At 40.0% G+C, this 67185-nt stretch overlaps 17 protein-coding genes across 24 annotated transcripts in view; 6 read left to right on the top strand and 11 right to left on the bottom strand.

Annotated features, from left to right (window-relative positions):
- Positions 1–3867, bottom strand: part of Tbh (Tyramine beta hydroxylase) — a 41806-nt gene extending 37939 nt beyond the window's left edge. For 2 of the 3 annotated variants that reach the window (XM_089263760.1, XM_089263757.1), the window contains exon 1: positions 3672–3867. The gene's annotated coding sequence lies outside the window, so the exon portion shown is untranslated. Of the gene's footprint in view, positions 1–3660 lie in introns of all 3 variants that reach the window. The other variant, XM_089263758.1, reaches the window with a different exon arrangement.
- Positions 3868–15739: 11872 nt separating this feature from the next.
- dah (discontinuous actin hexagon) lies at positions 15740–18676 on the top strand. Its single transcript, XM_018109056.3, has 7 exons — positions 15740–16075; positions 16149–16380; positions 16448–17304; positions 17374–17449; positions 17519–17636; positions 17699–17831; positions 17893–18676. The coding sequence occupies exons 1-7, from the start codon at positions 15835–15837 to the stop codon at positions 18294–18296; spliced, it is 2061 nt and encodes a 686-aa protein (XP_017964545.1). The 5' UTR covers positions 15740–15834; the 3' UTR covers positions 18297–18676.
- Positions 18632–20813, bottom strand: LOC108656783 (uncharacterized). The gene is made up of 2 exons (XM_018109057.3): positions 19236–20813; positions 18632–19172 (listed from the first exon to the last, which is right to left on the bottom strand). The coding sequence occupies exons 1-2, from the start codon at positions 20647–20649 to the stop codon at positions 18718–18720; spliced, it is 1869 nt and encodes a 622-aa protein (XP_017964546.1). The 5' UTR covers positions 20650–20813; the 3' UTR covers positions 18632–18717.
- A 326-nt stretch (positions 20814–21139) lies between these two features.
- Nek2 (serine/threonine-protein kinase Nek2) lies at positions 21140–23761 on the bottom strand. Its single transcript, XM_018109055.3, has one exon. The coding sequence runs from the start codon at positions 23462–23464 to the stop codon at positions 21332–21334; it is 2133 nt and encodes a 710-aa protein (XP_017964544.1). The 5' UTR covers positions 23465–23761; the 3' UTR covers positions 21140–21331.
- A 1450-nt stretch (positions 23762–25211) lies between these two features.
- On the bottom strand, positions 25212–25451 carry ND-MNLL (NADH dehydrogenase (ubiquinone) MNLL subunit). Its single transcript, XM_018109068.3, has one exon. It carries the CDS (start codon positions 25449–25451, stop codon positions 25284–25286), a length of 168 nt encoding a protein of 55 aa, XP_017964557.1. The 3' UTR covers positions 25212–25283.
- On the bottom strand, positions 25212–25640 carry LOC108656795 (uncharacterized). Its single transcript, XM_089263269.1, has one exon. It carries the CDS (start codon positions 25638–25640, stop codon positions 25476–25478), a length of 165 nt encoding a protein of 54 aa, XP_089119395.1. The 3' UTR covers positions 25212–25475.
- Positions 25641–26155: 515 nt separating this feature from the next.
- On the top strand, positions 26156–27138 carry LOC108656789 (mitochondrial coenzyme A diphosphatase NUDT8). The gene is made up of 2 exons (XM_018109063.3): positions 26156–26457; positions 26517–27138. Exons 1-2 carry the CDS (start codon positions 26156–26158, stop codon positions 27058–27060), a joined length of 846 nt encoding a protein of 281 aa, XP_017964552.1. The 3' UTR covers positions 27061–27138.
- A 253-nt stretch (positions 27139–27391) lies between these two features.
- LOC108656779 (phosphatidylinositol-3,5-bisphosphate 3-phosphatase MTMR4) lies at positions 27392–33952 on the bottom strand. 3 transcript variants are annotated; one of them, XM_089263267.1, is made up of 15 exons: positions 33712–33952; positions 32751–32874; positions 31800–32686; positions 31479–31669; positions 31226–31421; positions 30981–31166; positions 30752–30916; positions 30561–30693; positions 30391–30496; positions 30003–30325; positions 29322–29934; positions 29098–29254; positions 28917–29021; positions 28391–28593; positions 27392–27811 (listed from the first exon to the last, which is right to left on the bottom strand). In XM_089263267.1, the coding sequence occupies exons 1-15, from the start codon at positions 33715–33717 to the stop codon at positions 27565–27567; spliced, it is 3642 nt and encodes a 1213-aa protein (XP_089119393.1). In that variant the 5' UTR covers positions 33718–33952; the 3' UTR covers positions 27392–27564. The 3 variants fall into 3 exon arrangements, with proteins under 3 accessions (XP_089119393.1, XP_017964538.1, XP_089119394.1); XM_018109049.3 differs by having other exon boundaries at positions 33716–33951; XM_089263268.1 differs by lacking the exon at positions 28391–28593.
- A 383-nt stretch (positions 33953–34335) lies between these two features.
- Positions 34336–37861, top strand: ERp44 (Endoplasmic reticulum protein 44). Its single transcript, XM_018109062.3, has 7 exons — positions 34336–34557; positions 34787–34868; positions 35971–36062; positions 36601–36994; positions 37057–37323; positions 37396–37594; positions 37660–37861. Exons 1-7 carry the CDS (start codon positions 34507–34509, stop codon positions 37799–37801), a joined length of 1227 nt encoding a protein of 408 aa, XP_017964551.1. The 5' UTR covers positions 34336–34506; the 3' UTR covers positions 37802–37861.
- Positions 37862–38671: 810 nt separating this feature from the next.
- Positions 38672–44310, bottom strand: caz (FUS RNA binding protein cabeza). Its single transcript, XM_018109061.3, has 7 exons — positions 44130–44310; positions 43908–44063; positions 43756–43843; positions 41177–41211; positions 40019–40185; positions 39494–39954; positions 38672–39432 (listed from the first exon to the last, which is right to left on the bottom strand). The coding sequence occupies exons 1-7, from the start codon at positions 44134–44136 to the stop codon at positions 39093–39095; spliced, it is 1254 nt and encodes a 417-aa protein (XP_017964550.1). The 5' UTR covers positions 44137–44310; the 3' UTR covers positions 38672–39092.
- A 260-nt stretch (positions 44311–44570) lies between these two features.
- LOC108656791 (vesicle transport protein GOT1B) lies at positions 44571–46525 on the top strand. Its single transcript, XM_018109066.3, has 5 exons — positions 44571–44731; positions 44808–44899; positions 44975–45153; positions 45220–45301; positions 46404–46525. Exons 1-5 carry the CDS (start codon positions 44707–44709, stop codon positions 46446–46448), a joined length of 423 nt encoding a protein of 140 aa, XP_017964555.1. The 5' UTR covers positions 44571–44706; the 3' UTR covers positions 46449–46525.
- On the bottom strand, positions 45541–46238 carry UQCR-14 (Ubiquinol-cytochrome c reductase 14 kDa subunit). The gene is made up of 3 exons (XM_018109067.3): positions 46081–46238; positions 45910–45957; positions 45541–45850 (listed from the first exon to the last, which is right to left on the bottom strand). The coding sequence occupies exons 1-3, from the start codon at positions 46118–46120 to the stop codon at positions 45603–45605; spliced, it is 336 nt and encodes a 111-aa protein (XP_017964556.1). The 5' UTR covers positions 46121–46238; the 3' UTR covers positions 45541–45602.
- A 556-nt stretch (positions 46526–47081) lies between the features above and the next one.
- Positions 47082–54323, bottom strand: eas (ethanolamine kinase 1). Of its 3 annotated transcripts, none has more exons than XM_089263734.1 (5): positions 54173–54323; positions 52195–52606; positions 48218–48786; positions 47694–48143; positions 47082–47629 (listed from the first exon to the last, which is right to left on the bottom strand). In XM_089263734.1, the coding sequence occupies exons 2-5, from the start codon at positions 52603–52605 to the stop codon at positions 47548–47550; spliced, it is 1512 nt and encodes a 503-aa protein (XP_089119860.1). In that variant the 5' UTR covers position 52606; positions 54173–54323; the 3' UTR covers positions 47082–47547. The 3 variants fall into 3 exon arrangements, with proteins under 3 accessions (XP_089119860.1, XP_017964549.1, XP_017964548.1); XM_018109060.3 differs by having other exon boundaries at positions 53886–54315; XM_018109059.3 differs by having other exon boundaries at positions 53954–54313.
- Positions 54324–54797: 474 nt separating this feature from the next.
- Positions 54798–55920, bottom strand: Prosalpha4 (proteasome alpha4 subunit). Its single transcript, XM_018109065.3, has 3 exons — positions 55667–55920; positions 55370–55599; positions 54798–55304 (listed from the first exon to the last, which is right to left on the bottom strand). Exons 1-3 carry the CDS (start codon positions 55766–55768, stop codon positions 54887–54889), a joined length of 750 nt encoding a protein of 249 aa, XP_017964554.1. The 5' UTR covers positions 55769–55920; the 3' UTR covers positions 54798–54886.
- Positions 55921–56054: 134 nt separating this feature from the next.
- Positions 56055–64090, top strand: kat80 (katanin p80). Its single transcript, XM_018109054.3, has 10 exons — positions 56055–56436; positions 57384–57511; positions 57589–57806; positions 61478–61819; positions 61882–62017; positions 62083–63021; positions 63087–63256; positions 63321–63410; positions 63471–63545; positions 63611–64090. Exons 1-10 carry the CDS (start codon positions 56403–56405, stop codon positions 63843–63845), a joined length of 2367 nt encoding a protein of 788 aa, XP_017964543.1. The 5' UTR covers positions 56055–56402; the 3' UTR covers positions 63846–64090.
- On the bottom strand, positions 58456–61250 carry Mfe2 (peroxisomal Multifunctional enzyme type 2). 2 transcript variants are annotated; one of them, XM_018109058.3, is made up of 3 exons: positions 61063–61250; positions 59804–60605; positions 58456–59735 (listed from the first exon to the last, which is right to left on the bottom strand). In XM_018109058.3, the coding sequence occupies exons 2-3, from the start codon at positions 60507–60509 to the stop codon at positions 58651–58653; spliced, it is 1791 nt and encodes a 596-aa protein (XP_017964547.1). In that variant the 5' UTR covers positions 60510–60605; positions 61063–61250; the 3' UTR covers positions 58456–58650. The 2 variants fall into 2 exon arrangements, with proteins under 2 accessions (XP_017964547.1, XP_089119183.1); XM_089263057.1 differs by lacking the exon at positions 61063–61250 and having other exon boundaries at positions 59804–60625.
- Positions 64091–65044: 954 nt separating the features above from the next.
- LOC108656285 (uncharacterized) lies at positions 65045–66485 on the top strand. The gene is made up of 2 exons (XM_018108305.3): positions 65045–65727; positions 65787–66485. The coding sequence occupies exons 1-2, from the start codon at positions 65291–65293 to the stop codon at positions 66280–66282; spliced, it is 933 nt and encodes a 310-aa protein (XP_017963794.1). The 5' UTR covers positions 65045–65290; the 3' UTR covers positions 66283–66485.
- Positions 66486–67185: the final 700 nt, after the last annotated feature.

Below are 67185 nucleotides of genomic sequence, written 5' to 3'. Positions count from 1 at the left end.
AGCTACGTGAAACTCATTTTATGACCAAAATAACCACGGACAGAAGCCTCTCTATCTCACTATCTCACTCACTCACCAGCTCACTTCCTCTCTCTCTCTCTCTGTCTCTCTCTCTCGCTCATATTTTGGTAGGTGCATTTGGGCGTATGATGGACCCAAAACTTTCAACTGAATGGCCATGTCGAGTGTAGCAATACATTTATCATGACTAAATTTTGCTAATCAAGTGCAGCCACACAAATACATATATACACACACAAACATATATACAAATGTGTGTGTGTGCTTACATTTATCTGTTATTGCCATGGCAATAGAATATGAGCTTGATTAAAATGACTTTCAATTTATCGCTTCGCATTTGAACTGCGCATTTTGCATGCTAGACTGAAACGTAATCAATCAATGGGATTAAATGCGTTAGGATTCAACGCTTGATTGGTTGAAGACTTATGTACACTACAAACTATAGCTATATAATTGCTAAAATATTATATAATTAGTAAAAATTAGACTAAGATATATTAATATGATGTACTAAGATTGACTGGCGGAACGAATGACTGATTGTGTGAATGGCTGACAGCCTGACTAAGTGTTTGACTGATTGATTGATTGATTGACTGACTGAATGACTGACTGACAGCCTGAAAAAGTATTTGATTCATGATTGACTGACTGACAGCCTGGTTAAGTGTTTGACTGATTGATTGACTGGCTGATTGAATGACTGACTGACAGCTTGACCAAGTGTTTGACTGATTGATTGACTGGCTGACTCACAGCCCGAACAAGTATTTGATTAATTGACTGATTGACTGACTGACAGTCTGAAAAAGTATTTAATTGATGATTGATTAACTGAATGGCTAACTGACTGACTGACAGCCAGACTAAGTGTTTGACTGATTGATTGACTGGCTTGAATGACTGACTAACTGACTGACAGCCTGACTAAGTACTTGACTGATTGATTGATTGACTGACTGACTCATAGACTGAGTGAACGACTGACTGACTGAGGAACAGGCTGACTGACCAATTTACCAACAGATTGATTGGCTCAATGACTGATTGACCGACAGATTGTCTGACTGACTGATTGATTAATTAGTTTTGTATAGATCACTGCATATGTATAGCATGATATATATTAATGCATATCTAAGCTGCGTGAATAATCAAATAATCAGATAATCAAATAATCAAATAATCAGCCAATCACAATCTAATCAATCGGTTGATCGAAGACCAATTCATAGCAAAATTCGTAGCCAAACGGTTTCCAAAACTATTTACATTTCGCATCATCAAAGCACATTCGATTACAAATTGCAGCTATACGTGGATAAAAGTGGGTTTTTTTCCGAGTTTAGCAACGTTTTTATGGCAAATTTGTTGTAAAGTTTCACATTTAGTTACACTTGAACAAGTTTTGCCATTCTGGCCACACAATTAGTTTGGTCTAAATGCCCACCTGCTCAATTCGATATAGGCCATTTATGGCTTAATGTAACCAAGTTATTCTTGCTGCTGCTTCTTCTGCCTCTCCTGCTTTACCGTTACTTTTAAGCTGGTATACAGTGAACGAAATTGAACGCAAATTAAAATGCAATTTCTAACGCATTTAATTTTTTCTCCCTCTCGCTCTCTCTTTTAACATTTTTTTTTTTTTTTCTCTTGCTACTTGGGCCAACTTTTGTTTTGGCCGGAGTGGCGAGGGCCAAAACGAAATACTTTCGAAAGTGCTTAAATTTGAGGCAAAACTTGGCAACTTTCTGTGCGTGCTGCTGAGAATGCAATTTCCATTTTGAAACAGGAAGATTTGCCAGCGAATGTGACAGATTCAGACATTGTGCAGTAATGCGGCTCAGCCTTGCCAACGCCGTCTGCTCCTGGCTCGGCTTAAAAAGGACTTCAATTCAATTGCTCTTCTCCTCTGCGGTCGGCGCATTATATATATATGTACATACATATATATATTTATATATCTTTATTCATTTTTCTTCTCTTCTCCAGCTTGTTTATATTTTTTTGCAACCGCAAGAGTGGAAATTCTTTGGAAAGTATATACGTTCTTCATGTAATTAAGCTGCCGCAGCAGCAGCCATATAAATTAAGAGCCAAATCTGCTTAAGGAACACCGTGCCAAAAATTTTGATTATCCTCAGCATCTTTCTCTCTCACTCCGCTGATTTGAATATTCAAAGAACTTCAGTGAATTTAAATTTGAAGTTAACTATAAGTAATATCCAGACTTATTACCAAGTCTCTATATCTTCTCATACTACATATATAAACTTTACGTATTACAAATATAAATAAAGTTCTTCCTATATTGAAAGTCTCTATGAATATCTTCAAAACTTAAGGATTTTTAGGTTTGGAGATTAATATTTTTAATAAATAAAATCTTTTACGTTTAGGAAGAATTTTTTCCCATCATATTACGTATACGAACCTTTGCATTTCTAAATATTACGTATACGAAAATTGATTTACCTAGGCGAATTTTGTTTTGAATATATGCCGAAAGAAAAGATATACGCAAAAACTGATACAGATTTTTTCTACTATATGATAAAAGTTTTTATACCTATAAAAAAAATAAATAACAAATAAAAATATATGAAAATATAAGACATAATAATAATAATAAAAATAATAATAATAATGATATTACTAATATTATTATTATTATTATTATCAACAATAAAAACAGCTCTCGGAAGCTCTACAGAATTTTATATTAATGAATTCATCAAAAAGAAATATTTGGAAAATAAATAAAAATTTGTTCTACATAATTTAAAAATACTAAATTATAAAAGGAATTTTAAATGCATTAAATTAAGATTCAGTTAATTGGAGTGTGCTTCAAATATTATAAATTGATTGCATTGTATCAAGTTAACGAATTTTCGCACAGTGTATAGAGCACAATTTGGTCTTGATTTTATGCATAAAGATAAATGTATTTACATACATACATATATAACTCGGTATTGATATCACGAATTGGCTGTAAATCATGAATTAAATGATTTTACGATGCAATTTGCAATTTGTTTTCCTTTTCAGTCTCGGACCATTTTGAAAAAGGTCAACGGATATTGGCGAGAATTTGTTTATGGCCAATGCGACTTGTCGGCAGCACCTGCGGCCATTTTATGCGGCGCCAAAAGAGATTGCCGAAGGTAACGGTAAACAGTAATGGCAACAACAACAACAGCAGCAGCAGCAACAGCAACAGCGAACTGCAGGCGACACGGAAATGCAACACTTTCCGTTTTCCTTTTCCGTTTGCAATTTTTGGCCTGTTATTTCTTTCAGCTATGCACTTTGCACACGAACAACAACCACAACAAAAATACAAAAAAAAAAGTAGCAGCAACAACAACAAGCGGACACACAGAGTGCAAGGAAGATAAGGAAACGGTGTGTTCTTTTCTTCCTTTTTTTGTGATTTCTTTTCTTTTATTTTTGGCTTGCTTTTTTTTTGTTTTTGTTTTTTGTTTAGCCAACATCAACACAAACACAAACAAAGCGTTCGCCGGATTTATAATGGCAAAGTAAACAGCGCTCAATTCGCGCGCGACTCTTGTGCCTCTCGTTTTTACCGTTTTTATATATATATTTCTTTTTTTTTGTACTTTTTACTTTTTTTTCACTTTTACCGTTGAAGCAAATGCTTTTGCGCGCGCTTTTGAGAAAAACGCGCCTGTGTCTTTTGAAAGTGCTTTTTACTCCGCTTAGCGCTGCTTTGCTTAGCTCAGCTCAGCTCCGCTCTGCCGTTAGAAAGCTCAGTGTATGTTGTGCGCTCTACGCCTGCCGCACGTAGAATGCTGAACGTGATTGTTGCTGCCAGCGGCTTTTATACCAAGACGCCGTCGACTATGTCGGCTTGGCTTCGGCTGCTACGCAACAAATCGTTTCGACTCGGCTCGCTTTAGCTGACGGCTGCCCGACACTTGTCTGTTGTTCTGCTGAGCGTTTAGCATATGTTCGTATTGGCAGCGACGCCGGCAGCGATGCTCTGGCAGCACTGACTGGTTGGCTGGCTGGAGCTGGCTGGGGCTGGCTGCTTGGTTGGTGGCCTGCATATTTGCTTTATGAATGTGTTTACCAGCAAACTTTTCCGCACAATGCTGGCTGCTTGGGTGTAAGCGAGCAAATGGGCGCCGGACGGCGACTGGAGTGGGGTGAATTTTGTGATGCGATGCGATGCCGTTGCTGATGCTGATGCTGATGCCGATGAGGTGAGGAGAGGTGAGAGGTGAGTAGAGGGTGGGGTGACAAAAAGCTGCTTGCTGCGTGCGAAAGTGCCAACACTCGCATTAATAACAACAAAAGCAACAAGAGAAAGCAAAAGCAGAAGAAGAGACGACAAGAGCAATTACAAATAACGGCAACAAGAACAATTGTAAGCCTGCAACAGCTCAATTAACTATCTGTCCGGCCGAACTCTGTCTGCATGTGCACGTGTGCTTGTACGTGTGTGCGAGTGCGAGTGTGTGTGCGTAGCTGTCTTTTATACGCGTAATTACGATTATTCTGGTAATTACGGAAAATGCAATTGCAATTGCATATGTTGAATATTATTTAACCAATGTCAATTGTGCGTAACACCTGTACACATGTGTATGTGCATGTGTGTGTGTGTGTGTGTGTCAGCTAAATGAAATAATTTATTTACAAGAAAAATAAATAAAATAAAAAACCATCAATGCAGCAATTAATTATGTAGCGTTAAGCGCATGATTAACCACATGGCAAACACCCTAATAACTATAATAATCAAAGATAAAATCTGACTTTTTCCGTTCACTTTAAACTGCTTTTTATACAGTTAAATTCATGCTTAAATTATAAAATTAATGAGATAATTTGATAAATAATATATGTACGAACACATGAAACCCAAAAAAGTATGCTATAGTATTTGTTGTTTTTATTTCCTCTAAAATTGTTTTATTTTATTTTCTTTTTTTGTCATATTAGGCTTAGATTAGCTACTAATTCAAATAAAATAATACATTTCTTTAAATTAATTGAGCAAGAACAAGAAAATTTAAGATGGAAATGGGAGATTGGAGCATAATGGGTTTCTTAAGATGTCAGTTGACAGAAGTGGGCGTGGCAGGGCCCATAAAATGACTCACTCAACTCAGATATAGCAGTGAGTTCCTCACAAACCAATCAACTCCAGTTGATCTATGTAACGCTTTCATTAGTATACCTCGAATTTGACCGATGTGAGAGCCCCAATGGGATATTGGTTGAAGCAACCATAACCTGTACAAACATGCTCTCGGCAAGCAATACAGATTTTTAATTATGTTGTGCATGTTCTGCTCACCTGACCATACATATGGGCGTAATTCAAAAGTCAGCCTTCTGTCGGGAGCGATTCTAGTGGCATTCGGAATTCGGGCTTCAAGTGACCCGTGCGCGCCGAGTCGTGTATGCATTAACGGTGGATGCACCTGCATTTTGAGCCAACACCCGAAGCAATGCAGGTATGTCTGCAGTCATGCAGAGCATGTCGATGTCAGCTGCGTAGGTTCAGCTACAGGCACTCCACTCACAGGTCGCACAGGTTCCCATATCGAACCGAGGTATTGACATACCGACCGTGGGCACATTGCACACATTGCTCTAGAGCGGTGCCCAGGGAAGTTGCAGCTATAATTGGTATGGCTGAAGATAGTGTCTACCCCTAATAATATTATCTTTCCCATGCACATAATAGTATGCTATATTATTTTTCCATTTTCGCAAACCTCGCTTTTATTGACTTTGCTGCATATCCCAAGTTGGCCTATATAGTTCACGCCCATAAAAGTATGCTATATTTTTTCATTTTTCTCAAACCTCATTGAGTTATCTTTAAATTTTCCATATTTTAAGCTGCAAATTTTAGAAAAACCCAACTAAATTCTTCCAGTTTTCCAGCATTCAACAACTCGCAATGCATATATTTCGTTAAAGCATACGATACTAGAGTTTCCGCACTTAATTTTCCGGCTGTCCTTTTGCTGTCCAGTTCGCCCTTTTCTTTTCGAGATGCAAATGGATTTTAATAAATGATTTTCAAGGCAAAAATGCAGTCAAACAAATTGGAACAGCAAAAAAATTTCGACATTGCATAATTTAAAATTAAAATGGAGAATTAGCAGCTGCAACACCTTTGCTCTACTGCGCCAGGTGAGTGTTCTCACCTGGACAAATTAACTAATGAAGGTATTGCCTACAAGGCAGCTAAAATAGAAGAGGGAAATGTAACAGATAAATGTTATTATAACAATCGAAAAGCATCATGAATTACAATCGATAAACGATTAATATATCTTATCGAAAAACGCTAATGCGATGATAAACTATATATATTGGGGCTTATATCTATGATTAACTAACTGGAACTAGTTGATAACTAATTCCGATAAACGATATATTGTGGTTTATATCTGAGTACTTTACGACAGTTTACCTCCTATTATCGATATCAATTTGAATTCTTCTTCTAAACTATAATGAGCAATCGATAAACGATAATGCGTTTACCGAGAATATCATCGTATATAACACAAAGTCGATAAATGTTCGTTGTTTACTGCAAGAATATGGGACTAATCCATTGATAGCCTTTTATCGATATATCATTACACATTATTATACATCCAATTAAATCGAATAGTTATGCATTTTAAACGAACATTTCCTGACCAAATTTAAGTTGTTAGGGTCACAATGCGCTCTCGCATGACGAAGCTTCCCCGAAACTCTAACGAGCGTTCGCACTCCAGAAACTTGAACTGCCTTTGACATTTAAAGCTTTACAATAAATAAATTTTTCTATGCATTTCTATTGCACCTCACACAGGGCAGCCCTATAGAGATTTTTATATTTATATTTATATATATATGTATGTATGTATGTATATGTAATGCATATATAAAATATGCTGCTGCAAAGCCCATTTGCCCCACATACGGCATATGTCAACATAATCCATGGCATTATTACTGCCGGCTGCTGGTTTTACGGCAAGTATTGCGGTCAAGTGAATTGAAATTGAAATTGAAATGGAAGTGGAAATGGAAGTGGAACTGGAAATGGAAATGGGCGCATTCACGGGAACCGTGATAAATACTATGATGATATATTGTATGGGTTATGTGTAAATAGATCTTTGCAAATGATGCACACCCATTAACATGCCTATGAAACTAAATTTTGTAATTAATCGATAACGATAAACGATATGCAAACGTGCACAACTGTACGCAGAATGGAGCATTAGCTTTAATTATGCATGAATTGCGCGTGTAACGGTATTTGTCAGCTGCTCAATCATCATTGTAGCGAAATGCGTGTGTGTGAGAGAGAGAGAGGGAGGGAGAGAGAGAGGGAGAGGGCGTACGTGAGCGTGCTTGAAATTGATCTATGTTTATGTTAAGCCGCAGCGCGGCGACACTTGCCAAATGTTTTGACGCCGCATTAGCGACACGCAACATGGCCCACATGTAGCATGCCACATGCAACATGCGACATGCAACACGCAGCAGCTGCGTTAAATATTTGCGCATGTTGTGCATGGCACAGGTTTTCACTGTTGCCACAAATACCCGTTGACTACATTTGCCGCATGCCACATGCCGCATGCCGCATGCCGCACTTGCAGCATTTGCTGCGCTTGACAATTGCACCGGCCGCCCACAGCTGATGAATGCTACCAATGTGGCTGCTCCTGCCACTCCTGCTGCTCCTGCTCCTGCTCCTGTTGCTGCTCATTTCACTCAAGCCATAAACCAAGTTCGAGCCGTCATAATGTTGCACAATTGCAGATGCCAAAGGACGGCCAGACGGTGCGGGGCGTGGCTCTGCATCCTGTCGTGCGGTGCGACTCGCATTTCACTTTCGCAACTTGCCAAATGGCAACTGGCAACCAACTAGATAAAGAATTCATGAAATACATCAAGCACCAGTAACGGCAACAGCAACAGCAACAACAACAGCAACAACTAGTTGAGCTTGCCCGACTAGTGCATACCTTACACGACAGCTTTGCGAGCAGAAAGCCTTCGAGCATAGCTCAGTGAAGACAGTTAGCTTGCTTTTCGCTTGCTCGCTTGAGATACCCTGTATAAGGCTAACATTTTTCCTTAGCGGAGCTGAGATACCTTTGAAATGTCACAAACAGATGAAAACCTTGAGGCAACTAATAGAACAAGTGAGCTCAACACATAAGTATGCGACTAGCAGATACCCTGTAGTTGCCAAGAGATGTGCCCAAAGCCAAAAAATCAAAAGAGAATACTACTCTTAAAAAGGTACATATATACGACTGGCAGATACTTTCTTTACAAATATGAATCACATTCAAGATGAACACAGTCTAACAAACCTACGGCACTAAATAGCTTATTTAGTTATTAAAATCAGAGTAGTTCTGTGAATCGATATTTATCGATTTTGCTGAAATGCATAAAGTTATCGACATTGAAAGTAAATCAACTTCAAATCAACGTTTTCAGCTCTTATGCCCACACAAATCTCTCAATATCTTGCATTCTTACCGATATCATTGATCGATACTTATCGATTTTTAATTTTTTAACATATCTAATTACGAATAACCATCTACCCGAACAGGCAAAATCTAGGTACACAGGGTATGCATGACAACCGCAACCACAACGAAAAGGATTCCTGAAGCTGAAGCTGACTCTGACGCAGATAGGGATGACGCCACTTGCCAAGCAGTTTGCTGTCCACTCTGCTTCTCCGCCTCGGGGGTGCTCCCCTTCCCCTTCCCCACCGCCACAAAGTAAAAATAAAAAGTGTGCAATGACCATCAAAACAAATATGCAACGATTTGTATTCAAATTATGTTCACTTCCATTGAATTCGCTCTAAATAAAAGTGCAATATGTTTTAAGTGAATGTCTTTCTGGGAAAACGAAAGAAGCTGAGGGCAGAGCAAGCGACAGAGATAGATAGAGACACTCGGTGAGAGATGAGGTGGCGAGAGTTTGAAAGAGTTATCCTCCTGCTTAAGATTAAGTATTTCTCTTATGCGAAATGACACAGCAGAAACGATGGATTGAAAGATACTCTCCTTGATTGTATACCCTAGGGATATTTTTGGAAATGGATATACACGATGTATATGAGAGGTTTGTAATATATTTACATTTTGAATATTTTCTATAATAATATAATATATTATAATATAGTTCTTCAAACTTAACTATACATAAATGAATGAACTACAGCTAAAGAGGTATTCATTCGTCAAGCATACCCGACCACATATTGGGCAGATGACAGGAAAAATGTATTGAGTCCTTTTAAGCAATACTTTCAAATGCAAGTTAATTTATGTGAAGCGAATTTCCATGGACTCTAGATAAAATATTTAAGCAGTCGATAATTGAGTTTTTATTGCAATGGAAAGATCAACCAGGAAAATGAAAAGGTCTCTTTACTTTGCCAATATACGAATTGAAATCGAGCTCGATTTAAGCCAATACAAATTCCATTTAGCCCAAGACTTTGACTATCAAAATGCAAAAGTTGAAAATTTGATGAAATTCTGGGAAAATTGCAAATCGAAGAGCTTTGGCGTTGCATTAAAGCAGAGTTTATGCCGAGGCAGAGGCAGCGGCAGAGGAGAGCGGGCAGTGGCAATGGGATGCTCAGTGCGCACACTTGGAATGGATTCGTATTGGAGGCGGAAAGGCTTAAAGCAATTTTAAATGGCACCAGAGAATTCATTAAAATGCAATATGTAAGCGCAAATTGATAAAGAAATATGTGGCAAATGGCTAACCAGGAGGAAGTGCCCAACCGCTGGCTGAGAGTTGGCCCGAAATGCCTCCTGGCCATGCTAACCTAGTTGAACAGAATATGGACACGGATACAACTAAAAACCAAAAGACAAAGGCAAAGAGCGTGAGAGAGAGAGAGGGGAGAGACGGAGGCAGAGGGTGGGAGATGAGGGGGGCGAGGGTGCCAGCAAGTGCAACTGCAATTGGGAATGAAAACGTGTTTTGGGCTCGAGCTCGTTCTTGGCTCTGAGCAGCGGGTGCAAGGCCAACGAGTGTTGGCACAATCTAATAGAAAGTTTAGCTAGCACCGCAAAACCAGCAAAATTCCATTGACTGGCAACTTCGATGGGTCGGTTTGCTTGGGCTGCTTTGCTTTGCTTGGGGTCGGCCTCTCGGTTCACTGCTGCGCTGCTCTGCCCCGCTCTGGTCGGGCAAACATTTGCAGAGACTGGCGGGCAAAAATAGCAATACATTTTTGCAGGTAACTTTTTAATTAAAGCTGCTGCCAATGAAGACACCTTTCGCCCACGCCCACGCCCACGCCCTCTTTAGTGACTGCCCCCAATCTTCAACAACAGTCAGTCAGTCGTCTGCTGTTGGCCATTTGAGCGTGGTTGGACTCGAGAGTGCGGTTTAGGCCAAATGCTTCGTTTGTTAAATTGCATTCCTGCATTTCCATGCATTTGCACATATTTGATTAGTTTATTGAAATCCTAAATACAAATGTATATTCAAATATATTATACATTACTGTATGCACCTATATACATTTATTGTATATACCCATTCAAAATTGCTCGAATGAAGGGTATTTCATCTTGACAAATTCCTAATCACATGATCTCTTCTCATATTCATATACTCAGCATCAATATTTGTCTTAACATCTATTGTTAGTTATCGATAACTACAATCGATAGCACAATAATGCGTAATAAACAGTTGCCTTAACCACAAATTATCCTTGAATACTACATTCTGCAGGGTATCTTTGACTCTATCATCAGATATTTGTTTGGCATACAATTGATTAACTAGTTGGCCTAAAATGCGTAAAGCTGATTGGGCCAAAAATTCTCATCTCAATTTGAAATAAATTCATTGCAAATGTTTTGCCCAAATGGAATTTCTATTGAACACAACAAAATAACATATGTAAGCTAAAACACATTAGCTGCTAATTAGTACAAAGGATATGGAATTTATAGTGGAATACCAGCTGAACAAGGGAGCTTTGACTAACCTTAACCTAAGGATGAAATAATTCTATATGACCATTAATAAAATATTTTCATCTCAACGTCAAGTGAAATAAAACATTGCAAGCATTTTCTCATTTCGATTTGAAATCCAATTAAAATTAAACGACTATTAAATTTTCACAATGATTTCATTGAAAGCCCTCGGACAAAATTAAATTATGACACAAGTCAGAAGTCAGAAGTTCTTTTGCAATATAATAAAAACTAAGCAAACAGCTCAACCTCATAAATAGTTGAAAGCCCAAGGAAAAAATGGACGTGTGAGTGAAGTGCTGTTTGGAAATGGACGACGTAATACCCTGTAGACAGTTGCCTTGTTCTGATTAAAAATCGGTTAACAACAAATGGAATATTTTTTATGAAATATAAATATTTGTTAATCGTTAAATATAGATTTTTATCAACAACTTACAAGTCCCTATAAAATTTTTAAAAATATATAAATCAATTTCAACGTAATATCGATAAGTATTCGATATCAATTTTATGTTATCAAACAATAGTAAGGATTTCTATTCCAATCATAGTATTCTTAACTTTTCCTCTTTGATTATGCCTAGCATACCCTTACAGCATCTGCAACAGTGCGTGGTATTTAAGAGCTTCTCTTCGTGCGCGTCCATCACCCGCATCAACTTACCAATGCACAGCAACAATAGCAACAGCAACAATGGCAACAACAACAATAGCAACAACAACACACACACGTACGGCTGTCCACGTGCCAATGCGTGTGAATGTGTCCCCGTTCGGCATGGATCCATGTCCATTCGCTTGCTTCTTCATACCACTTGGGCAACTGTTGTTATTGTTGCAGCTGCTGTTGCTGGCTGCTACTATTGTTGTTGCTGTTCTAGCTGCTGCTGATATTGTTGTTTTCATTTTTATTGCCCGGCAGCCACATTCGAAGTGAAACTGAGTAGACGATGCCGGACGCTGCGTGTTTGCACTGTCCGCAACTAATTGGATTGACGTCGTCCATTCAGCAACGAACGCCAATCACCAGACGTTTTAATATTTACTCTCTCTATCTCTCTCCTTCCCACACATGCGAAAAGTAGCCATTAAAATTTGTACGATTTGCAATGAGCAGCAGCAGCCGCCATTTTGGTTTGCGAATGAGAGCCGATCAGCTGCAGAGATGGGCGCGTGTCAGGGGATCGCCTATCGATATTATTCGTGTACGAACGATACTTATAATGGACAGAGCAATGAATTTGTTGGTTTTTACATTCCATTTCATTTTCAGTCTCAATAAATGGAAGTGACATAACGGCCCGAACATTGTGTGCTTTATAGTCACATAAATAAATAAATGGCGGCCATATTGCTGAGGTGTGCATTTCGTGGGTAAATAAATAGTCGATGTGTGCGTGTGCCTGTTTGCACACGCGCTGGCAGTGCAAAGAGCAGCAAACATTTAAATGACAAAAAAAGGAAAACATACACACATGTATGTATGTATGTATGTATGTTTGTTCACATGTATTAATTTCCATAGGACGCCTTCGATTAAAATGACAAACGATTTTAATCTAGTAATTATGTACGTGAGCACAATCTGTTTAGATGACGTGCTTGACTCTCGGCACATTTGAGGTTAAATTAAAGTTAGAATTTTGATATAATTTTTATTCCATTTTCAATGCGTCTAATACTGCACATTTCATGAAATTCACATCATTAGCAGCAAATGCATTTTTTATTATGTGATAATAGTGCAAGCACTGAAAGTCATAATTAAACCATCCACGTGACCCGTAATAGACCAGCCTTTGCTCCCATTACTGTTAACGAGCAACATACGAACTAGCAGCCAAGCAGCCTACCAAGCAAAGGTTCCAAGGATGCAGGCAGGCAGGCAGGCGGCCATCTTGGCTCCTACTCTATGTCCACTTGTTGTGCGCACAGACTTCAAGTTCTGCTTCCTCACTCCCCCATTTGTGTTGTTGTTTCCTGCTTCCCTCTTTAAACAATAATAAAGAAAGAGAGAAAGAATAAACGGAAAACAAAAACTAGAAAATGTTAAGAGAAATTGAATGCCCGAGGCCATAGAAGTCGGACGCTGGGCGCTGCAGCCATTTGGCAAACGTATTGGCCGGTGCGCCAGAGCAACGGCATCTCAGAGGAAACTTTGTTGCAAAATGTGCAACAAACAGGAGCAGCAAAAAAAAAAACAATCGCTTTAAAAGTTGCGCAGAGACAGCTCGTTTTGGGGGCGGGTGGGCAGGGCATTGGCTTCATCAAAACATTTCACAACGTCGCTTCGTTTTAATGGCGGCCAAGTCGTCAACATCGCCGCGCCGCGCCGTGCCGACGATGCCAACAGTAACGGTAACGGTAATGGCCGAGGCGCAGCCCCACCCCAAAGCGGCCAGCCTTTTGTTGCTTAATTGGCGCGCTGGACGGCAGACCCGTAACACTAGGCCAGAGTAACTGGTTATTCGATTTAGAGATGAGCCTCGGGTGCATCTGGCTCCAAGCCAAACGACTATCGGTGCAATATGCATTTAATTATGCGAATCCATTATGCAAATTATTATTGAATAAATAATTAATTAATTAATTTAATTATATTTATAGCTAATTTTTTCATATTTGTATTTGTTGCTTACTATGTCCGTATATCTGCATCCACATGCACTTTAAACTGCATGGCACATTTTAATTTCTGTTCGTGTCACGTGTCACGCTCATCGCTAAGTGCAATGTGATGAGTTCAGCCTCCCACGGCCTGCATATGTAATTGAAGAGGGCAGGCCAACAACATTTTGCGCCGTGTGCGCGATTCGTTCACGTCCACACGCCATTTGCATTCTGGCATTTGCCATTGTCCTGCAGCGGGAGTTGCTGTTGTACGTGTGCGCCATATAACTTTGGCAACGGCCAACAAATACGTAATCACAACAACAACAGGAGCAGCAGTAGCAGCCGCAGTAGCAGCCGCAGTGGCAGCAGCAGTAGCAACGGCAACGGCAGCAACAGAGAAGGCGTCAGAAATGACAGCAACAAAACAATGTGGCAAATGTTGAACGTGAGGCGTTGGCAGCAGTTGCCTCGGCTGCGACTCTAGCCAGGGGACTAAGGGACTTAACGTAAGCCAGCGACTGAGACTGGGACTTTGGGCATCAGCAGCAGCAGCAGCAGCAGTCGCAGTAGCTGGGCGGTCATTCCAGTTATGTCACATGGCTGACTTAATTCATTCATTTAGACGACTCTCACAATTGTAGGTGTAGCGCCCTCTGTCGGCAGCATTGACAACAAAAGCAGCAAATATGACAATTGGCATATGTCATTTTGCCATACCCTGTAATTAGAGTTGTCTAAAGTGAAATGATCTGAGTAACAAATCAGATTAGAATTAAATAAATAAAAATAATTTATGTAAAAGTTAAACAAATAAAAAATATAATCGCAGAAAAACATCAATCCCAATTAAATAAAATATAATACGAATTTGAATAAATTATTGTTCTCTCTCAATCCTTTATTTTTATGATTATGTCGGGAACGTCGAAGACATCGACAACTTAAGTAACAGCTTTTTATTTTATGTACATATACATACATATGTATATCCCATGACACAACTATCGGCACAGGGTATAAGAAATTCTGCAGCAGTCAGTCAGTCAGTCAGTGGAGAGCCATTATGGCACCGACATTGTCAATGGCCTGGCACTGGCGAATTATTATTGCCTGGTGCAGGCAGTTGGACGGCAACGATGCCCAACATGCTTCTCATTGTTCCCAGACCCATTTCTCTATCCGCCATTGTACGTTGTGCATGCAAATGCAATTGCAATTGTATATGTGTACATATGTATATACATACATATACATACATACATATGTAGGTGTGCTTGTCCAAGTGTCTATTGCTGTGTCTGTGTCTGTATACAACATGCATATATACATATGTATGCATGCATGAGCTTTGTGTTGGCATGACATGTGTGCTCCATCTTGTTATGACATTTGAACCATTTTGCACAGGTGGGAAATGGGTGGCGCAACGATATGACTGCAACAATTTGTCAGCTAGTCAATCAGCGACTTGAGAGTGGGCGTCACATACTTAGTTTAGATTATCATACATACAGACGAGCGCAGGTATGTATTTTCATGAAGAAACGGTTAATATTATGTGAGAATAGCTAAGTAGGGAAGGTATGCTGATCAAAGATAATTCAGAATGTCAAGTAGTCCAGTGCTGTCAGGTCGGCTACACATTGTAAGCAGTTGAATAACTTATATATGAATATAATATAATTACTTTTTCATATTTTTTTAAAATGCATTCGATGCATTCGTCAACTGGGCCCATTTCAGTTACTTAAATAAATTGCCATAATCGATATAAATATCGATGACGCTGGCTGCAAACGATTTATGATCTGCATACTCAGCCAACGGCGGTCAATCACATTCTTGAATGGCTCATTATCATTTATTTTGCTTAAAGAAGTAGTGCAATAATACTTTTATGATTTATCTACACAAACCTTTTGTTTTCCAAATTTAATAGAACACGCTAACTTGAATAAAAGTGCATTTCAAAGCGCAACGGCCAAAGTGTTGCATCAGCTGGCAGCGCTGCAGTGTTGTTAAGCGCATGCGCAACAGCGTTGCCACACATTCATTTCAAATTTGACTTTTGCGCTAACGAACGTCGTGGAGAACGCCAGAATCAAGAGAAAACGACGCTGAAAACTATAATAGAAATATATATATATATATGAGTACTGCAATGAACACACCATTGACAACGCTGCGCACAAGCGCCGCCGCCGCCGTCGCGTCCTTGGCGAACAACAAAGGACAACAACTCGAAAGCAAAAAGCAGCAACAGGTGCCGCAACAAGTTGCCTCGAACCTGACCGAGATTATAACCAAGCTGCAAGTAGACTATGGCAATTACAAATATACCGTTTATCGCTGTGCTAGCAAATTTGTCGCCCTTCAAAAGATATTTCACAGTAAGCTAGAATTTTATTATATTCCCATTGCATTTGACTTCTTTCTGATTTCGCTATTTCCTTACATTTGCAGCCAGCAAAATACCCTACAAACTCGTGATGGCCATATTGCAACGCCATGGCATGCCCGTGAGCAGCAGCAATTGCAATTTGAATTTGATGGTGCCGCCGTTTCAGCTAACCTCGCTGCTGCACGACATCTATTTCGCCTGCGAGAAACTGGGACATTTTACCAAAACGCAAAGCTATCAACTGGAGACGGCCACCGCACTGTTGGCTAACTTCTTTTGGAACATCTACGATCCGTAAGAGTTGCCTTTGCCTGTGCTATTTATAGGCTTATTTATCCATATCTGTCATATTCCTTTGCAGGCAACGTCGACACTCCATTTCGCTGCTGGAGATCAAGGTGACATTTTTGCTGCTCTGCAAGCTTTACAGCAGCGAGCACATGGTTAGCGACTTCTATAACATGTTGGCGGATGCCAAGTTTCAGTGTGTTTCGCGCTATGCATTCGAACAGCTTCTGCTTACGCTGAGCAAGCTTCTCAGCTATCTGGGCGAGTCGAAAGCCTACGGACCCCACAATTTGCAGCCAATGCTGGAGCAGTCCTTTGCCCGCTGTCCGCACGGCCTCGCCGGCCTTAGCGAGCAGCAGTTTCACAATTTGTGGACGCACACACAGACCCGTTTCCTGATCTATGGAAATCTGTTGGCTCTGATCAAGCGCATCGAGGACACGGAACACTTGATACACAGCAATCAGTGCGCGGGCTGTCGCATGGAGCACATCATTGGCATACGCTTCAAGTGCCAAGTGTGTCGCGATCTGTCGCTGTGCCTGCCCTGCTTCGCCTCGGCCGTGCATGTGAGCGGCAAGCATGAGCCGTCGCATCGCATGTGCGAAGTGTTTGTCGAGGATCAGCCGCAACCGAAGCGCTGGACCCAACACTTGGCACGGCTTTGCAGCTGGTTCCCCTATGCGCAGAAAGGCCAGCGCGCCGATGCCGAGGAGGAGGAGCGACGCGGCTTCTGCAATGCACAGGAAAGCGGCGCTGGCATCGGCCAGCCCAGCAACGCAACCGAATTGGCGCCCATTCCAGCCGAAACGCGCAGCATTCGCAGCAACTCAACGCTGCGTCTCAAAGCGTCGCCAAATGAGAAGCCACAACCTCAGCCCCAGACCCAGGCGCAGCCGCAGCTGCAGCAGCAACCACAACAGGAGCTCTGTATGTTCTTGGAAAAGTATTTCGATGAATTTTTCCAATAACTCTTCCCATACTTTTTACACATTGCAGGCTCCTTAACTGGCCTGGCGAGCAGCGCCTCGGAGCGCTTACAATCCATTATCGATCGTGTTTTACTGCAGAATGTGTGAGTAATAAAATGCATAATACCTTTGCAACAGCTTGTCACACTAATTTCTTTCGTTACTGCTCGCAGCAAACTGGAGATGCAACTGAAGCAGCTGCCGAGCGCATCGAGCGCCCAAATATGTGATTTTCTGAGCGCCCATCAAAGTTTCTTGCTGCAAATAATTGAGGACATGCGACAATTATCGGTGAGCCATCTATATATATATGAATCTGATCACATATATCTGATCATTTGTTATGCTTGCAGCGCGCTTCGTCTGCTGCACCGCTGATCAGTTCGACTTTCCTCAACGCCAGCACGCCGCATCGTTCGTCGCCGCCAGCAGCAAAAACTGCATACGATATGTACGCACCTGTGGGCGCCAATTTAACGCATTCAAGTAACTATTGTAATATATTGTGATAACTTACAAATTATAACGGCAAACTCCTTTTCCTTAGTCAATGGCGCTGAGCTGAATCGCAGCTACTTGGAGGCCAACAAATCGGATTACTCACTGAGCGACATTAGTTTGTGGTTCGATCAGCGACGCTCCAGCTTGTTGCCCTCGGCTGCCAACAACATGCAGCAGCATCAGCAGCAACAGCAGCAGCAGCTGCCACTGGGCGCATTGCTGGAGCAGTCGGTCAATGTGGATATGCGTGATACGGAAATGGTCAACTTCAAGCTGCTGCTGAACAAGGTCAAAGAGATTGTCGAGGACTCGTACAGCGACAATGCCGAGCTCTCGGCGGCTACACAGAATCTGGAGAATGTCCTTGACAATATCATCAAAGTCGAGGAGCAACAGAGGCGCAGCAGTTGCAGTGCTCGAAGCTCACGAAACTTTTCGGAAAAGCTCTAAGCTTTCGATATCTACATCTATATATATTTTTATATACCCGAAGTTTTCCATAACAAGATTCATTTGAAGTGCTTTAAATTAGTTTTAAGTTGTGTTGTATATAAAATTGTAAATGTTTCTTAACAATTTGTGCAATCCTGCAAATTGCTTAAGAGGCAAGTGTAATGCAAGTGTAATCCTAGAAATCATATATGACATATATATATATTCCTATTCAGGATATGCTATTCATGTATAAAAGTGTCCGTCCAAGCTGAAAGTGTTATTCTTTTATATATAATTAACTAAACACGAAACAAGTCTCTACTGTGTAATAAATAATAAGTGCCCGCATATATTGTATACAAAATGATGTTTTAATAAAAAATAAAACAAAAATATATTCTAATGAACACCCAGTATTATATGTTGCCCCAAGCAGCTAGCTAGAATCTAACTGCATTTGGGTCTTTATCACAGTTATTAGCGAATCGCTGGCCATTTCCAGTTGATGGAGGCGCTGAAGCTGCGCTCGCTTTGGTTGCAGCTGCAGCAGCTCCGCTCTGGCTTGCAGCTCGTCGCGCAGCGCGGATTCCAGGAGTAGCGCTGCATTTGAGGGCGCACTGCACGTCTCTGCCTGCAGGTCGAGCAGCGAGAGATTGCAGTGCAGCTGCAGGAGATCCCGCAGCAGACGGCGCAGCAGAAGGCAGAGCTGCGTCTCGGTGCTGGCATAGAGCTGCCAAAGCTGGCCAGGATTATTGCGCAGCAGAAGCAGCTGCTTCGGGCCATTATAGAAGATACGCTGTGTAGATGCAGTGCAGCTGCTGTTGCTTTTTATATTGCTATGGCCAAAGGCAAACTCCTGCTCCCCACCAGAGTCATCCAGCAGTTGCACAGCTGTGGAAGAGAAACAGATTCCATAGATTTGCCTTATTTAAAGGACATAGTTGGGCTACTCACAATCCCTCCGCTGACGTTGCTGCTTCTCCTGCGGCACAGCCGTGGTCACAAAGTTGAGTTTGGTCAGCAGCAGCTCCTCGAATTGGGTTTGCTGTTCGACGTCCTCGAACACTAGTCGCAAAGCGCAGTGCGCAGCCTGAGTCATGATCACGGCGAGAAAGTCCTGATGCAACGTTCGCGGCGCAAAGGTCGGCACATGCAGCTCCTGCTGCTGCAGCAAGGCGGCCACATTAATACTGGCCAAATGCAGTTGCATTTGGCGCCGGCTTTCGTTCTGCAGCTCGTACAAGGCAAGTAGATCTATGTTGTCCAGCATTAGCAAATCCTCCAGCTGCAGGCGCGCCAGCAGCACGACGCTGCGCTCAGGTGGCAGCTGGTCAACACGGGAGGCGGGCTGCCAGCTTAAGGCCGAGTTGCTCGACTGTTGCTCCTGCAGGGCCCAGAATTGGGCCAGCTGATCGTAATCCTCCGGCGGCTGGCCATCAGCCTGCAACGGCAGCTCGTACAGTCGATACACGTAGTTTAGGCCAGGACCCTGAGGCAGGCGCAGCAGCGGACGCAGAGCATGCAGCGTGCTGTTGCAATTGCTGCCGGCGGCATTGGTCAGGAGGATGCCGAGCACCAGAGAATCGCCGCAGATGCGTGTCCATATGTCGCCGCAGCGTCGCAGCAGCTGCTTCTCCTCCAGCAACAAAGAACGCTGCCCCGGCACGCCGAAGGCCTGCAGCTCGCGTGACTGCATAAAGTCCAGCTGAGTTTGGCTGCGCTGCGAAAGCAGCTCGGCGCGTGCGCAGTGGACGCGCTGCATCAGGCGCTTGAAACCAACAACACTGCTGCCGCTACCAGTTGGAGGACTCTCTGGCGCCTCATTTCCTTGAAAGTTAGTGCGCAATCGCTTGCCATTAGTGAACTGGAGCTCCACATAGGCCTGATACTTGATAGGACCTCTGACCAGACGGTATTCCTGCAGATTGTCGTGCTCCGATATTAACTTAAAACTAGCGCCTTGCTCGACCGGTCGCTGCAGCACGAGCAACGTCTGCCAGCACTGGAGCAGCACGTAAATGTGCTCACCCAGCCAAACGTATTTGCCTATGCTCAGGGGCAGATCCTCGGGAGCGTGCAGCATGTTGTAACTGGTTGCATCGCCGCTGGTGTCGGCCACATCATCGCGTATGAGAAATCTACTGAGCGGTCCATTGTACGATCTAAGCTCCGTCGCCAGCTGCTCTAGGCTCGATTCTTTAAGATCGATGTAGTGCAACAACTCCTTTTTGCGAAATTCATAGAACTTAAGATTGCGTCCTAGCACAAGGCTAGATTTGGATTTCTGGACATGCAGCTGACTGCAGTAGGCGACTGTATCACGTTGTAAGAGAAATTCGGGCACATCCTCTTCGACAAGCGGAAACATGTTAAATGTAAACAAAAAGAAAACAAAAACAAAAAAACGCTAAATGTGCTGTGCTAGAGATGAGTAGTGCAAGTGATATTCACTGCAGTGAATATCGATAATTACCTATAAATCGCGAGTCAGTCATTACCCAGCACTACTCTTAATTTTAAATGTAAACAAAAAAGTAAAAAACAATAACAAAACCCGCTAAATATCGTATGCTGGAGATGAACAGTGAACTGATATTCACTTCGATATTTACCTATCAAACGCTGATCAGTCATTGGCCAGCACTGCGAATGCAATTGTTCAATTATTACTGCTGCAGTTTCCACTTTATTCACTTACTCACTTGTTACTTGTTAATTTCAAATTTTAGCGAATTAAATTTCTTTCTATTCCTTAATATGCACCTTTAAAAAATGCAATCGCAACAATTATTTGTTTACTTCCGATATATATCGATATAACCCGCACAAGGAATTGAATTCTAACGGCTAATTTTTTTTTTTTTTTATTAAATTGTAAATTGCATACATTTGCTTACAACTATAAAGTACACGATTTAAACAAAAAATAGGAACAAGACTGTAGTTAAAAAAAAAAGATTGACAAAAAAATTGGTACTTAGTCCACATCACAAGGCGGGCCACTTTGAGTGCCCCCTTCAGTCACCCGAAACGGATTCCTCGATTGCAACTTAAATCAACATTTGTTCACGTGAGCCAAGAATTAATGGCTTCGGCTGTGCTCCGCCAGCTGTTAGAACGAGGGAGCGTCGCATTGCACGATTGCGTTGCATGCTGCTGTTGCGCTCGCGCACCGATTGCCGCAGCTGCTGACGACGCGCTGCCACCACGCTGGCTGAATCCTTCTCCGCAGCATTCATGGCCGCCAGCAGATCAAAAGCAGCTCGCTTTTGCTCCTTGGTCCACATGTTGTTGAACTGCTGCTGTTGCTGTTGTTGGGACGGCAGTTGCTGCGTAGCTGGCAGCTTAACAGCCAAGGGCGGGCGTCGCTGCGGTTGCGTGGCTGCAGCAGGAGCTGGAGCTGCTGCTGTTGCTGTAGATTTGGCAGGCGCCTTGCTCACTCGACTCAGCCCGAACAGTGACAAAATGGACTTGCGACGCGTGCTAGAGGCCTGACTCTCGGCAGACTCATTACTGGAGACACTAGTCTGCATTGGCAGCACAGGGGGAGCAGGAGGAGCACCAGCTGACTGCTCCGGCCCAAATTTGCTGCATTTGGGCGGTGATTGAAATGTCACCTTACGCAACGTGCTGCTCTGGCTCTGCAGCTGCAGCTGTTTGGGCGCCGTCATCAGGGCCAGATTCATTTTGGCCACCGTTGGCGACGTCTCGTTTAGCTCAATGCTGCAGTAGGTGTCATCGTGGCGTTTGGCCAGCGGCTTGCGTGGTGGCACGGGCGGCACCATCTGGCAAGTGCATAGTTTCTGTGGCTGTGACTGTGCCTGCATCTGCGCCTGCGCCTGCTGCTCCACCTGCTCCAACTTAAGCCGTAGCTCGCGTTCCATTGCCTTCACGCGCTGCTCGGCCGCCGCCAGCTCATTAGCGCGCTGCTCCAGTAGCGACTCCTGAGCCCGTATGGCATGCATACGCTTCTGCAGCGCCTCGTCGAATATGTTCTGGGTGATGCGTTGGGGACTATGCTCACGCTTGATGCTCTCGTAGAGCGATGGATCCGACTTGAGCAGCTGCCTACTGCCGAAGATGCGACGCTTAGCCGAGTAGAAGAGCTCGTTGCGCAAATCGGGCGTAAAAACGCCCGTGACGCTCAGTCGCCGCTGGCCATAGCCCTCATTGAAGCTATACTGCTCCGTGAAGAGCGTGCTGGACAGTTCGGGTGAGTCGGGAAACAGCTTGCCCGCACCGGGCAACTGGAAATCCTCGCCAGCGTCCACGAGACGCGGAAATTCAGCTGGCAACTGGTTAATGTTCCGCACCAGCAGTGGATGTCGTGTGATTACCTCAATGCCCGGTCGTTCCTCATGATCGACGGCCAGCATAAAGCCAATGATCGACTGCAGATCGGCACTGTAGACCGCCGGAATGCAGCTGAACTGGCCATGGGCGATATTCTCCGAGAGCTGTTCAAAGGCACGTCCCCGGAAGGGCGGACGCAATGCACACAACTCGTAGATCAAGCAGCCCACAGCCCAGACATCGCTCTTGCGGTCGTATTGCCGGCCCTTGACCAGCTCCGGGCTCATGTAGTGCGGCGTGCCCACAAAGCTGGCCGCAAAGCTCTGATCGCGCCGTAGGACACGCGCCAAGCCAAAATCACCGAGCTTCACATTCCCACAGGCATCCAGGAAGATGTTTGCCGGCTTGATGTCCCGATGCAGAATTGTTCCACTGGGTATCTTGTTGTGGCACACCTGCAATGCACGGCACAGCTGGAAGAGCACGCGCCAGATGTACGGCTCCTCGAAACGCTTTCGCTGTGAGCGGGCACGCTGTATGAGCTGGGCGAGATCACCGCCGTCGCAGCACTCCATGACAATATAAATGGACTTGGCCTCGCGATTGACCAGGTGATGATAGTACTGCACAATATTGGGATGCTGCAGCTGTCGTAGAACGGTTATCTCGGATATAAGAGATTCACATTTCTCATCGTCCAGCTCATCGTAGTTCATGCCCTTCCAGGCGTAGAGGACGCCAGTGGTCTTATCCTTCACCTTGTAGCAGGTGCCGAAGGCTCCGTTGCCCATCACGGCCAGCACCTCGTAATCCTGCAGCGTCTTGTTTGCAAACTCTGAGGTGGATTTCATTGCCGAGTCGCCACCTTCGACCTGCTGTTCTTTGCTCATCTTGGGGCTGTGATTTCCAGTAGAGGAGCAGTTGCTATTTATTTATATCCAAATACTTTTTCCAATTCTCAGTTTCTACTGCTCCGCGCTCCCGTTCTGTTTGCTTTGAATACCGAAAACTAACTGATTTCATGGCTTTGCTCCTGCAAACAAGTTTTTCGGCAAAATCACGCACACACACACACTGATACAAAGCGCATGCGCACCCACACACACAATTTTACCTGCGAAAAACAACAACAGCACGTATACCAAACAAGTGTTGCATATTGCCTACACAATAGAGATGAGCGGCAGGCGCAGACGTGTTACTGCGACCGGACGAAGCGCAGATAAACACAAGAATATCACGGGGAAGAATATGTATAAATAAATATCATATAAGTATATTCAATTTAGCAAGAAATGATAATAATAATTTAAGTAAGTTTAGAATCTCGCTCTATCCGAGTTTAACTTTATTTAAAAATCACTCACACACGTACATACACAATAGTCACAGTAACAGGCACATCTCGTGGTGAGCCTCAAAAATCACAGCGCTGCTCATCACTAGTTGCATATCTTGTTACGTTCCTAGAAGGTTGTCGCTATCGCTGTCGCACTCGTACAGACACACACACACGTTGAGAAAGAGAGAAGGGGACGACTGCGACAATAGTACACACTTTGCCAATCTTGCACGCTGCGCCGTCGCTCTGTTGCCTTGAGCCTGTGTACAAATAAAAACCGTTGGATGTGGATTGATGGCTATGTCTAAGGACATGGGTCCTTTGGCACAGCACGCCCGCAATTTTAACAATTGTCTATGCTTGGTGACCATAAAAATAAATTAGTTTTGTTGCATTGGTATTTCAATTTGTGTGTCTGTTGTTTCGCTCGGTGTCTGCGTTTGCGCCGCTCAAACGGATTATGTTACACAGCCACACACACATAGACAAATGTCTATTTGTGAGCTTAGTTATTATGAATTTCAATATGATATTTTTCATTCAGCAAAACTCGCAGCCGCTTTAAATCCTAACGGATTTTGCGCATAAAAACACCATACTTGTGCTATCTCGCTTGCACGCAAGCTGCAATATTTATGCTAGCTGTGATTTTCGTTCCTATGCGTGTGTGTGTGAATGCCTGTGTGTGTGTGTCAGTACCAGGTAGAAGACTAAGTAAACGAGTTATCTGTGGGCTTATCGTTGGCCCGTGTGTTGATGGTTTTATGGTTTTTCATGTCTAAAACAAACAATGGCCAAAAGAAACAGGCAGCGACGTAATCCTTAACAAACAAATCTCGCTACGACTGGCCCACGGTCCGCGGTTTGTGTTTATTGCTTACCATTGTTTGTGCACAAACCAGTGTTGCTAAATCCTTTAGCTTGACGTCAAATTTGGCTAGCAGAAGAGATGGGCATATTTGAAAAAGCTAGACAGCGGTAATTTGAGTCACTTTTGGTAGTTTTTAATTCTTAATTTTAGAAAGAAACAGTTGCCGAATTTTCATCTCATTCTAAAAAATCTAGCATGAATTTCCACAGCTCTAGGCAAAATTAGCATAACTGCCATTGCTAACCTGCTGCGGCTAAAAATTTGTCAGCACTGGTAGAAGCCACCGCAAGATGTTAGGTCAGCCAGATTGGCTTGTAATGATTTCTGGGTTTCTGGACATACATACACTGCCAGGGGCGCAGGTACACAAGCACGTAACAAAAAAAAATTCCACTTAATAAGCCATAGATCACATTTTCAAACATTTCACATAGCCATATTACAGTTTATTTTAACGACAGTGAGAAAAAAAATTAGTTGTGATTCTAATGCCTAATCACCAAGACGGTGGCCTGTCCTCGCTGCCAGGGCGGCCATAGAGAGCACTCTTGTCTCGGAACATGGTCATGCGTTCCGTTTCCTTCTTGTCCAAGAAGTGACCGATCGCAAATCCAAGCAGAGGCAGTGCTGCCCACAAGGCACGTTTGTCCAGACCGAGAACCATCTTTAATGTTGATTTGTTTAGCCTTTAGCTTTGACTCTTCAGCGCCGCGCTTTGTGCTGCTAAATGTTGTTGGCGCTTCCACTCGCGTGTATGGGACCAATCAGCGTAAATGGAGCCGACTGTAACAGTTGGAAAGAATATCACTGCACCGTACTTTCGCGCCAGATGCGAGATGATGCCACTGCCCATATGTATGTGTCTTGGTCAATGCGAATGAAACTGTAAACAGACAAGTAATGAGTGCAACAACAAGAACGTGTTAAAAGTCTGCGATTTTATTATTTGTTTTCTTGGGTTACGTAATGGAAATGCATGAAACACCACAGCCAATCTCATTTGACTGTATACGATGAAAACAATTGCTTACTGTGCACGCACTCGCGTCAAGTGCGTATTAGTTTCCTAATGACCTTAATGAGCTTTGTTAAAAAATAACCGAAGCCTATGTTGTTATTAACTTACGCTTATGCAAAAGCCTTGCCGATTAGAGATGTAAGCCTTGACGATATATCGATATGGTACATAACAAATATTCATTTGTCATATTTGACAAACAAATATCGATAGGTTTCTTATCCGATAGAATTTTTCCATTCGCGCATCACAGATTGAACCAAAAACAGCTGATCGTACAGATGGCAATCCAAAGTTCAAATCCGTTTCGTTTTTGTTTACATCACTCTCCCTTATTAACCTATTAGTTGATGATTCTCGCGGAAATATGCCTGAGCAAAGCTCACGTCATAGGCTCTCTAACAAGGAGTCGTTGGCTGCAGCAACTAATATGTTGTCAAACGAGAAACAAGAGTAGCAATGCAACAGCTGCCAACGTAAAAATTTTAACCGCTGACGATTTTTCGGTACTTCTGGGAGATGAGCAACGACAACGGTGTATGGATCTGCTACGCAAGTTGCCGCCTTTTTCTCGTCCTAAAATGTTGCCGCACAACAGGAATGAGAAAAGTTCAGCCTCGGTACTAATAGCTTTATGCCAGGAGCGCGACACGTAAGTAAGCATATTTACGATTGCTTTCTTAGGCATTTAATGAAACTCAAATCACATAGGAATGAAGTTTCATTGTTGTATACCCGCCGCTCACGGCACTTGCGTAGCCACAGTCTGCAGATATCATTTCCGGGTGGCAAACGGGATGAGACTGACGAGAGCTACGTTGATTGCGCACTGCGCGAAACGGAGGAAGAGATTGGTCTGCCGCGAGAACGCATCCACATTTGGGGAGAAGCCAATCCCATAATACTACCACGCACCGCCGCCATCGTACCAGTTGTGGGCGTGGTGCCCGATTTTCATGTGTCCGAGCTGAAGCTCAACCTGGACGAAGTGGAGGAGGCTTTCAGCATACCGATCAACACACTAATCTCTCCAGCAGTCGCACGACACACGCAATTTCGCAGCGGCTACAGTAATCCCGTCTTTGTGGTGGATGAGCTGCGCATCTGGGGAGTCACGGGCTACTTGACATATTTCTTTCTGCGCTGCCTGCTATCCAATGCGATGCCCCAAACGCTTAAAACGAATATCAAATATATACGACCCTATAAATTGCCGCCTAAACTACCTCATCATCACGTAGAAGTTAGAGAGTGAACGGGCGGGAATGCTCGAAAATACTCAAACGGAAAATTTGTCTAGAATGTTTTTGTTGTTGAATGTGTTTGTATGTAATATAATTGATGTATATAAACAAGGTGTTAATTTAATAATAAAAAAAAAGAATAGACAATATGTTTAATTATAGACCTGTCTCTCTCTCTCCTTGCATAAAGCTTGCTCTTCTATGCAATTCTCAATCAATCATAAGTCAACGGCATTGTTTTAGTTGTTATTGCTATAATTGGTTTAATTTGAATTTACAATTGTGTCCATATAACATATGAATATATATATGTGTATATATCCACATAGATGCCTAACAAAATTTGTTTTGTATAATTTCATGTGTGTTTCTTCTACAAGTACGCACAATTTGTTTATTTTATATACTTCTTTCTGCTATAATAGTGTTAACATTTATATATATATGCAATAAATATTTGAGTATATTATATTTACATATTGTTTCAACGTCAGAATCCTAAAGCTAATGGAAAACTACTCTTGAGAGCTTGCAGCCGGCTTCAGCGTAGCCCCATCGCTAGCAATTGCGATCGCCATCGAATTTGTATTTAAATTTGAACTTGCATTTGGATTTGTCGTGGAAGGAACGCTACAATCGTGCACTTGTGCCGTAACGGTCGTATAACAGGAGCCGCAAAGTCTTACTGGATTAAAAAGCTTTTCGTATGGTAAAGGCGCCCAGAATTCAGAGCAGTCAGCACAGAAAATTTCGCCACATGATCTGAAAAGAGAGATAAATAGAGAATTTTTGATTTGATATTGATCTCGATGGATTTTGTTAATACACTAGTTAAAATAGACGTGTTAATTCTGTTGTTTGATCAAAAAACAATCGCAAATTGAACACAACCATATTTAGCATTGAATAGGATATGTTAATCTGAGTTTATTACAAAATGAGCAAATATTTATCACAGCCAATCTGACATTAGTTCAGTATTTATTTGCAATTTACTTTCACTGTCCTCAAATCTGGCATCGTCGTCTTGTTGCGAACCAATGCTAGAACAATAAAGCACAAATAAAGGACCTAATGATAGCAAACTGATAATTGAGCGAAAAGCTTTGCTGATGATGAAAGTAAAGTATGGTAAAAATATAATAATAATAATATACTGCATTGAGAAGATAAGATACGATAAGATATTAGTTACGAACTGCTGCCAGATTGATTGCTTAGAAATGGCTGTTGGCCCATAGGGTAAGGGTGTGTGTGTGACTAAGGTAACTAAGACATGTTATGAACATAATACAGATACAGGTACAGGACAAATTAAAAAGAATATGTTGAAATGCGCACCGACAATGATGTTTTCTTCGTCCAAGCCAGAACTCAATTTGACAATTCGAGCAACGCGAAACGGCATGATCGGGCACCCAGAGGACACTGGAAGCCTTTTTCTCTTGTATCGTGGATGTGGCATACGATGATGGACCACTACGCTCTTCAACGGCTTCCCATGAACATGTTGATGCATTTTCAACAATATCCGATCCGTTTTCCTAAAGAAATGTAAATAATTAGACCAAACAACGAAAAACGAACACAAACCATTCACATGACAATTTCGTTGCCCCCGAATCAACATTTAGATCTAAAGTGTTTAGCCTAGATTTATGCAATTACAATTCCCGAAACTATCCAGCCAGAGTTGAACTGTTGACATGACATGTGGTAAGTGCGCAGATATGGCTGGACATATTCATCTCATTTTGTGTTCACTATGAACAAATTTACAAACATCCATAATATTGTTATTTCATGTTTGCATATTTGTCGCACGTTATTCGTATAGAAGTTATATAACATTTAATGGCATAATTACATGCTCCACATTTGTCGATACGACGCTGTTGCAGCTTGGACAACCTTTTTGTAGCAGCGCCAAACGCATTCCGTGAATTTCGCGCAAAAGAACTTCCTCGCGAAGCTGGAGCAGAATAAATAATATATAGATTAGCGATTTGCATTACATACAAGTGCCATAGAAATATATATATGAGAACCTTGTGCTCTTGAACGATCTGATGTAGGCGTATGTTCTGCTCACTTAAGCAATGGGACAAGCCATCTGGGCAGGATATTGTAAACTGTGTTCGCTCTTGCGAGCCTTGCGGGGTCGGAGGCAATGATATAAGTCCAGACGCCGGGAAGTTAAGTGCACTGTAAAATGTATATAGAGAATGCATTAGTTGGCTACATTTAAGGAGTTCCCATTTCCAATATTTACCTAACGTTTTCTGCATATTTCAAATGCGTATGCTCCCGATTGAGATTCGACCAGAGCGTGTTTCTTCTGCTTGCCGCCGACTCATCAAAGGGCGCAAACATGTTATGCGTTTGCGAATTGCATCGATGATGCTCAGGTGATAGCGGCAGGGATTCGCTGGTGTTGCTGCCATTGTTTAAGGTAACTGTTCCATTTAAGATATCTTTTGTTGCATTCGCCTCCTTGCTACTCTCCCCGTTCGCTGTCTTGTGCCCTTCCAACGGCTGCTCGAATGCATGGCTTTTCTCCAAAGTTGTTGCGCTGGCGTTCTGTTGAAAGTATCTCAGATTGTTGGGCTTGATGTGAACTCGAGGCAAATTGCTATAGCTTTGACTAATTTTATTGGTATGCGCAACGGTCGTTGCTTCGGTCTTTTTTTCATGAGGTATGACATCGGCATCTTGTTCTGAAGGCACGTCGCTGTCTTTATTTGGATCTTGCGACACCACAAGCGTCTCTTGCTGGGTCGCTTCTATAGGAATTAAGGTATCCGTACTAGTATCGATTTGGCCACGACTCTGACACAGAGTCTGGCTCTTATCACTAAAGCTTTCACAGATGGAGGGAGCATAGTCTAAATATTTGAAAATTTCAATTAATCAATAATAGATAAGGCAACTGATTTACAGCTAATTAACAAACCATTTGGGGAATCACAAGGGGTATGTATTGCTAAGTCAATGGGCTGGGAGTCCATGCGCTGAATGGTGATCTTGCCATTTATGGATGCAGAACCCTCGCTCAATGTATCACGTTGAACTGCTGCAGTGCTTTGGTCATTGTTTTTGAACTCAGTTAACAGTTTTGCGGAACCATTTTGTGCATGCTCCGCCAGCTTTGGACTATCAACTGAATCGCTGTCCAATTTGACATCTGATTTCGCATCGATTATGCACTCCTTTGGCTCCAGCCGGATATCAAACATGGAATTGCTGCTCGTATTCAAATTGATTCCCTCCGTTACACTGCAAATATTGAACATTATTATCAATTCAGTAGTTCAGTAATTTTATATCGTATATGTATGTACATTGAATCCACGGTCAGATTGGGATCACTTGATCTTCTCGATATCGTACTCTGTGAGAGCTCGTTTGTGGCAATGTTTTCTGTCGAACGAGTTTTCACTGTCGCTCCTAAAATAAACAAATATATGTATGTATATCAAATTAAAATATAAAAATATTTATCTTCATTTACCATTCACGCTGTGAACACTTTGCCGCTCATTGCTTTGCAAGGGAAGATCGGTGCCGTTTTTATTGCCCAAATTGCCGAGATATACATCGGACCAGAAGTGCAAATAGCGCACATTGTGCGCCGGCCAAAGTACCTGAAATGAACGAATTGAAAAATCAAGCTATTCGATAATTAATTGCAGTTGAGTTCACCTTTTCAGTCTCGTGTTTATAGAGCGGATTTCTATACATCGTTTCGGCTAAGAATGGCCACACAGAGAATGTTCGGTCGAAAACCGAATTCTCAATTCGTTCTTTCAGTGAATTGCATAGGAACGTGCCAAACAGACATGACTGTGAGTGCTGGGCGAGTTTTATCTGAAAATATGAATTATAGCTCAATTAGTCAATTGCTCTTGGCTAGCAAATCCAATCTGCTTACCAAATAACCCGTGCTAAACTCAAAGCTGCACGGATATTGCTTGTGTATTTGGTGCACCAGATCGAGCCACTGCAGAAACACTGGACAACGTTCATTCACCTCATCCGAATTGGGGCCATTACCGGAACGATCCGCAAACTTGTGCCCGAAATTCAGCCATTCACGCTCCACCAGAACACGGAAACCCTAAAATTGTAGATACATTTAATATAGCCTCTAGGCAATCTATTAAAGTTTCAACCTACTTCAACAGTTCTATAAAATGGATCCAGGCAAAGTTGGGCCGTTGCCACAATTTGGGGCGTACGATCCCAGCCATCGGAGCAGTGCACCAGAACTGGACGACCATTCTTCTCAATCGTATGCACGACAGTCATTGTGGCGCCCAGCAGACCCGACAGATGTTGCATCCACATCGTTTTCTCCAATTGCCCGAACCAACTGTCAGGTAGAAGTTTGTTAAGTACACATTGCTATAATATATGTATAAATAATTACTTTGGATCGTCGGGTGAAGATGCACACAACTGGCGAACGGCGTGAAAACTCTTTCGTATGGCATGTATATTGCCCAGATTCATGAATTCGATTTCGGCGCATGGATAGTATTCAATACATTCACAGCCGCCGCCGCGTGCCCGATTTGTGACGGCCGACGTATAGCTGCGTGCATCGACGATAAGAATTTTCTAAAAATATAATTGAAAGTGCTGATTAATGGTTGATTATGTGACAATAACCGTATATATATATATTTAAATATATATTTCTTGTTCTTCACTTGGGATGACATGATGGTGAAATTCAACTTAAGCTTACCCTGATTTCATCTAAGGCAAGCTCCTCGTGCGAGGAGTCCTCCAGTGAGGGAGAGCTCTTGCCCGAGGATCCAGCCTCTCCATTGGTATCCTTGGCCTGTCGTCGCGCATGTTCACCCCGATCGAAGGCACAGGCATCGGCAAGCGCTTTCAGCAGCTGCTCGTCCTTGTAGTTTCGCCAGCCCAGCCAGCCGACCTCCGGCTGACTGCAACGGGCCAGAATTGCGCCAGATTTCTGATGGCGCCAGACGACGGCTGGCAATCGGCGCGATCCACGAAAATTGGCAACATTGTGGAGCATTTCGTCGGTAATGCAGCACGGAACAAGTAGCTTTTGCGGATACGAGGGACAGAGCTTGAAGTCAGCATTCGCCGTCGAGATGCGCCACGATCCCTTCAAATCGAATCCCAGCCGTGCAACCTCATTCTTGAAGTCGCTCTCATACCGAATTTCCCGCTGTAAGCGATGTAAATGTTCGCTTGCCGTCTGCAGACTTGAACTATCAGGCGCTGGTGTCGATTTGAAGTTGCCGTTTCCGTTGCCGTTGGTCAGAGTGGCGCGCTCTTTGTTCCCAATAATGTCGCATGTCCAGGAGTAAAATGGAAATGCGAACATTGTCTCAAGCGTTTCGGGCACACCAATTAACAGTTGAATGCGGCGCTGCCACTCCAGGCATTGCTCCGCCGTGGGAAACGAACAGCGGACGGTGCTGGCATCTTTGCAATTGACAATCAGCTGGAAGGGATCACGCACCTGCACCGACTCAATCAATCCGAGCGGCACATAAGTTTCATTCGTTGATTTCTTTGAGAGGCATATGCGGTAATTGGACAAAGCTAAGACACCATCATCGGTGCGGCCCAGATATTTGGTTGACTCGCCGGAAACTAATTAATCGGAAATTCGATATTATTTATTCATGTATCAATTATAAATATTTAACCAGCTTACGCTCTTGAAAGGGAACCGACAGCTGCGAGTCTTCCTTCTCCATTTGTGATTTTGGATATGATTCGGCGGCTCGAATGAAACAAATCGATGGGGGCGGCGATCCATCTGACATCATGTGTTGCGACTACAATAAAAGATTCAATTAGTGCACAAATACAATCACGAAAGCCCCCACACAATCACAAACAGTCACAAACATGCATATATATGTTTGTATATACAAAATACTTATAGATTTTACTCATAAGACTTATGCATATACATATATAGCGCGAGTTCGAACACCTGAGATCCTCTCAGGGTTACTATTTAAATTAATTGTTGCAGCGTAGCAATGGAAAAATTTCGTACATAAATTGTTTATGCGTTTATGACACCAGTTAAACAGGACGTTGCATACATATAAACACACACGCACACACATTTGTACATGCACACGTATGGACATACATACTTATATCTCGAAACGAGAACTCAAGGCAAAGCAATTAAATGCAAAATGTTTCAAACATCCAAACACCTTATTAGCAGTTATACTAGATATGAACAAATACAATTTTTTGTGTGTGGTGGTTGCCAGTGTAGATAATAAGTATATATGTAGGTATTTTTATATACATACATATGTATGTACTTTTGTACAAATACACACATACATTTTAATACAATTGCGTATAATACGCAGCGTTCTATTATGCACATACATGCATATATATGTATGTATATGTGAATTGCATATTGAATTTTTTTTAAACAATTTTATTTGAATTTTCGCTGAGTCCTTGCCGTTGGACGTATGCCAAGCAAAAAAAAACAAGGAAAAAAGTAAATAAATATGTTTTATAAACAAAGTAATTAGGCACTAGCACACAAACACTTAAACCTGCGCTTGAGTATACATACATATACATATGCACGATTCCACAATATTTATAAAACAAAAACACCAAAACAAACATACATACATTGCTGCGATGAACACCTTTAGATAACAATTGTGGTTAGTTTCCTGATATTTGCACTAAATTCAAATGACCCGTTTTTGCGGTTTCCCTCTTTATTTAGCACCATAAACTCCATAAACGTCAGCTATTATAAACAAAGATTCGCAGATATTGTTGCTTATGCATATGTCGATGTACAATAATTCACATACATATAAATAGGTATTCGTTAACAAACCGACTACTTTTGTGATTTACAAAAATCGAATACTTCTTAATCGTTATCGAACTGACTTGGCAATTTGAATTTGCTGGCTTAACTCTAAATTTGCCTCTCAAACTACGGCCAATTGGGTTTTCTATGTCAATAAGATTATTACAATTATCAGTATGAATTTATTTTTACAGTATGCACTTAGTTAGATATGTTAATGCGTTATTGCTTTTTACATGTATTCCATGAAACAATATTTGCTGTAATATGTTAACCGCTTGGTAAATATAATTATGGCTTATTTTATTAATTATAAGGTTTTTTTTATTCGAATAAAAATAAATAAACAATTAGCTTGTGAAGTCGCGACTGGAATATAATCGTTACACAAAACGAATACTTTTCTGCATGGGTACTTATATTTTCTAGCATTAGCCAACACTATACGATAATCAACGAAGTTGTTATAATTATTATATATATAGATACGTCGTGACTGCGTTTTCATTCCACCTAATGTAAAAGTGTATTAAAATTTAATAAATTAGTTTTCAGTAGTTTATAAATATTGGCCCAGCCTGCCGCCCACAGCACCAACATGACCGAATCCATAAAGTCATTACTGGTCTCCTGTTTAGCCATTGTTGCGGTAAGTCGACGTGTTCTACCCGCACCCGCTCGAATCAGAGCGACTGTGAGTCGGCCGGCTAAGACGTGGAAATATCTCAAGCTTGTTTGGACAATGATCAGTGGCCAATGACCAAAGTGACATGCTACAAATGAATCAATACCTGTGAATCAATACAAATTCGAGCTCAGTGGAACATGATCAGCTAATGAATGAATGGTTATTGTTTTCTGCCTTATGCTAATTTCAGGTTCTACATGTCCTTTACCAGCCAACAGATGCGACTGGTGGTGCGTTGCCTCTGACCAGTGAAAATATTGATATGACATTAGGTAAGCCGATAATGATAGCACCTGCTGCAACATAAACATAGCTAGAGCAAGTGCAGTAAAAGCCGCATGGACTATATACATACATACGCACACACATACGCACATCCAAGCATATTTACTTAATATCTCAGCTGGTGCACCAATACGCATGCATACATACAAACAGGCTCACGCACACGCACACTCAAACGCACACGCACTCACACATACGCCTCCATTTGTGCACGAGCTTCGGTGCGTGCGTGTGTGAGTGTCGCTTGACGTGTCACAAATTGAAAATCTGAAGCTCGATAAATTTCACAGAATTTGCCAGCGTGGTACGCTGCTCCAGAAATATATTCGTTACGCTCACAAAACGCAATAAACTGCAATTAGTCACAGTCAATTTGACATTCGAGTGAGCACAGGTAAACAGCATACTAACTGTATGTAAATATATATGTAATTAGAACTTTCATTTAACTTTGCTGCATGATCAGTTGCTATCCGGTGTCCTTTAAATTGAAAGTGTGTTTTCGTCAATATTTCGCACTGAGTAAAGAAAACCCTAACCATTTCACACTTGTTATTAGTATAGCTAATAGTAATTCTTATCAGTTAACCAGCATAGAAAAGTCTAAAAGGTATAATTACACGCCCTGCCACGGGCTGATAAGATTAATTGATGTTGGTCCAGAGCCTCTGCTACTCTATTAATGTGTTACAATACAGACAGAATATTATGTATATCTACTTATCTCATACTCTCATGTCCATTATCTTTTAGATAAAGTTGCCACCTGATGGCCTTCCAATTCTTTAAGGGAAGCAACTTGTCAAAGGTTCTACAATTCTTGACTTCCTTCTTATGTAGTCAATAATGCTTATGAAAATGGCAATTTTATACTGTAGTCTTAACAGTTAGGAATGCTAAAGATAAAGCTGTCATCTGATTACTTTTAGAGTGTTAATGGAAAGTCAAAAAGCATTTATTAAACAATGCTAAATATTATTATTATATCAAATAGAGAGCATACATGATTCAGAAAATTAATAACAGGACGAATCTATATCACAATTAATCAAATAATGTCTTTTTTTTTGTTATATTATATTTTTGCAGCGTCTAACGAATTGGTTTTCCTTAATTTTTATGCGGAATGGTGTCGGTTTAGTAATATTTTAGCGCCAATTTTCAATGAAGCGGCGGATAAGGTAAGCGACAATCAAATTACATATAAATATTATAAAAATAAATACAAAACGAATATACAGACTTAGAAATACAGAGAACGTCATATAACTGAATGGAAAAGAAACTTCAATAGAAATATTCTTGGCTAAATTTGATTTCAATGGTTATATTCTATGCTGAACTTGATAGCAATGGCATAGCAATAGTTGTGGCTGCAAGCGAGGTCTGCTTAAAAAGTTTCGCAAATTCGTCTATTCGTGAATAGCTCGGAATATATACAATGAAATTTAGATCTCACCTGGTTTGCACCTGTTTGGGCATAAACAATGAAACAGCTGGAGGAAAAAAAAAAACAGAAGAAGAATATTAACAAAAATATGTGGGGCACAAAACATTTTAGTCATTTCTGGAAAATTGCGTCTTTTGTTTAATTTAGGCGCTTGTTATCTCAATTCAAGCTGTGTAAACTAACGAAAATGTAGAATTCTTGTCGTCGTCGTTGTTGTTGTTGTTGTTGTTGTTGAATATTTCATTTTTATGAAATCAAATAAATTACAGATTAAAGCGGAATTCCCGGAAGCTGGGAAGGTGGTGCTAGGCAAAGTGGATTGTGATCGGGAAACGGCCATTGCCTCCCGTTTCCACATTAGCAAATATCCCACACTGAAGATTGTGCGCAATGGACAGCTGAGCAAGCGAGAGTATCGAGGCCAGCGATCGGCCGAGGCGTTCTTGGAGTTTGTCAAGAAGCAGCTGGAGGATCCCATCAAGGAGTTCAAATCGCTGAAAGATCTGGAGAATCTGGACTCCAAGAAGCGTAGTATTATTGGCTATTTCGATAGGCGAGATCAAGCCGAATATAATATATTCCGGAAGGTGGCCACCAACCTCAAGGAGGACTGCCAATTTCATGTTGGATTCGGTGAAGCATCGCAGGCAATGCATCCACCTGGTACGTGTCGGAAATACTTGATGGTATACACCCAGTCAATTGATCAAATTTAACTCTTTTAGGCACACCCATTATCGTCTTCAGACCTGATGTGGCCTTGTCGCACGAAAATGATGAAACCTATACGGGCAGCCTGTCCAATTTCGATGAGCTGAAGGTGTGGATACAGGAGAAATGTGTGCCGCTCGTCAGGGAGATCACATTCGAGACCGCTGAGGAGCTAACGGAGGAAGGACTGCCGTTCCTGATTCTGTTCTACAAACCCGATGATCTAAATTCCATCAAGGATTACAAAGCAATCATCGAGCAACAGTTGATGGATGAGAAGCGTACGTTGTTTGCTCGACATTTGATTTGATCTCCTCTATCAATTAATAATTGTATTTGTTTATCCCATGCAGAGAATGTCAATTTCCTAACTGCGGACGGCAAACGGTTTGCGCATCCGCTACATCACTTGGGCAAATCCGAAGCTGATTTACCGGTCATAGCCATCGACTCGTTCAAGCACATGTACCTCTTCCCCCACTTCAACGATATGTATACGCCCGGCAAGCTAAAGCAATTCCTGCAGGATCTTTACAGTGGGAAACTGCACAGGTATGCAATAATTAATGAACTATATGCATACATAGAGATATCTAATTCTAACTTCTTGATTGCAGAGAGTTTCATTATGGGCCGGATCCCACAAGTAATGAAATCCAGTCGGACAATGGTAAGGGTACATCGCCGCCCGAGTCTAAATTTAAAGAGCTGGGCCCATCGAAACACCGTTATACCTTGCTGGAAAAAGATGAACTGTAATATTACAAATGTATATTCATTTAAATATAATTATTAAAATTTTATAAAATTCAAGTCAAATGTTAATCGTCTGTTTTATGACGCAGCTAACACTCCAAATCAAATTTCTCTCAGTGTGTGTGTCAGTTAGTGGCACCGTTTAACTATAAATAAATACATATTAATCGAGAGCCAGCTCATCAGGAATAATAGTTTATTAATGTCCCATTAAAATTGAACTTTGAAATGATAAATTTACCTAAATTTTATTTGTTATTGTTTTCATTTTAATGTGGAGCTCAGTTTATGCACATGTGTAAGTATATATGTATACGGAGTTGACTTTTAGCAAATATATGTATGTATAATTTGCCGAGTTTGATCATATTTGTATGTGCAGGAGAGTATAATATTGTAGCAGGCAGTCCATGCTGACTCTAAGCCTAGCAATTTAGGTGCAATACCTTCATCTCGCTCCATTTTGTGTTTGTTCCCCTCTCTTTCTCGCGGTTTATCTCTTCCTCTCGCTCTCTCTTTAGGTGTATGCCTACCTCTCTCTTCATCTTGTACGTATTCGCCTCCTTCTCACTCTCTCTCAAGTATATGCCTCCCTCTCACTCACTCCCTGTCTCTATAAGTATGACCTTTCCTCTCACTCTATTTTTATTAGTATATGCCTTCCTCTCGCTCTCTCTAGCATATGCTTTCTCTTTAAGTATATTTATCCTTCTGTCTCTGTCCCTCTAAACATATCCTCCCTCTCAGTATATCTATCTCTTTCTAGTACGTGCGTGATATTTTAAGCAGATTGCCTTAAAATCCACTTGGCTCTCTAGAAATTTAGTTTCAGAAACCGAATCACTGAACCCATATTGTAAAACATATATATAATTTCTTTTTTTTTTTTCATTAATTTTTATTTGTATGTATCTATTACAATTATGTTTTTGTTTTTGTTTTTTGTTTGTAAAATTAGATTACATATACATATTATAATATGCTAGAGTCAAAACGAGTGATAAAATGCTACAGTTTGTAACAAGTTCTGAAATCGGAAATCAATGGACAAATGACTTGAATGCATGATCTGCATTGTGGTTGTTTTGCTTGCTGCTGTGGTTGTGGTTGTTGTTGTTGTTGTAGTTGTTGCAGTTGTTGTAGTTGTTGTTTTGACTGGTGAGGGGGTAAGGGAGTTGGGTAGGGAAGAGAGAGTGGGGCGTAATATAAAAGTACATTTAAAATTGAGTACTTGCTATGTTGTATAATTAATACGTAAGTTAGAAAAAATAGTTTTGCATGGCATGCAGCATCCTTAATATGGTCTGGAGCGCATGCCACCCTCGTTACGCATGGCGCCACCATCACGACGGCCACCGCCGCCGCCACCTCCGCGACCGCGTCCACCGCCGCCGCCGCCTCCGCCGCCACCACCATTATCATTGCCGTAACGTGAGTATCCACCGCCACCTCCGCCGCCGCCACCACTGCCTCTGTCTCTGTTTTGGTAGCCACCGCCGGAGCCGCGATCATTGCCACGATCATTCATATTGCCATAGCCGCCGCCGCCACCACCGCCGCCGCCGCCGCCACCTCCTCCATAACCACTATTGCCACCAGAGTTGCCGTCATCATCACCCTTTGGTGTTTTGCAGCTAAAATAAAGGGATTTCATTGAGTCCATGATGCAATGCGTCATGTTTAACGTCGTCTTACCGATTGCACTCGTTGCGCCAAGCAAAGTTTGTGTTGTTGCAGCTGCTGCATTTCCAATCTCCATCACGAGGCTGGACATTACCACCAGCACCGCCGCCACCGCCACCGCCGCCGCCGAAACGACCGCCACCACGGCCACCGCCGCCGCCGCCGCCACGATCGAAGTCACCGCCGCCGCCGCCTCCACCGCGATCGAAACGACCGCCGCCGCCGCCACCACCGCGATTGCGTCCACCGAAACCGCCGCGACCACCGCCACCGCCGCCTTTGCTCCAGTTGTTCTGACGCTGGGCCAGCGAGACTTTGATTTGGGCACCATTGAAATCGTTGCCATCGAACCACTGAATGGCCGACTGAGCCGCATTCACATCATCATATGTGACAGTGGCCTCGCCCTTCGAGGTGCCCGTCTCCTTGTTCTTGTACAGCCAAATCTTTGGCTTCATGGTGCGCTTGTCCTTCTGCAAGCGGTAACCAACAATGATTAGGTATTTACAATGCTAAGCATATGCCGTCTTCACTTGCCTTTATGATGCCAATGGCTCCGAAATGGGTCTCAATGTCCTGCTCAGTGGTGGATGGATCCATGCCCGATACGAAAATTGTATCTTCCTGTGTGATCATATCGTTGCCTCCACCACCACCGCCGCCGCCGCCGCCGCCTCCGCTGTTATTGTTACCACCATATCCTCCTACAAAACGAAAAATTGCATTAGAAAGGCCGACAAACGACAGACAAGTTTAGAAGTTGAGAAACGGATGAAAAACCCTTAGATCGATCGAAGTGTGGAACTGCTGGACACTCGTATCAACATTACACGCATCATATCAATTTTAGGGCAGCAACAGTGCTGTGCACACACTCGCTTAAACTCTATATATAGATATCTAGTTAAGGGTATATATATATATAAATATATGGAGGACAACTCTTGCTCTTCATCTAGATGATAGATAGATAATCTTATAAGGTATTGCTTTGTATTTGAAACCAGAATTTCAACAGAAACACCTCTAGAACTGTAAATATATATATATAAACACCGATTTTCGTTTGTATACCTTTACTTTTACTCGTATTACCTATAGATATTACTTAGGATTGAGCTGCTGTCTCAAACAGATGTGACAAGTCGCTAGGAATATTATATAAATATATGTAAATATATTGACGCAACACAGAACCGTACGTACACTCACTCACACACACACACACACGCACACACACACATACACGTACGCTCTTACACACATTATACCAATAGCCCTATGTATTTCGTAACCAGGATAAATCAGTGATCAGTGACCAGAACCAAGATAAACATAACCCTTGACCCAATCACCCCGGGCCGCATATTGAACTTAATTGTTTAACGTTCGAATATACACACTTAAACACTCAGCTTGGCATAGAAGCTAAACAACTCGAAATGACGAAGCTTTGAACTCATTTTACTTTTGTTATTTTTGATTTTTTGTATTATCCTGTTGTTATTTGGTTTCTTTCGCGTTTTTCTTTTCTTTTTTTTTTTAGACTTAAGTACCAGAAATTTCGAGCGAAATATGTTTACTCTTCTGCTCTCTAGTTTTTTGTATAGTTATTATTAATTTGTTGTTTGATTTGTAGTAAATTAATGTTATACATTACTCGATATGGTTGCAAATTGTTTTGCATTATTTTACCTTTGTTGTAGTTGTCCTTGCTGGCGCCTCCATTTCTAAAAGAGGATATTGAATAACTTATTTAATGTTTTTGGATTTTGATGGTTGTTTTTGTTTTGTTTTTGGATTGGAATGCATTATGATGGAAGTTAACGCCCACGAACGTCTCCGCTAGTATCATCGTACAACAACATGTGACTATATACATACATACGTACATATACACACACATACATGCAGGTATGCATGTGTGCAATGTTAACTAAATCAATTATTTAAACATATAAAAAGGGTTTCATGACCTTTACCAGCGCACTTTGATGCGCATCCAATAATTCGACGATCGAGCGACACTCGAAGTGATCTGGTAAATAATCATCCATTGGAACAGAAATGTCTACAACTTTTAAAAGCTAATTAACTAGTTTTACTTAAATATTGAATACGTCTGTGCCACCCTCGAATTTACATATTACATTTATAATGAGCGGCGTTTGCCTGGATTTAGTCAAAGAAAACGTATTTAGGGCATACAGCTTTATCGGTGCACCGAGGCTTCACTGTAACCATGCAGACAGTTGACGCTTCCCTCGCGCGTCAAATATTTCAAAAATTATATTTTCAAATTACATAGTTCTTATAGATAGCATGATTATAATTTGTTTAAAATCATTTATATTTTTTTATATGACTTGTTTCTTTTTTTTTTAGATATAAATCGTCGTTAATCTATTCTTGGCTCTGCATGGATACATTTTTCATTCATTTTTAAGCATTTCAAATTCCGAAGAACATACATATATGAAACATATCTCGAAATAAACTACATTTGTTTTCATTTTAGAGTAACCAAAATACGAAATTGCTTTCTTCAATATTATATACACATATATAACCCCTATATATCATTCAAATTTACTAAATCAGCTTAAATTATTGGTCGTACACAAAATTTTGCTAGAGCTTTGCTTTTTCTTTTTATAGGAATTGCATAATAATAGAAAAGCACACAAATTTACAAGAATTATTTTAGCTACTTATCTCTAAAATCATTAAAGCTTAACATACCAATAGTTAGAAACATGTACATATATTTATTATAACTATATTGATTGTGACTGTGATTAAGCATTGATTACACACAAATTGTGATATTCAAATACTAAGCGAATAAATATATATACATATATATAAATATATATATATACTTACACATTATATTTGTAAACCAAATCTTAACATAAAACATGTACGTATTCAATATAAACTACTTTATACTTATTTTGTATTATCCAAAAAGCGCGCAAATATGACAACTTTCCAGTTACGATCTAATTTGAATGTGACAATCGATAAATCAACAATTGATTGCTGCGACTACGACTAGGTTTAAAAGTGTGCTCAACATGGCAAGTGTTATACGACCACCCCTTCGTGTATAACAGTTGTGATTTAAACGGCTTCAACTATTACAAATGCCAGTGATTAATTCCATCAATATTTTGCTTAAAGGCTTAAAGTATAACGCAGTTTTAGATGAATGATCTATACGAAATATGCAGAATGTGTGCTCAAATAATGAATTATTTGCCGGTTTCAAAAAGGGAGAGCGAGTGAGAGTGCGGCAATTTCCGAACGTATGAGAGAGCGAGTAAAATCGATCCCATTCAATATGCTGGAAGGCATCCGTCTCAACAATTCGGGAGAGAATATTTGTAAATCATGTTACAAGCCGCATCGAGCAAATCAACCTTTTCGTTCACCATTTAATTTAGCTTTAGATCAAAGCATTTCATATAGATAGTATCATTAAATGTTATTATATATCAGTAGTACGTATACATTCAGATAGACCATTCGAGGATCAATTCAGATTTGTAAATCACTCTCCTCATCGCTCTGTAATTATCAATTAACGATCTGTACACAATGTAGGTGATGGCATTTTAAGCTTTGGAACATCTTGCATATACAACCATACATTAATTATATATCTATATACATATATGTATATGGGGAAACCATTTTGATTCGTTTTCATTATATTTGTACTTAGTACTTTTAATTTCAACTTGGACACATAATTCATTTCATTAGTGAAGACCAAATGTACATCATTATAGTTCAATGTGCGTTCGAATAAAATAAATAATAATTTTTCTTTCATGTTAGATACCAGCTTGATTCTAAATGTCCTTGCATTATCTAGTTTAACACGATAATACGAGTTTTTTAATTTTGTATGCGACATGGCCTTTAAAATATGTATATATAAATAACAATATTTGCTCTACTTTATTACGATAAACTCACAAGGATACTTTCTCTCTGTGCTTCTTCTTGGCCAATTCATTTAAAGTCCAATTTGTGAAAAAAAATTTCATATTATTTGCAAAATTTGGTTAGTTTTACTTTTTTTTTTTCTTACGATATTTTCGTATTCGTATGTATGCTCGATTTTTAATTTTTATTATTATTATTCTTTTTTTTGGTCTTTTGGAATTCTTATTTGGCAACACACTCTGAATTTGTAATACTCGTAGCCACATTGTACACTATCCCCATTGTATTTTAGTAGAATCATAATAATAATAACATACCCGTAAGAATTTCCTCTATCGTTCCATGATCCACCGCCACCGCCGCCGCCGCTGCTGCCACCGCCACCACGATGGCCTGAATCATAACCTTAAAGAAAAATATTGTTGTTTTGCTGCAAGCTATTTGGATTAAATTTTCGAATAGTACTTACCTCCGCCTGGCTTGTTATAGTTTGGAGGGGGCTCGTTATAGTTACCACTTTTATTTGGCATTTGCTGGTAATTTGGCGGAGGAACAGCAAAATTATTATACTGCCCGGCTCCACCGCCGCCGCCGCCGCCGCCACCACCACCACCATAACCGCCACCTGAAAAATTGCACATTCAATATTCTCCTTCAACTTCAACGCCGTATTTTGCTATTGCCCACTTACGATCCATAACTAAAACACGAATAAGTTTATTGCTTTTTTGTGGGAAAAAAAATTTAACTTCTCTAAAACTTTCTTCACTTCCTTGCTTTTCGTTTTCCCAACACCAGCGTCAGTCGAAAATTCGACTTGACTTTTTATTGTAAAAATGGCGTGTGAATCTAGGGACGTAAGAAATGTATTTATCGCCTATCCGTCAAACAATCGAAAACAAAATGAATACCTACTCGATTGACTGGAGCCAAGGTAGCAACGATTACTTTGGTATTGAAATAAATATTAGATCAAATTAAGCATTTATTTTTTTGTATGCCTAGGACGACTACTGAGCAAGTTTTTCAAATTGAATAATTTAGTTTGTAAATAGATTTTTACTGAAAATATTGATATATATTGTTCAAATATTGAAACCGAGGTAGGTATGAAATTCTTTTTTGAGTGTTTCTCAATACTGATTTTGATAATGCAACCCTGCGATGATTGTTTATATTCATAATAATGAAACATTTGGTGTTTACGTGGAATACACCCAATGCACTTTCTTATCCTTTTAAGCATAAATATCCCAAACTAAAGCAGAATGATTGAAATAACAGATCTCCAAAGTATGTTGGACAATAAGTTATATTCGTTATTGGCATATTAACACAGCTCATATTAATTATTGCACACTATTTGCAGAAATTGGAATCGGCTTGGCTGGCTTCGGCATATCGTTTTTATTTCTTGGCATGTTGCTTTTATTTGACAAGGGCTTGCTCGCCATTGGCAATGTGCGTGAGATGGCTATATTGCATATATAAGAAGTCTATGGCATGGATATTATAGCGATTGCATTTCTATTACAGATTCTCTTCATATCCGGCCTTGGCTGCGTCATTGGCGTTGAGCGAACTCTACGCTTTTTCTTCCAGCGCCACAAAGTCAAAGGAACAACAGCTTTTTTTGGTGGAATTGTAATCGTGTTGCTTGGATTCCCCATAATTGGCATGATCATCGAATCCTATGGATTTTTCGCATTATTCAGGTTCGTACCCGAACACCCAAATGAACCCTGTCGAAGCACGTGCTAATTAATGTTTCCCTCTTTCAGTGGCTTCTTCCCTGTAGCTATAAATTTCCTCGGCCGTGTGCCCATATTAGGATCATTATTCAATCTACCGTTTATGCAAAAGGTAAGATAAACCGGACTAACGTCACATAAGTTCACATTCCAAGCACAGTTCCAAGTGCGGCCGGAACAAACTCGCCAGTATTATATAGGACAAAATTTCGGTATAATCGCTAGCAATCGAATCGCTCTGAAGCCCCACATCTGCATCCAAATTACATTTTACTTAATACCTATAAATAAATTGTTACATCGAATTCGCCCATAGCTATCAATGAATGAATGAATTCTTCTCAGAATAGCTTTAATTTGAATCTAATCTATGTATTTTCCAACATTTACAAATCCGCACAATGAGAAGAATTTTAGTGATTCTTGTTCCAATCCTCACGCTCTTCGCGCTCCTTCTGCACCTCCTTCAGATAGGGTTCCAAGTACTTGACATCTTCCTCATACTTTGTCCACTGCTCCTTAGGCAAAATGGTCTTGGTCATGGACAAGTGCAAGGCACGAATTATGCGATAGTTGCGCTCATCGTATAGTTTGCGTGGAAGGCGGCGGATTGCTTCCGCGACATCTTCGTTCTCATAGAGACAATCGTCACGGTGCAGACCTTAAATGACATTATTTATGAAACATTCAAATAAGTTGTGGCGTCCAATTCGCGCTTACCGTATTGGTTGAATCCGGAGAGATTGTAGGCCCATTTTCCCAAGTTAGCTGAAATGTAGAATTGCAGAGTTTGTGTTACAAATTTACGTAATCAGCCAAATGCGCAGCGGTTAATGTTGCGCTTTTTATGATTTCGCAATATAATGGTTAGTGGAATGAGTGAATACTTACAGAAAACCAAAGGTCCCTTCCTAGCAATATAGTTGCTCATGATTAATAATAAATCGTAATTTTAGGAAGTCGTTCGCTTGACTCTAGTTTCCCTTTATTTTAGGTATGACAGCTGACAGACTGGTGATGGCAATCACCTTAAAAAAATATATATCGATATGCTTTGCTTTACAATCGAAACACTCAAATGTCAGTGCTGTACACCCAACTAAATTGTCAGAATCGGCCAGCAGAAGTTCAAATGAAAAAATATCGTTAGATTTAATAATTAATTCAAATTGTGAAAAGCATCTGATTCTTCTTTCATTAAATTTATATTCCAGATTGTTCAAAAACTTGGTGGTGATGGAAATCGGACAACTGTATAAAATTAAACCTTATTTAGGAAGTATTTGAAATTATACAATAATATTGTATAAATTAAATAAATTCGTTGTTGTGTAAATCCTTTTGTTAAACGCCCAAAATATATGTAAATACATATATATTCCTAAGTATTTATTATGGTATGCATATATATTATTATTTTTGTTTTTTTTTTTTTGTTAAACATTCGCAATCATTCAGAAAGAATAATAAACTGAAAATGATAGCCATAATTGAGCAAGTTTAAAGAGTTTATATAACGTTGCTATCATTCTTATTTAAAGGCTTTAATATTAAGGCGCAATTGTTGCCAGCGGAACGAGCAGACAGACATTAATATCTTCCGTCTCTTTCTGCATCATGTGCCTAAAGAGCCCGCACTCCACGCTGAGCTTTAACGCTTATATAGAACGAAATATTGAAAAAGGGATATTCGCTAATTGAAAAGTGGGATTAGACTAGAATGTACCATGTGCTTTACACCTTGTACGTTTCCCCACTGCAACGATGCATTTATGTACAGGTGATTTTGGGTTTGAAATATATATACATAACTATACATACATAGAAGTATATATACATTGTATTATATAGCTAGAGAATGAGAGAACTTATAGGGTATAGATGCATCAATATGAAAACTAAATATTTATGTTTATTTATTTATGACTACAAAATATCAATATACAAATTAAAGAACATATACAAATTCATTATATATATGTATATATATATGTGTGTATATATGCATAGACTACGGCTGATATGGCCACGGCACTAATTAATGAAGTTTTGTGAACACATCATTTTCTCTATATACATCTGTATACACCAAATACGCATGCATATATGTATGTATGTATGTATGTATATACTATGTATAATTGTACATATATAGTATATCAATGCTAGCCATAGTTTATACAATAGAATAGATACATGTATATATATGTATATATACACACACACACACATATATATATACACATATACATATACATATACATATATATCAATATATATAAGTACATCACTGGGGTTGGACACAAAACTGTGTGTATTTCGTTTCAATATTATTATTTGCATATTGCTGGGAAAAAATCATTTATTGTTCTTTGATGCAGTCAACGATAAGAACTCATCCTTGCGAGCCAAATATTCATTGTAACGAAGAAATGCATAGCTGTATAAGGATTAAGAAAATGATTATCATATGTATGCAGATGTATGTATATCATTTGTCTTACCCAACATAATCAAAGTCAATTGTGGAATGCTCAGCTTGTAGTAGAGACCAAACTGTCCAGAAAATGTGGGCAGCCAAGGCGAATTGATTCACTTGGACAAAGAGTCGATCGACCTCCTCATTTTGGATATTATTCCGCTGCAGATAGCACTCGAGATAGACGCGCAGCCATTCGAGCTGAAATTCGCGTTTCGGATAACGTGTATAGTCGACCTCATCGACGCCGCACATTTCCGCAAAATGATTGCCAATATCGAAGGCCTGGAAATTGTAGTCGGCGTACTCGTAGTCGATAAAGTTAACAGCATTCTTTGATTTCGTATAGACGACATTGCCCAATAACAGGTCGTTGTGTGAGAAAACAATTGGACTCTCTAGTGCCTCCAAGTATTTGTACAAGTTATTGAACTCCTCACGCAGTCGTCCGATAGGTAAAAACGTTCCTTTCACTCTGGCAGGGCAAACATGAAAAACAAAAGATTTCTTATAGAAATATTGGGATATCATATCGTATTTGATGCATACCTTTTGTGTTTTTCAGCATCACTAAATCGTTCAGGTACTAAGTCCAGAAAGCTTTGCGTCTTCTTCCATATCATTGGCGTCGGTTGGCCATCCACATTCGCCTTCCTAACCACACGATGCATCTCGGCCATGCGGCGAGCGACCAATGGCCAAATATCTGGGCATAGCACACTTTCTGTATTTAAGGTAATGCCAGGTACATATTCGTAGACGAGCCCATTTTTGAATGTCGCATAGAGGGATGGCGCCAAGCCGTACGTGTGCAGTAATTGAAAATTTTGCGTTTCAGCTTTCCGATCGATCAGTAGGTCCGTCTTATTACCATAAACACGGACAAGCACTACGTTATCGGAGTATTGTATAGGTAATTGTAGATCATTCTGTTGCTCCGTTGTCTCGCCATCAATTGTCGTAAATTCATCGGATAGGATAACCGGATCCTCCGATTGTACTGGCAAAATTCTCGTCGCATTATTGATTGATAAATAGGATTCGTCATTGTCGTTGCCCAATTTGGAGCAATTGTGAAAACAGCCGACTAGCTTATTTGTTATGCCATCTGTAAATTTCTGTAAAGACCAAATGGAAAGCGATAAAATGAGTAAATAACAAGAGATAATCTAAAAGAGTGTTTACACTATATATGTATGTATACTAAAGATTACAGTGTAATTGCAAAAATATTGATCTAACTTTTTGGAACGTAATTTGTACACTGCACTCGAGGATTAATGGGTATATTATAGTTGTGTGAAGTATATCTTATGCAGGTATGTATAGTAAAAGTAAGTATATAATATCTTTGCACTATTTCTATAGTGGAAAGTAAGTAATGAAGTTGATCAGGTTTACTGATCATCATTATCATTAGAGTTTATAGGGAGTATATTCGCTGATATGGTAGAGATCTCTGTAATGTCAGAGGCAATACGAGTTGCTAGGTTGAGAGTGAGCTTGATTGATAAGGGATTGAGTTAAGACGAGCTCAACAATTTTGACTATATATAGTCTCTCTATAGAGAGGGCCGTTCCTTGGCTTACGGTCATGCTTCATAGAAACTTATTATGACAAAGCTTTACTACTTCCACTTCAACTTAACGATATATAAGAATAGTCATCCCCGTTACTCAGCAAAAATGCGAGTATATTTGTTTTGTGTCATGTGCTTTATGACTGTGAAAGCATTTCAAGAGTTGTGTACTTCAAATGCGAATTATATTATACATACATATATGCTCATTATATATAGCTTATCTATTAGTTAAGGAAAATCCTATTAGAACTAGACCAATCGAGTTAGACAGCTGGAGTCTAACGCGTGACGACCTCATAAATTAGCTATTACTATAAATTGTAGGTACGTCAACCTCTATTATCGAAAATGTTATTGACACTAGACAGTTGTTGTAATATAAAACTTCTTATACACTTATGTTTACTTCAACTGAAATCTTATATTATTTATTTCATATGCCAACTGGCTCGCTCCTTAAATAATAGAGTTTAAATATATATATTTAGGCACTCTGGTACACCTATTTTAGCTAAAAATAATTAGTATATATAGCTTTGCGCCTTGGGCATATTTCCCACAGCTTCAGTGCTATGAATGCCAAGTTTGACCTGTTTTCAAATTGTATAAAGCGCCCCCTTTAAGGGCGTGGCGAATCCAAATTTAGCCACATGAACGAGTATTAGACAGTTGGCTATGCTCGACTGAGAGCGTCATTACTTCTGCGCACAGTTGTGAACTAAATACACATTTAAATATACATATACATATGTATGTATATATGTACATCATATATGTATGTGTATATATTTTGACATGGCCTCAAACTGTTTGCTGTAATTTTTTTTTACATTTAACCTTATATACACTGAAGAAAAGTAATATGAACTTGCTAACTAACAAAGTTGTTAATTGATTTACAAATAGATTAAAAAATTCCTAAGCTAAAGTCATATATAGCAAGTTCCGATAGCTGTGTGTGTGTGTGTATACATGGGGTATTTTATTTTATAGGTCGTCCAGTATTTCATGCTCAAAGTCTGAATTTGATTTGTAGTATATTTACAGTTAATCTAGCTAAGCATCAGCCATGTTTTTGAATGCTTAAAACAGATTTTAAGACACTCACACACACATACACATGAGTGTATTAGTAATCAAACTTGATAAACTTTGTGACTTTTGAAATAATGAATCGCGCGGTCTCATACAAATACTTCGGCAGTTGCTCATTAAAACTATATTATATACACACACTCACACACACACACATACACATGTACATTAATAAAGCCATGTGCTTATGGGGGTCCAGACGTAATCGTTTTGATAAGCCTTCAGTCCAAAGCGAACAATTTTTAATGAAATTCTTGTGATTTAAGTGCCAGCTGTGTGTTTGTGTGTGTGTGTGTGTGTGTGTGTGTGTGTGTGTCTGTTTGTGCTATCATCACATAGTGTACTATCAACATTAATAAATTCATAAACTGATATGCTATACAGCCAGGCTAAGCCTCACGTATATCGCGTATACGCAGACGTATACGCATTCTGAGCTTCGCATTAAATTAAATCTAATTTGGAGCAACGCAATTAGCAGCACTAACTAACAATAATAATAGTTAAACTGGTTTGCTTCAATTACTAAATAAATACAGTGGAAAACTATTAAGCACGAAGTGCGAGGCTAGAAACTAATTTATATTTATGCACAAATAATAGTTCAACGATTCAGCTGATTCTGTTAAACAACAGTCAAGCTGTCACGCTTTTTAAATTTATCATAAACAAATATATTTATATATATGTGCCTTTTGTGTCTAGATGCATATTGTGCAATATATAGACTTACATATATGTATGTGTATATATTTACAATTGTGTGCTATACTCATACAAAAATACGTGTGGGAAGTTGTTATTGAGTCGCGATTTAACGAGCAAATAATAACTAACTAATGAGTTATTGAAACCTCGTGCTATGCATAATAATAACAATATAATCGTTGAACGCGTTTTGCACACAAAAAACACCTTACAAATTACAGCTGTGTATATATATGGATATATATATATATAGAAATACATATTACCTAAACAGTTGTCCTCATGAAAATAATGTCGCTGCACTACACAGCAAATACATACAAATATATACATATATACCCATTGAAAGGGTCATTTTTTGCAATTGGAAAATTAAAAATTCAACACTGATTGGTGTAGAAAGCAAAGCAGAATTACAAAAATTAACGGTTCTTTCGTTGAGAATACATTTGGGTTTTATATCCTAAGCTAATGGAAAAGGTCGAAATTGGGTTTTGTTTTATTTCCAGATGAACAACAAAGATTGAGAGAGAAACCGGTTCACTTTAAATGTGTTTCAATATTATTTTTTGACTAAATTCTATTTACTATTATTTTCATTACTGCAACTTTTAATAGATCTATAATAAATAACACATACGTACATGCTATATTTTTCATAATTTTAGGATAATTCGCAGATAGTTTGTGAATGTCAAATGTGGGATTTACCAAAAGGCGTAGCTCCAAATGAATATATACATACATATATACATAAAGATGTGTTAAAGATCCATTTAATACTATATGGTCTATTTTTCTTCATTTACTTTTTTTATATACAAATTAAATTACATCAATTAAGAGTGCTCTAGTGGAAGCTACTCGAGTACAAGATCTCTTCAACCCTTTGAAGAACTGAAAACTAATTGTGAAATCGATTCGTTCAGCCATACGAACAGACGCATACTCAATAAATATACCTCTGCCTGTTAGGTAAATTTAAATTTATGAAGGATTATATATCTTAAAGGAACTTTCTTTCTATTTAAAATTAGTTTAAAGCTATATATAGAAATTATACACATATATAATATTCTCTTCGCTGGTTTTTATTTTACTCTTAGAATATATATATTCACACATGCATAAAAGAATTACCTTAAAGTCAACGTGATTGAGGTCCCAGTTAGGTCGTATTACTTTCAGTATATCCTTAGCACCTTGTATAACATCGGCTTCTTCCACAAATATCGGCACGAATGGCACAACCGTATCTTTCGCTATGCTTCGTGTGCTATTATCCTCCTGCTTGGCTGGTCGTCTATCAATATCACCCGTGTTGTTCTGTTGTTGTTGTTGTTGTTCGCTTGAATATGTTATCGAATTGGAGTTGGAGTTGGAGTTCGGATTCGGATTGGTGTTCGAATTTGAATTCAAATTGATTTGATTCGATTGCTGCTGTTTGACCGCTTGACGAACTAAAGATAAAGAATCTTTCATCACTTTAGGGTTGCCGCCACTTGTTGAAATCTGTCCTGTGTAACTGTTGCTCTTCGTTTCTGTGCCCATTCTATTGTATTATATGTGAAATACGGAGAGTGTCAGGTCGGGTCAACACACGCACATACACACACACACACACACATAGACAGTAAAGTAAAAGGAAAGGGCAGAAAATTGGTAAATTTTTGAAAAACTAAATGAGAAAATCTACAGATCAATATACATATTATACATTCTAAATTTCTATATACAATTTTTAATTTTGTCTTATTTATAATATATACTTTTTTATATTTACAAGATATTTTATTTATTTCATTATGATTTTGATATATTTTGATGCGCTTGCTTGAAATCTTGAGATCTTGTTATCTAAGGGGAGGAGAGTTATACATGACTGAATCAGAGTTTCGATTAACAAGTGTAAATCCTAATGGAATTCAACCAAAGTATTTATAAGTATGGGTGTATGTATGTATGTATATGACTCGGTTCGTAATACGGTGTATTGGATGATTGTGACTGTTTGAACTGAACAGAGATAAGAGGACAGGCCTTTTCCAACCGTCGCGGACCACTTATGCCAAAGATAAGATTGGAGCGTCAGTCTGTGTACACAGGGATACCGATACATATGTATATACACACACACATATAAACATCTACATAATTAGGTGCATTATAAAATTTATATATGTACATATGTATGTAACGAGCGTATAAACAAATTATATTCGAAGTGAAAATAATATATATGTATGTATGTATGTATATTATCTCTATACATTTACATTATGTACATCCATTTTATATGTGTATATTTAATACATGTAAGACATTTATATGCAGCTATATATTGGATTCGATTCGTTTTGATTTTGAGTTCTGTTTTTGTACTTGTTTCTGCTTAACGCATTCTACCAATATATGCGGAAACGCAAATAAAAACTTTTAAGTTAATGCGTGTGTGTCTGTGTGTGTGTGTGTGTGCGTGCATACATATGTATGCCTCAACAGATCTGCATGTATGCATGTATGTACAGAGGCATGTACATATGTATTTATGTACATTTCATAAATAGTACTTGGTTTTTCTTATACTTAATGCGTGTGTAGTGTGTGTGAGGGACTGTGTGTGTGTGAGTGACTGTGTGTGTGTGTGGAGGGGGAGGAAGGGTTGGCAGCCTTTTAACATGGTGCTAAGTGCTTTGAGATTTGAAGGATGCCAAAAATTATCTCGTTCATAATGTTTATGTTATTCGTATGATTTATAAAACAAACATTCAAAAAAAAACGAAAAAAAAAATGATTTATAGAAAAACTAAATAAATAAATAAATTGTGTACCAATATGTCAAGCGTCAACGAATGCAAACGCACACTGAGGTGAATTGTTATTTTACTACACACGTTACCTTCGGGTATTGATTGTTTTTTAAAGAAACACAAAAAGCCGCGAAAACCACACAACTAAATTATTGATTTTAGTCTGATGGTGTTGCTTGGTTTGGAATGACAGGCAAAGGGAATGAAAAGCGAAACAGTGCTGGCGTTTTATTAATTTTAGTTCTTTTTATGTTGTCGTATAGCAGCAGAACTGTTTAATATTCTTGTTCTCGATATTCGCTTTATACAATTCAATTCAATAGTTTCTTTTTTTCTGTTGTATTTTTGGTATTATCGCTTCGGTTTTTTCTTCGGCGCAACTTCCGACTCCGGACAGTGGTAGTAGTAAACTAAGCGAAATTCTCATATGAATTTAGGCGTGCAATCTGCAGCACTGTTGCTGCCAGTGTTCTAAAGCACTTGCTTGCTTGCCTTAGGGATGGGTTTCAATAATATCGTTCAATATGAACTTTGCGCAAAGCTTCAGTTATCGTTGCCAGCCGTTCTCCAAATATCGCCACTGTCAACACTAAATCGAGTTTACCTTTTAAATTCTTTAGAGCCTAAATTAAATGCCTCCGAGGTATTTTGAATTTAATTTAAGATAAAGGGAATATTAAAAAAAATGAATTTTTATGTACAAATTTCTTTTTAGCATTTATATTCCAACAACTTTTTTTGTAGGATTTATATCCCCAAGTATAGTTCTTGTTAGTTTATTATTAATTCACAGCTGGTAGAACATTTCAATACTCGCCTGCTCATTAAGTATATAAAGCTGCGTTTTTGTTTTGAGGACCATGTATTTGATACATATCTTTTAAATATTCGTGTTCCATTGTACACCTTTTTAAATTTTATAAAAATATGAAATTAAAAAGACTTTTTTGTTTTTATTGTAGTTAAAGAATAACACAGGATAATACCAATACCAATGACTTAACATGAAATTGGAATTGGTATTACTTTTTCTGTTTCTTCTTTTCCTGCTCTTCTTCCTTCTCCTTTTCAATGATAGCCACATATTCCAATATGACATCGCGATCCAGCATTTTAAGCGGTTTCCCATTCTCCATGATGGCCACCTCCAAATTATTTTGTCCAGATTGAGCAACCTCGAGTAACGCGCGAATGGCCAGCTTCACGGTGCCATGCTCAGTGCTGACATCCTCCTCACGATAGTTTTTCTCGAAAAACTCACGCACCGTTTTTGCCGAACGTCCGGTGGCATTGGCTTTGTACTCATAGAATATGCCCGATGGTTCGGTTTGAAACAAATGAGCCGACCCATCAGCATCGAAGCCTCCAATTAGACATGATATACCAAACGGACGTCGTCCATTACTTTGGGTGTACTTCTGTTTCAGTTGTGCGATGTATCTGCAAAGCAAAACAAACAGTTTCAGCATTGCATCCTAACTGGTTAAACATCGTGCTTCTTGTACCTGGTTATATATTCAAGTGTAACGGGATCTTCAACATTGAGACGATGGCTCTGGCATTCGACTTGGGCACGATTTATAAGGATGCGTGCATCGGCAGTGAGGCCAGCAAATGCCATTAGTACGTGATGGTCAAGAACGCAAATTTTGCGCACTGTGCGATCTTCCTGCAGCTTGCCGACCGACTTTTTCTCAACACCCAGGACAACGCAGTTGGCTCCACGCACGCCAACCTTTTGTAAAAATTTATGTATAAATTTCAGCATTATTAAAAAAAAAAATAACAAGTTGTTAACATACCGCTGTGGAGCCTTTGCGAACCGCTTCTTGAGCATATTCAACCTGAAGTAAATGACCATCGGGAGAGAAAATAGTAACAGCACGATCGTAACGTGAAGACATCTTTAATTAATTCCTTTTAAACACGCAGCGTAAAGTAACTTAATAAACTTTCAAATAATGCAGTCGGCAAATTTTCGACAGGGCAATGATGATGCTCTTTTGAGGAAAGCCTGACAGAGCCACAGAGTTGCTATGCTCACCAAGATATCGATAGCATATTGGCACCGTTGACAATGACTGGCCACATTTTGTAAAAATTTGCCTTCAGTAATCATACAAAAAACGGGGTGGCAACAGCAAATGAGTAAAGTTGTTATCCAGCCCTGGTAGTCTTGTATATATATATATGTGTGTATTTACATACATATATGATGTGCATTTGTTTAGTCTACAAATTTTGTAAAGTTTATCGTTATTTTATGTGACGGTTGTATAATATTAATACGGTATTAATCATGTAAAACGGTTTAGTTACGTCTGTTCATCTGCGTTTATGATTTATTGTGTTTTTTAATAAAGTTGTCTGTAGGGCTCACAAAAGAGATAGCGGACAGCTGATCCGACTTAACTCAAACCCACAAAAAATTATCACACCTGCGACAAAATAAAATAAAATATTCATAATATTGTCGCTTTCAACATATAATATTGGGTTTAACCTAAACTTACACCTGTAACGGTAATTTTCTTGGAAATGGCGCTGCCTAGAAATCTTGTGGCAAAGATATGTAAGTAAAATAGAATTTCAACTCTATGAAAGTAGTTCTCATACTTATTGGCCGACACATATGCACACCGAGCGGTTTATCTGTGTGTGCGAGCATGTGTGTGTGTGTTTGTGTTTTGTGTGTCAGACCGTTTTGGCCAATAACATGCAAATAATTGCATGTGGGATGCAGACCTTGTAAGGAGCTGTGCAGTTACACATGTGTGCCGCTGTATATGTATGTGTGTGTGCGTGCGTGTGTAATGTGCGTGCGTTAATATATGTAAAAGTATTGGAGTTAGGTTAAGATGAGGTCACGACATCAAACAACCATAAAAAGCTAAAATAAACATTCCAATATTGTATATATTAACATAAACAACTTCCTAAATATCGGCAAAACATTACAGCATGCCGTATCTGTTGCATATAAGACACTGATACACATGTGTGTATGTGTGTTTATGCGCATATATGGAACATTTGTTTATATACAGAAATTGATCTCATACAAATCTAGAATTCTTTTTAAATGTATTTAAATCATTTTACTTTAAAAAATATATATATTTCTAATGATTGGATCTTAACTATTTGAAATGTTAAATAATTTTAATCCATTAATTGAATTGATGTTTTAATTAATAGAATTGATTTTAGTATATATTTTGACTTAACTATTTCACTTCATATATTAAAAGAAATTTTAGTTTTGGTTCTAGTTTCCACTAAATATAATAAGTAAATCACTAGAAGAGTAATATGATCGTCAGACAGTTTCAATTTCCCATTAAGTTAGTCTAGCCTCGATTCGGTACATACATATGTTTTCTGTTCTGAGTAAGGAAATCGAATGCTGTCCGTAGACGTAACATAAACAACAAGTAATAAACAAACATTTAGCTCGCATTTAGCTCTAATCCAAGCATTTCTTGTAATCAATATGTATATTTTTTTATTTATATACAGATGACATTAAGGCACACGACGGCAAAGTCACAAGCCTCGATTTGGGTGAAACGGGTCGAGTGCTGGTCACTGGAGGCGAAGACCGCAATGTCAATCTATGGGCGATTGGCCAAGATGAATGCTTTATGGTTCGTATATGCAGATCTACAATGAATATCAAATATATATATCATTCACAAATATCTCACTTTTCCTCCCTATATAGTCCCTAACTGGCCACAATCGTTCGATTGAATGCGTTCGCTTTGCATACAAGGATAATTTTGTATATTCAGCCGATGATATTGGCATCATTCGGCGATGGGACTTGAATGCCCAGAAGATTTATTCAACACTGAATGGGCACATGAAGAGTGTGCGAACCTTGGACTTTAATCCATCCGGGGAGTACGTGGTATCGGGCAGCAATGATACAACGGTCAGGTAAGTGCACACCTACGACTCTTATTTTAACACAGATCGTTTTACATCTGGCATCATATGTTTATTCTACAATATCATTTCGATCAATTGTTAGAGATTTAGTTTGAAGTGGGACAACAACATCTTCCATCTCACTGTCATTCATGTAATTGTTCAGCAAAATCGTTTATATATGGTAGAACTGATATCGTAGATTGCACTTCGTTATATCATGTTTATATTATAGATGTATGTGCATATATGTATATACATGAGTCATGCAATTCCATTTGCTTTCGTTTGTTTTATAGAGTTTGTACTCAAGACAAATTTGAATAGGGTTCCAGGTTAGACTGCATTTGAACCGGAAAAGTCCATGTATATGTAGGTATATAAATATATTTTAACTAAATATATACATACGTATATATGGTATATCCGTCAGTCATTTTAATTTTTCCATGCTTCTATCCGGTTCTTAATCATTTGTTATCTGCTATAGTATACGCTCGCTTTATCTATTTTACCCGATTTCTGGTTATAGTAAATTGCATACCCCGCACATATCAATTGTCTATTAATTTAACTCCGCCGTAGAAATTACGGAACTGCGATCATGATTTGCATTCTTTGCTCTAGAGTCTTATGTAATTAAGTTTAGCGATTTCGATTGTTTATTTTATTTTTGTATTAAAATTAGGCAAAAGAACAATTACATTTAGCTGAGTTATAAATGTGTTGATTGCAATATTTTTATACCACCGCCTGGTTATGTTGTAATATTATATATATGTATTTATATATACATGTTTGTATGTATATATAAGTGATAATTGCCTCGCTTCAGCCAGCCTTAAATCTGAATTTACAGTTTGGCGTTTGAGCTCTTCAGGTCGACATAGGCGCCCGAAATAACCTCCTTGCCCGTCTCCACGACTAAAGTGCGCAGGTGGATGCGTGCCCCCTCCTTCCACATCTCGATCCTTAGGGTTTGTCCCGGCAGCACGGGGCCGGAGAAGCGCACTTTCACCGCCTTGAAGAGCTCACTGTTGTTATCGGCGTATTTGCTGAGCACCGCACGCACCGAGTAGCCCAGAGAGCAAAGTCCGTGTAGAATGGGTGTCTTGAAGCCGGATAGACGTGCAAAGTTCGAATCAATGTGCAATGGGTTCAGATCACCGGAGAGTCGATACAGGGCAGCTTGATCTTCGCTGGTCTTGTACTCTATGGTGGCGTCGGGTGCCCGTTTGGGGGCAGCCGCCAGGGGCACAACACCGGCAATGGGATCCTTTTTGCCGCCAAACTTGCCGGCGCCAACCACAAAGATGGCGCTTTGATTCTTCACCAGAAGGCGACCGTTCTCATCGAACGACTCACAGCTGGTGACGACCACGGCGCCGGAGCCCTTGTCCATCACATCGAACACCTTGCCCTTGGTGACCAATGTGCCACTGGTGGGCAAGTCGTCAACAATTTCCAAATACTGCTCACCGTGCAGAATGTTGGACAGATCGGCGTTGCTATTGGGCAGCGCCGTGGACACCAGGGGACTGCTCATGGTTAGCAGCAGGCCAGGCAGCACGAAGAATGATGGGATCGGGGAAAAGTCACCATCGTTCTCATACAAGAAGCGAATGTCCTTGGGGTTTTTGGTTGAGGCGCCAATGCCCAGGGCGTAGAGGATCAGCTCTTTGTTGCCGAATGAGAAGCTATCCTCGATGGCATCTTTATCGCCGGCCTTCAGGTTCTCCAGCACCTGCAGCAGGGAACCCGAGGCTTCGGAAATGGAATTGATGTGCGTCGCTTGCGACATGTCTGTCACCTTATTCCATGCACTCTGCACGTACTCAAGCGTTGAGGGCTCATCTATTGATGGTCGCACCACAGCTCCCTTGCCACGCACCGTATGCACCTTGGTCGCCCAGCCGGCAGCGCTTTCAATGTAACTGCCTGTTAAAGAAGATATAGCAAATCAGAATAGGGGAATATTAATATGAGGAGCATTACGCGATACGCACCATTATCCTCGCAGGACTCGTGGCACAGATAGACAACGACGGGCGCAATTAGACTGGGCTTCAGCTCCTGGAAGAGTATGTCGGGCAAGATGCCTTCAGTCATGCGACTGGCTGCTGTTGGAATGATAACGTTGCAATGAATGTTGTTCTTCTGGCCCTCAATGGCTACCGTGTTGGCCAGTCCAACCAGGCCCATCTTGGCCGCCGAGTAGTTGGCCTGGCCAAAGTTTCCGTAAATGCCCGAGTTAGACGCCGTCATGATGATGCGTCCATAGTTCTGGGCCTTCATGTGCGGAAAGGCGGCCTGTGTGCATTTGAAGCTGCCCTTGAGATGCACATCGAGCACCAGGTTCCAATCCTGCTCTGTCGTCTTAATAATGCTGCGATCACGTAATATGCCCGCATTGTTAATCAAAATGTCAACACGTCCGAATGCCTTGATGGCCGTATCAACGACCTTTGCACCATCAATAACTGAATTGTAATCGGCGACTGCTTCGCCGCCGTTCTTACGAATCTCCTCGACCACCACATCGGCTGCCCGCTGAGAGGCGCCCTCGCCCACATGGCTGCCGCCTAGATCGTTGACCACCACCTTGGCGCCGCGCGATGCCAGCAGCAATGCATACTCCCGTCCGAGGCCAGCTCCAGCGCCGGTAACAATCGCCACACGGCCATCAAATCGCAATTTCGCAGCTGAAGACATTTTCTGTATATATGGTTAGAGACTTGCTGTGATATAAACTTGTTCTCTGCAATTCGGATACCGAAGCAATCAACTGTCAATTCGGCTGTGAGACGTCTATAAATGAAAAATTGTAGCTTAGCTCACAGTGGTCGATGAACTTTCAACCTCAATCACAGATACATATATGAATATTTTTACTGATAGGATATCAGCGTTAGATTAGATTCTCTTACATTAAGCAAATAAAGACTTGTTTGTATATATGTATGTGTGTGAGTGTATGTATGTGTGTGTTAGTTAATGCAGTTGAAGATTCGTATTACTTTCCATTGAGAAAACGTTGATTACGTGTCTGAATTTAAAATGTTTAATGTTTGATCGAAGTCCTATGGCTCGATGTGGTCGCATACAAGTAAACAATCTCGTATATTCCAAATGAATTCAACAAATGTACCTGTTTGTTTAGTTTTTACTCATACGCACATATGTATATATAGTACAAAAGTGTACGGCAGACACACACTCACCCACAAAACATATATTAATAATGTCAAATGCAAGAATATTTTACCTTTATCTCATGTATTGGCTGTTTAAGTGAGGAATTATCTTTGTATCGCCGGTACAAAGGGCACTTTTAATTATCGATAAGCCTGTTGCAAAATGAAAACAAAAACTGGATTAACAACAGAGGTTCACAGCAATTTTTATATTGCCAGACAGTTGAAAGTGGTGGAATTTTAACCGATTGCCGTTCACTCTGTGACTTATTTTCTTAGTCGATACTATCGCACGGAGTTATACAGGGCTGCAGCGTGTATATCGATTCGATAAGGCGCTGACTTTGAACTGTATTTTTGTTCTGCAAATTATATTAATAGACTTTGCCATATGGTTTTCTCATATATCGATATCGGATAGGGCGCTAAGTTCAAACTGTTTTTCCTGTTAAATTAACTTTTGAGTTAATTTTGTTATCATTTTAGACTATGGGATGTTCAAAACGAAAATAAATGCATTAAAGTTTGCAAAGGACACATATCGCATGTGAATTCAGTGAAATTTTCACCTGATGGACTTTGGATTGCTTCCGCTGGCTTGGAAGGATCAATATTAATATGGGATATACGCAAGAGCAAGCAGATAATGGAGTTTATAGCCGAGCCACCCGTTACGGCTATCACATGCATACAATTCCATCCATTTGAGTTTCTGCTTGCAGCGGGCCGAGTGGATGGCACTGTGTCTATCTATGATTTGGAACATCAATTGCTTGTCTCCCAAACAACTCATTTCTATGGTCAGGCTATCAGATGCATTACATTTAGGTAAGCCATTGTTGCAATCATCTATCTATTATAATATTTAATAATAACGATTCTCCCATTAGCGAGAATGGCGAGTGTCTGTTTGTGGGCAGCGCTGCCGGAATATCTGTGATTGGATGGGAACCAGACCGTGAATTAGATCACATCAAGGGTAACTGGGTCTCATTGGATGACATGAAAGTGATCAAAAATAAGATTGTAAGCTATCTACAAAGTTATTAATTAATTATAGGAGCATTAATTCGTATTTGTTTGGCTTACAGATCTGTGGCTGCCATGAAATTGATACCGTGTCAATTAATACAGTTAGCCTTGATTGTGTGATACCGTTCTATCAGCCGGCAAATGCTGAGCCTAATTTCAAGCATAACTCAACTAATCGCAAGAGCTTCTCACGCGGTACCCAAAAGTTTAGAATATCGATGGGCGGAGCCAAGCCGGCCAAAGTGGAAGAGGAGCAGGAGGACAATAAAAGTCTAACTTATGACGAGCAATCGTCTCCAAATTTGAGTCTGGAGGTTGTCAATGAGGCTGCACTGGAACATATCGAATCATCGTCAATGTCATCATTACACAATCTGCCTTATAACTATGGCATAGATATGGGCTCCAGCCGTGTACTGAACGTTTATCAGCCGAGCTCATTGCACGTGCCAGACGATTACAACCTCTACCCATTGGATAAGGCTGTAGTTGCAAATGATGTCGAGTATAGTCCTAATGACAGCAATCCGCCAATACTCAATAACTATGATAATTGTGAGATGGCCGAAGACTTTCCAGTCAACCAGAACTACACAGCCAGCAACTACAAGACAGTACCTGCATCAACAATAAACGCCTCATCGAAATCAATTAAAAAGACAACGACAACTTTGCACAAACGGACCACAGCGATGGGCAATACCAAACAGACTTCGACATCAATATTCGGCAATAATAAGCTGAGCCAAACGTCTTCAGTTAGTTCAATGGAGCTGCACAAGCTCGACGATAATATGGTACTCAAGAAGTCAACGTCCACAACAGTTGTCAACAAGAACAAGCGAACGATGGGTTCGCAGAGTCAGTTCTACAAGGAGAATGCTCAGCAGAAGAATATAAGTGTGGAGATTATTACGAAGCCACCAATAAGATCCCGTACGACCCTCGATATGCGTACCCCCGCACATCAGACAAAGGTCCAGGAGAAGCCTACCCATGTATGTATTATTGAATTGAACCGCATTCAACTTTCAGTTATTCTATGATAAATCTTGAACTGTAGCCACCAATGAATTACCGTCCGGACTTGATACCAACCTCGGGCAAGAATTCGAATCGTAATTTCATTGATGAGCAATACGATTTTGATATGCTCTCGAGATCACACGAAGCTGTGCTCCAGGAATTGAGCAATCGTCAAGCCAGTCTCGAACTGCTACGCAATTCGACACGGTGAGCATTATCAGATTAACATATTTAACAGAAATGCTAATAGATTTATTTACCACTTGTTTAGTGTTAATGATGTTCTAAGTGCACTTAGGTTGGCCAAGTCAGCTGGACGCTCCATTTTTATAGATCTTTTAGGTGCAATACTGGAGAAGCCGTAAGATATATATTGATGTTTGGTTTGTTCTCTATATTTTATAACTTATTTTTCATTTAGGTCTTCATTGAATTTGGATTTTTGTACATTTGTATTACCAGAACTGTATGAGCTGTTGCAAAGTCAACACAAATTGTAAGTAAATGGCATATATACATAATTTTGATTATAAATATAAATGTATCATTTATCATTTGCAGTCATTTCACCAGAGCCTGCGATACGCTGCGCATCGTATTATCAAACTTCTTGCCAATGATCCAAGAAAATCTGGACTCTTGGGCTGCCAACGGGCTGGGCGTCGATGTGACACGCGAGGATCGACAGCGAAAGTGTCTGGAATGCCAAAGATGGTTGTTGCAAATCAAAAATCTGCCTGAATCGATACATTTTGGGTCAACGCTGTCACAGCTACAAAACATGATTATTTTTTAACAAGCAAAAGAAAAACACCTAGCTAAAAAAAAAGTTAAAAAGCAAAACAATTGTCCAGCATTACAAATGATTTACATACATACTATATATATATATATATATACATATATATATATTAATTTGTTATTCAAAACTAATTTATATCATTTTTAAATTTAAGACTTAATAATTTAAAATTATAAAATTTTATGAAATATATATTTGTATTACAAATTTCATAATAATTAAAATCACCATCAATTGAATTCTTGTTGAATTGCTGAGCTTAAAAGCCCTGACCATATTGTTAATCACTTAGAAATGCCGTTAGCTCGAGCCCTTGCCTGCTCCCTCTCTTTTTCTGTCTCTCTCTCTCTCTCTCTCTCACTCACTCTCTTTGTTTTCAAATGCAAATCACAAAATGCATTTTGTCGCACCCAACGAAGCGTAGCTCGGACAAGTTCGAGCTGCTATTGTTCTGAACTTCAAAGAGAATGCAGTTTTGTGCTGTGTGCATGGGTGTGTGTGTGTGAAAGAGTGCGTGTGAGTGTGCATGTGTGTGTGTGTGTTAAATATATACAAAATGCCATCAAATATACATAGGTGGAGCATCGGTACTTCAATGAGCGTATTGATTTGAGTTACTCTGTAATTAAGTTGAGTTAAGGTTAATGGTTGGATGTTTGATGTCTGGATATATAAATACAATATATGTATATGTATACATATATAGGTACGACGGTACGTCAAATCGTCTTTTGTTTTAGAGCTAACTTTAACAGCTTTTGCAAATGAATGTTATTCCCAATGTGACCCGTAATGGAATCATAAATATGGTCTGTCTTAGTTCATTGGAAGAAAAATGATCTATTGCTGAGCTTTGGAGTTAAGATTCTTAAGCTATAGTTTTGCAGTAGAATTAATGAAAGCTCCTGTCTGGCTAGATTATATAGTCCGTCCATTGGGGGGCGTCTCTATGTCTTAGTTTTAGAGTTGCGTTAGGCAGTAGAATCAGCACTGAGCTCCTCCTGCAGTACTAAAATTTTGATCTTCTACTGCTGTAGGATCTATGTGGAGCCGCGTCCTTGAATTTCACATGAGCCTAACTGTATAATTCAGTCGGCCCCAGTCGTACTTTTCTAAAAACTTCGACCTGTTATTTTCAGTACTACCTCTCTCAGCACATAGTTTGCTCTTTTTTAGTGGGTATTCGAGTGGGTAGTTTGCTGCTTGACTTGAATTGTGCACTCTTGCGCTTCATGGACTGACTGATTGAATAGACTGACCATAGAACCAAAAAAACGAACGAGCCAAATCAAATAATACAATTGCCTATTGAAGTTTAACTTACCATGTCGCCGGATTATTGTTAGCCGTTTGCGTGGCTTCGTCTATTTGGCCAGTAGCCGCAGCTTGGCATCAGTCTATTTTGGCCAACTGGCAACTGCAGTTGGCATCGCATCGAGATGGAGCTGAAAGGTCTGTTCATATTGTGCTCACTGCAGGTGCTAGCCGTGAGTGCGGAGCCTGGCTACGAGCACAGCAATCGGAACGCAGAGCTCGAGAGTCCGGACAGCATTTTGGACGTCGAGGCAGCTGAGTCTGTGGAGCATGGAGCAACGGGCAAGCAGCTGAGAGTGGCTGGCAAATCCTCGGCCAGGTATGCGGACTACGATTACTATACAACGGGTCGGCGCACCATGGACACTGCGCCAGGTGAAAATGATCTGAGTGGCGCTGCTGCGATACGCACACCTGGCCGAGACCAGAACTTGGGCTACATACGCAAGCCCGCGGATGAGAGGATAGCCAATCCGTTGCCCTGGTACGGACAGTATACGGGCAAATCGATTGCCATGTATCCGTCCCGGTCGTACGACCCGTACATCAGACGCTACGACAGGTGAGTAGCTGTGGGCCTTAAAGCATTTCTTTAATTTGGCATTCTCCCCTCCCCTTCAGATTCGATGAGCAGTACCATCGCGCCTATCCGCCGTACTATGAGGACATGTACGTGCATCGGCAGCGCTTCGATCCCTACGATAGCTACAGTCCACGAGTGCCCCAATATCCGGAACCCTATCTCATGTATCCCGATCGCCATCTGGACACCCCGCCGCCGACAGACTACATCAAGTCGCGCCGTGGCTACATCGATGACCCCATGGCCATGGGCATGCCCGTGCTCGACTCCTACAGTAACAAATATGTCTCGCCCAAGCTGCCGCAGCAGCTGTCGTCGCCCCGCAGCCGCAACGAGCGAGTCGTCTACTATGCCCATCTGCCGGAAATCGTGCGTACGCCGTATGACACGCCAGTCACCCGTAAGGATCGCAATGCAGCCGCCGCCGCAGCCGCAGCGCTCGTCGCACAGCCCGCGCCCTTTAAGCCCAACAAGAAGAAATTGAAGTCGCTGCAACGAAGCGACAATTCGACCAACTATAAGCAAATCTTTTAACTTCGCTATGCTCTTTTCCACGAATATTGTTCAACGGCATTGTTTTTGCTTAGAGATACCTCTAATCTACTTTATATATATTTTTATTTTCATTTTAGAATTTTCTACATTTTATTTAATTGTATTTCAATTTATAATGATTTTTAATATCCATGTTTTTTTTTTTTTTGGCAGAGATTAAAGTTTAGTTCTTAAGAAAATTTTTAACCTTAATTATAATAGTTTGATTTTATTTTATTTTTTTTATATTTTATATTTAAATTTTAGAATTTTCTATGTTCTACTTTATAGAACTTCAATTTATAATGATTTTTTTTTTTAAATATCTATGCTTTTTTTTATTTTTTGGCAGAGATTAAAGTTTTAAGACAGTTTTTAACCTAAATTATAATCATTTTTTCAATACATTTTTTTGTCCTAAAGTAGCACTTTTCATTATCAAAACAATAAATCAAAAAAATATATTTATAAACAAATATTTATATCTGAATATTTTTCGGCTTGTCTTTAATTTGTACTTAATGCCATGCTGTATTTTATTGCTTATGGCTGGGGCTTTATGAAAGTATATTTTAAAATGTATATTAAAAAAATGAAATGTAAATGTTATATCGAAATTTAAAAAGAAAAGTTTTTTTTTTATCGTTTGGTTGATCAGACCGATTTCATGAAATCTTTTAATTTTTGTGTTTTTTTAGCCTAGGACATAGGCATTAATATAAATTTTTCGTCTAGTTTAATTATTAGAATTTCCAAAATGGATTGGCTCGGAGTGACCTTGCACATATCGGATAATACTTGTTACAGCGGAAAGATCTTTGAAATAATTGTAATTAAATTAAAAAAAAAAAAAAAATGGGCAGTAAAATATTGAAAACATTAAGAGTAGCGCTACTCAAGCCG

The sequence above is a fragment of the Drosophila navojoa genome, chromosome X, assembly GCF_054131105.1.
Source record: "Drosophila navojoa isolate 15081-1374.11 chromosome X, UAZ_NAV_1.0, whole genome shotgun sequence".
Classification (NCBI taxonomy): Eukaryota; Metazoa; Arthropoda; class Insecta; order Diptera; family Drosophilidae; genus Drosophila; species Drosophila navojoa.
Note: the sequence above shows the minus strand (reverse complement) of the source record. Positions and strands in the feature narration are given on the sequence as shown.

Coding starts and splice junctions, on each gene's coding strand:
- LOC108656791 (XM_018109066.3), top strand. CDS start 44,707: ATGATTGAAATAACAGATCTCCAAA. Junction 44,900..44,974: donor GCTTGCTCGCCATTGGCAAT/GTGCGTGAGATG, acceptor TTTCTATTACAG/ATTCTCTTCATATCCGGCCT. Junction 45,154..45,219: donor GGATTTTTCGCATTATTCAG/GTTCGTACCCGA, acceptor TCCCTCTTTCAG/TGGCTTCTTCCCTGTAGCTA.
- dah (XM_018109056.3), top strand. CDS start 15,835: ATGAGTACTGCAATGAACACACCATTGACAACGCTGCGCACAAGCGCC. Junction 16,381..16,447: donor TTTTGGAACATCTACGATCC/GTAAGAGTTGCC, acceptor ATTCCTTTGCAG/GCAACGTCGACACTCCATTT. Junction 17,637..17,698: donor AGGACATGCGACAATTATCG/GTGAGCCATCTA, acceptor TTATGCTTGCAG/CGCGCTTCGTCTGCTGCACC.
- Mfe2 (XM_018109058.3), bottom strand. CDS start 60,509: ATGTCTTCAGCTGCGAAATTGCGATTTGATGGCCGTGTGGCGATTGTT. Junction 59,736..59,803: donor CGAGTCCTGCGAGGATAATG/GTGCGTATCGCG, acceptor CTTCTTTAACAG/GCAGTTACATTGAAAGCGCT.
- caz (XM_018109061.3), bottom strand. Junction 39,955..40,018: donor GAGCCATTGGCATCATAAAG/GCAAGTGAAGAC, acceptor TACCGCTTGCAG/AAGGACAAGCGCACCATGAA. Junction 39,433..39,493: donor TGGCGCAACGAGTGCAATCG/GTAAGACGACGT, acceptor CCTTTATTTTAG/CTGCAAAACACCAAAGGGTG.
- LOC108656795 (XM_089263269.1), bottom strand. CDS start 25,640: ATGGGCAGTGGCATCATCTCGCATCTGGCGCGAAAGTACGGTGCAGTG.
- UQCR-14 (XM_018109067.3), bottom strand. CDS start 46,120: ATGAGCAACTATATTGCTAGGAAGGGACCTTTGGTTTTCT. Junction 45,958..46,080: donor GAAGGGACCTTTGGTTTTCT/GTAAGTATTCAC, acceptor TCTACATTTCAG/CTAACTTGGGAAAATGGGCC. Junction 45,851..45,909: donor CTCCGGATTCAACCAATACG/GTAAGCGCGAAT, acceptor ATGTCATTTAAG/GTCTGCACCGTGACGATTGT.
- LOC108656789 (XM_018109063.3), top strand. CDS start 26,156: ATGATTCTCGCGGAAATATGCCTGAGCAAAGCTCACGTCATAGGCTCT. Junction 26,458..26,516: donor TTATGCCAGGAGCGCGACAC/GTAAGTAAGCAT, acceptor CAAATCACATAG/GAATGAAGTTTCATTGTTGT.
- LOC108656783 (XM_018109057.3), bottom strand. CDS start 20,649: ATGTTTCCGCTTGTCGAAGAGGATGTGCCCGAATTTCTCTTACAACGT. Junction 19,173..19,235: donor GCAACGTCAGCGGAGGGATT/GTGAGTAGCCCA, acceptor TCTCTTCCACAG/CTGTGCAACTGCTGGATGAC.
- LOC108656779 (XM_089263267.1), bottom strand. Junction 31,167..31,225: donor CATTTTATAGAACTGTTGAA/GTAGGTTGAAAC, acceptor CTACAATTTTAG/GGTTTCCGTGTTCTGGTGGA. Junction 29,022..29,097: donor AGATCGTTCAAGAGCACAAG/GTTCTCATATAT, acceptor ATTCTGCTCCAG/CTTCGCGAGGAAGTTCTTTT.
- LOC108656285 (XM_018108305.3), top strand. CDS start 65,291: ATGGAGCTGAAAGGTCTGTTCATATTGTGCTCACTGCAGGTGCTAGCC. Junction 65,728..65,786: donor TACATCAGACGCTACGACAG/GTGAGTAGCTGT, acceptor CCTCCCCTTCAG/ATTCGATGAGCAGTACCATC.
- ERp44 (XM_018109062.3), top strand. CDS start 34,507: ATGACCGAATCCATAAAGTCATTACTGGTCTCCTGTTTAGCCATTGTT. Junction 37,324..37,395: donor ACAGTTGATGGATGAGAAGC/GTACGTTGTTTG, acceptor TATCCCATGCAG/AGAATGTCAATTTCCTAACT. Junction 37,595..37,659: donor TACAGTGGGAAACTGCACAG/GTATGCAATAAT, acceptor TCTTGATTGCAG/AGAGTTTCATTATGGGCCGG.
- ND-MNLL (XM_018109068.3), bottom strand. CDS start 25,451: ATGGTTCTCGGTCTGGACAAACGTGCCTTGTGGGCAGCACTGCCTCTG.
- kat80 (XM_018109054.3), top strand. CDS start 56,403: ATGGCGCTGCCTAGAAATCTTGTGGCAAAGATAT. Junction 56,437..57,383: donor AAATCTTGTGGCAAAGATAT/GTAAGTAAAATA, acceptor ATTTATATACAG/ATGACATTAAGGCACACGAC. Junction 63,022..63,086: donor TCCAGGAGAAGCCTACCCAT/GTATGTATTATT, acceptor CTTGAACTGTAG/CCACCAATGAATTACCGTCC.
- eas (XM_089263734.1), bottom strand. CDS start 52,605: ATGGGCACAGAAACGAAGAGCAACAGTTACACAGGACAGATTTCAACA. Junction 48,144..48,217: donor GATGCTGAAAAACACAAAAG/GTATGCATCAAA, acceptor TTGCCCTGCCAG/AGTGAAAGGAACGTTTTTAC. Junction 47,630..47,693: donor ATTGACTTTGATTATGTTGG/GTAAGACAAATG, acceptor ATCCTTATACAG/CTATGCATTTCTTCGTTACA.
- Nek2 (XM_018109055.3), bottom strand. CDS start 23,464: ATGAGCAAAGAACAGCAGGTCGAAGGTGGCGACTCGGCAATGAAATCC.
- Prosalpha4 (XM_018109065.3), bottom strand. CDS start 55,768: ATGTCTTCACGTTACGATCGTGCTGTTACTATTTTCTCTCCCGATGGT. Junction 55,600..55,666: donor TTCGCAAAGGCTCCACAGCG/GTATGTTAACAA, acceptor TTTTTACAAAAG/GTTGGCGTGCGTGGAGCCAA. Junction 55,305..55,369: donor ACACTTGAATATATAACCAG/GTACAAGAAGCA, acceptor TTTGCTTTGCAG/ATACATCGCACAACTGAAAC.